Source organism: Dendropsophus ebraccatus, chromosome 11 (genome assembly GCF_027789765.1).
Source record: "Dendropsophus ebraccatus isolate aDenEbr1 chromosome 11, aDenEbr1.pat, whole genome shotgun sequence".
Classification (NCBI taxonomy): Eukaryota; Metazoa; Chordata; class Amphibia; order Anura; family Hylidae; genus Dendropsophus; species Dendropsophus ebraccatus.
In genome coordinates, this window is record NC_091464.1 from 55,902,074 (window position 1) to 55,974,162 (window position 72,089).

General features: G+C 43.1%; 1 protein-coding gene across 1 annotated transcript; it reads left to right on the forward strand.

Annotated features, from left to right (window-relative positions):
* The first annotated feature begins 16,206 nt into the window (after nt 1–16,206).
* Nucleotides 16,207–42,347, forward strand: LOC138767473 (protein ABHD15-like). The gene is made up of 3 exons (XM_069944979.1): nt 16,207–16,830; nt 29,940–30,292; nt 40,542–42,347. Exons 1-3 carry the CDS (start codon nt 16,393–16,395, stop codon nt 41,080–41,082), a joined length of 1,332 nt encoding a protein of 443 aa, XP_069801080.1. The 5' UTR covers nt 16,207–16,392; the 3' UTR covers nt 41,083–42,347.
* Nucleotides 42,348–72,089: the final 29,742 nt, after the last annotated feature.

Below are 72,089 nucleotides of genomic sequence, written 5' to 3' on the forward strand. Positions count from 1 at the left end.
GCAAAAAACTACGCCGATGTTAGTGGACAAATCCTAGTCTACTAGTCATTGCTTTTGATCTATTTCCCAAAGGGACAGACAGCACTTTTGACTTCTTTGTAACTAAAGTGTATATTCTGCAAATAGACAGAAGATAGCCACTAATAAACCATAGTAGTCCAAATGTACCATCCGTTACATCGTTTTAAGATCCCTGCGCCGGTCTAATGATGTAAAAATCTTAAAGCAATGTAACTGATGGCAGGCCTTTTTTTGAACCACAGCCCAGTTCCAGCACACAGCGTCGGTCTAAAGCACTGGGCTACCCTCTGTGACGCGGCTCCATAAAAATCAATGGAAGCGCATTACAGAGGGGAGGGGTTTCGTCACACTGGGGGTGGGCAGGCCAGGAATAGACCGGCGCTGTGTGCGGGAACCAGGCTGCAGTTGAAAAAAAATGTACCGCAGCACAGGCATTGCTGCACCGTTGCCGATCTATTGATGTAAAATCTTAACGCAATGTACCTGAAGGTACATTTGCTTTAATTTTAATAAATAATTTTTTTTTGGATATCATGAACTTTAGGCCTTTGAAAACTTTAAATACCTACCTCTTCCGAAAATCCTTCAAGCCATAATAAATGGACCAAATATAGACCAAATGAATGGGCCTATCAAAAGTATTGCCATATGAACTTTTTTCCACTATCCCAATGTATCTGACTATGGGGTGAAGCCATTGTTTTTCATATTGAGCAATGTGACAGCTGAGAACTGGAAGTCTGTGACCGTTGACTGCTGCTGCAGCCGCTCGCTTCATTGCGTGAACTGACAGGTCTTTCTGCGGCCGCAATTCACTGAATTGCGGCCGCAGAAAACTGACATGTCAGTTCTTTACGGTGCCGCATGAGATCCCGGTATACGAGATACTATGAGTATACGCTCCTGCCGGGATCCCATAGAAGAATAGGCAGTGTTCCACACTGTACAAAGTACGGCCGTTGTTGCCGATGGCAACAACGGACGTACTTTTACGCTGTGTGAACATAGCCTAATAGTGAGAAAGATTTCAACAAATGGCTTGTAGGCCTCACCCTCCTACAGCATATTCATGTAAATGACAGACAGCTGGCATTTCTGCCACCACTTCATGCTGCCCTTAGACAGGGCAGCGTAAATGGGATGACAGGTTTCCTTTAAAGGAGTTATCCAGGATTAGAAAAGCCACAGCTATTTTCTTGCAAAACCAGCACCACCTCTGTCCACATGTTTTGTGTTGTATTACAATTAGGCCCTATTAGGAGGGTGCTATTTCTGTGTTATTGTGGGTTGGGTTCCACTTTTTGCTATACTGTGTATGAAGGGTTAAGCCTGGTTAGTCTCTTCCCCTTGGTTTATATTGCGCAGATTGTGGTTGCCCTGGGTCTGTTCTGCAAATGAAAACAATGTTATTGTGAAATATAACACACACCTTATAGAAGAAATATTTATATCTTCTTTATGCCACCTTACATTTCACATGTACCATTTCTACTGAAGGGGAAGGCTGAGTATACAGAATGGCTGACCTATTTCTATATTTATAACATCGGCTTTTACCCTTCCCCCATATGTGATGCTTGGAGTTTGGCTGAAAGATAGGTTGTGAAATGTCTCATGGGACTACCAGAATAAGAGGCAAAGAACAGTGTGCGAAGCTAAAGACTTCATACCAAGAATATATTGCATAAAGTACTTTATACCCAGTGGTGAATCATACTGGGAGTTAATGGACTGGTGTATAGGGCATGTGTCATTCTCTAAAGTATTGATAATAATTGGGCATTATATTGAAGAAGGAAAAAACAAACATTGCTGTGCCAGCCTTTGACTTTTAACCTCAATACCATGCCTGATCCAGTTACTGTGCCTGATATGTGGCCCAAAATACTGTACTCCATTAATAATAACTATAGTAACCCCCAAGTGTTGGGGGAGTATACTTAGAGTTCTATAAAAAATGCCCCAAACATGACAGTTGTTGTGATTTTTAGTTCCCCCCCCCGGCTTAAAGGGGTAGTCCACCCAAAAAAAAATTCTTTCAAATCAACTGGTGCCATAAAGTGCCAGAGATTTGTAATTCACTTCTATTAAAAAATCTTAAGTCTTCCAGTACTTATCAGCTGCTGTTTGTCCAGCAGGAAGTGGTGTTTTCTTTCCAGTCTGACACAGTGCTCTCTGCTGCCACCTCTGTCCATGTCAGGAACTGTCCAGAGCAGTAGCAAATCCCCATAGAAAACCTCTCCTGCTCTCTAGACTGTAAATAATACAACTTCCTGTTGGGCATACAACAGCTGATAAGTACTGGAAGGCTTGAGATTTTTTAATAGAAGTAAATTACAAATCTCTGGCACTTCATGGCAGCAGTTGATTTGAAAGAAATTTTTTTGGGGTGGACTACCCCTTTAAGGTCCCTATTCGACGATTATCGTTCGCATAATCGTAAACGATAAACGATTTCAAACGACCGCTATTGCGAACGGCCTGAAATCGTTCACCCATTTACATGGAACGGTAATCGTTACTTATGATCGTTCTTGCAGTTGTCTTGTTCTCGCTATTGCATTCGTTGCTACTGCGAAGGACGTCTTATTCAATGCGAACGAGCAATGATAAAAATAGGTCCAGGTCTTATTAAACAATCAAGATTTCTCGTTCTTCGTTTAATCGTTAACTGCTATTCAACCAAACGATAATCGTTTAGATCCGAACGATGTAACGATAATTTAAACGAGAATAGGGCCCTAAGAGTTATACCCTCCAATGGTATTTTTATCTGTATTGTATTAAAAACTCATCACTGTTATTAATTAACAATAAATTGCACTAATACCTCTAATATGGGGTTAAAATACCCCATAATAAATAACAGTGTTGATTATACTGATAGTGATCCATAATAAATAGCAGTATACACAGTCACATATGGCTCCATTAAAGTGCCCCTCAGTAAATACATACAGATAGAACAACCAATAAATGGCATCATATAGATGCATCTTAAATTACCCCATAGTAAATAACCCCATATTACCATTTCCCCCAAAGTGGCCCAAAGCAAACTGTAAGTACCACCATAAGCGTAAATACCCAAGGAAGTGCTATTGATAGCATGTCATATAGGTATGTAGTTTTAAATGGCTGAAAAGAATAGATACAGTTGGTCCCGTGTTGTACCATACAATCATTGCTTATTGGTTTATGTGCCATAAATCTCCCCCTAAACCTCCAAGGCCTAATGGCAAACACAGCCCATTCTATAAGATGGACATAGTGCTCTACTGTTTGAATTAAGCTTTTAAGCATGGCTAAACAGAGCCAAGTATAATACTGACAATAATATTCCATAAATGTAACCTATGCAAATCTGTATACTGTATCTGTTTTGTAAAAAGTAGTAAAATGCAAAACAAGCGCACAGTAGTCACCAACTACTACTAACCAAGCTCTATTCCTCCAGCACTCCCCTCCATCTTTCTCTATTGTGGAGCCAATAGAGACTGCAGCACTAGCCTCCTATGGATACACCCCACCCCCAAATCTCAAGAAACCCCTCCAGTTTACAATATTTCCCAAGATGATTTCACCCTCAATTTCTGGCTTCCAGCTATTTGCATGATGAGCTCAATTTACATCACCACCACCATCTTTCTTTTTTTACCTCTCTTTTCCTCACCCTATCTCCCTTATATTCCATCCTCTTCTCTGTGTTCCTCTGCCAGCTGTCCTGATCAGCCTTAGAGCTCCCCTTCTGCTCCCCCACACTTCTTTCTAGGAAGCCTAAGCAGTGTTATAGGTGGCAGCTAGAAAGGTGTCACACGGTAAAGTTATATTTGCATTCACCCAAGACGTTTTTGGCTCCAGCACCAAGTATCCATATAACGTGAAGTAAAAAGCCTTGATTGGTCAGAGTCTGAGGTTTCAGATCCCGAATGATGCAGAAGGAGTGTATGTTGAGACAAAATCCCAATGTTAGGCTGGGTCCACTCTGCATTCTTGCAGTCCATTTAACGTATACGTTTTATGAAAAAAAAAAAAACGGATGTAATTGTGTGCAATCCATTTGGATCTGTTTTTCCATTGACTTCCATTATAGAAAAAAAAAAGATCAAAATGTATGCATCTTTTTTTCTTGTTTTTAGCGTTTGCAAAAAAGTAGTTGACCATTTTTTTCTATACGGATGTCTGTATGTTAAACAGAGTGCACAAACAGCATGGTGAACCTAAGTCAAGGGGACTGTCATGGTCACCAGGGAGAAGGTGTAGATTCGCCCCTTTTCCCTGGCATACGCCTGCTGTACGTCCCACTGGGTGGGCTGGGGGAGCTTGGAGGGGCTTGACATCATGCCTGGCGTAAATTATGATCCAAATCTACACCTGCTGGAAGCAGGAAGCAGGACTAAGATGCCTAATATGTTGTATATACGGGCAGCATTATATAAAAAAAAATTACCCCTTTAATTTGACATATCTTTTTATTGAATGTAGCTCCCGACCACTACTTAAAGCGAATGTACCTTCAGGTACATTCACTTTAAGTGTAGCATGTCAATAAAATGGAAGCCAGTGCGGCAGTCCTATTTTTGAACCCCGATTCCCACGCACAGCGCCAGTCTATTATCAAGTACTGGTTATCAAGTATCAACCCTCGGCTCTCTGTGACACAGCTCCATTGATTTACAGAGGGGTGGGGGCTTCCTCCCACTGGGGGTGTGCCAAGCTGCCTCCAGTGCTTCAGCCCAGGCCGGTGCCTGGGAAAAGACAAGCGCTGTGTGCGGAAACAGGGCCGCGGTTCAAAAAAAGGACTGTGGCACCAGTTTCCCCGCCCCGGCCCGTTCTATTGATATGCTACACTTAAAGCGAATGTATCTGATGGTACATTCGCTTTAAGGCTATGTTCACACTACGTAAATAAACGTGTGCGCCTGAAACTACGGCCGTAGAACTATGGCCATATGGTCTAGTCGTGAATCTACGGCCGTATAATTTTGCTTCCTAGCTTGTTTCTGAGCGGGATGAAACAAGTAATTTATTTAGAATACTGCGCCCAGCCTAATAAACCACACAGAAAATTTTTTATTTCAAAATCAAGTTTAATTTTGCAGAAATAAATATTCATTGAAATCCACGGCCGTAGTTGGAACATTACCGGCCAGAAATAAATGACATGTTCATTTTTTTTACGGAGCCGTGAAAACAACGGCCATTGTCTGATACGTAGTGTGCATTGTACGACCGTAGTTCGTATATATTGCAGCCAAGGCATAAACCTCAAAACTACGGCTGTAGTTTTGCGGTTCAGACTACGGTCGTAGTTTTACGTAGTGTGAACATAGCCTAAAGCTGAATATGGCACACCAGGTGCACAAGCATGGGGTCTCTGTGCTAGGCTATAACTGGATTACATTATTTAATAGAAAAATGATTGGAAGACAGGAAACGTGAATTTTATTGCATTTTTTTTCCTGTAGAGTTAAACTCTAGAGCCATAAATCATAGTGACAGTAATTGAGATTATTAAACATTTCTTACTTGTACAGTAAAATTCACAACAGCTAACATAATTCAATCCTGCCAGCTCCCCATTAACCATGCTGTCCTGTCTAACTGCGTCATTTACAATGGGAAATAACTTTTCTATTAGCAGCTTCTCCGCCAGGCCCTCACCTGTCATATTTCATTTAGCAAGTACTTAAAAAGAAATTTATCTGCTTCGAGGAACTATAGAACCAATTCATCGGGCTCTTACCTGTCATATCCAAACAGCTATCACAAGTTATGTGCAGTAATAATTAAATGTTCGGACAGTCTTTAAAAAAACCATCACACAGGGGAGGAGGCAGTGCTCTTCTTTGATCACCATATTAGATATAATTTACATAAAATGACCACCAGCTAATATCCAGACTAGATAGATGGGCTGGGAGTGACTCAATAAAGGTCCTAGGAGGTTGTCATAGCTATCTGGATTCATGCTGACTGCAGTGCATCCCACAGCTGCTGGAGGGTGCATAGAGAAGGACCTATAGCATGAACATGATGATGGAAGTGGTCTCACAAATGTTCAAGTAGGGGGGATTAGGGGGCTGGGGCTGCACTTGGAAGTCTTGTTAATGCTGTTCCAATCGGTACACATTTCTAATCGTGTGACATGTTGTTGCATTGTCTTGCTGGAAGAGAGTGAGCACGTTTGGGTGTATGTGATCTGTAAGTAAGGATTTATGAGTCCAGAGAATGCAACAAAAACATTCCCCACACCATAAGGCCATGTTCACACTCTGTTTAATTTGGTGTATGATGTTGTCTGGTGGTTATGGTACAGCCTAGCCAGGGATGGTAGTGTCGTGACGCCAGTGCTAGTTCAGCACACAGGTGTGATGGTATAGCTGCTTTTATTTGTAGCTGACTGTACTGTTCCCCTGAATCGGTACCTGCCAGATTATGAGGGTCCCTTGGGCTCTTGTCACAGTGGGGAGATGACCCACCCGGATTGTCGGTAGCGCCACCCACAGAAAGGGCAAATAAACTAAAGGAGTGTGTAGCCGGTCTGTGTAGGTGCTGATGCAATGATCACCCAGTAGAGTCCAAGTAGAATAAATATAATGGCTTTACTGATAGTACAAGATACGCTGTTACTAGATAACTTCTTTGGTACAGACTTGCGTTCACTGGATCTGTGCTGGCAGATAGAGTAGCGGTGCTCGTGGAGCTTAGTGTTGAGGAGAGCAGAGGAGTTTGTTGGAAGAGCCCCAACCTAGGGTAATAGTGTGCTCTGCCAGAACTTGAGAAAGATACTTGTGAGAAGAATACTTGAGAGAAGAATACTTGTTTTTCTAAACCACCTTCTGCCCTGCAGTGTCTGGGTACCCATCCTACTAGGGTGACACAAACCCCAGACTAAGTTACCTGGGCGAAGCTAAGTGTCCAAGGGTGTCTTGGTTTCACCTGCGAGATAGAGTACGTAGACCTTGGTTACGCTAGCTTTGCTCTATCCGGGTCAGTTCCTCTGTCTTAGGATACTGCCCTGCACTTTTAAGAGAGGTTCAAAGCAGGGGCTTGGGTGATCTCTTTAGGGACTTAACACTGCATAGTGTCCGTAGCTTTAGTCTTTGAAAGAAAAGTCTCTGGGTTCTCCATACACGTGTGTCTGACTACAAACACAGCTAGTCTGTCCCGGACAGGGAACCTGGCAGAGCCAGGCCCTGGCTAAGTACAGCAGGGATGCCTGTTCTGTGCGTGTCCTACTCCTCAGAGAATTAGAGGGAAACTGATGCTACACTTCCTCTCCCCAAGTGACTACTTTCTACAGGATATGTAAGAGTCCCTGTGAGTGGTGGAAAAGAGAGTGTGCAGAGAAAGGAGAATAGAGATAGGTAGAGAAGAGAGAAGTATCTCCACTGGTCCACAGAATCACACAATACAAAAAAAAAACAGTAGCTCTATAGTGACTACAGCTTTGCAATACATATATACAAGTTTGTAAAATGCTGACTTCTAGTGGTGAAACTTACAAACACCTTCATTACCACCTTAAGTTTGAGAAGTAGGCTTTTGTGAGAGGTGTATCCCAAGGAACACCCATAGTGGGACACCGCCTTTAACATTTAGCATTGCACAGCAACAGATGCTGTTAAACTGACGCCGGCCGGGTTGCATTCAGTAGGTTCCTGCAGGCAATACCTCAGTATTTGTGTGTCTGCAAATCAATTAACCATTCACTTTAAAGGGGAACTCCACGTAAGGAAAACTTGTTTTCTATTTAAAATACATTAAAAGTTATATAGATGTGTCTATACAATGCATTACCGCATCTGTACGGTTCTGCAACACTGGTAGCTGTTTGAAATCCAGGAAGTGAAGAAAAATGGCCTCTGTGCCAATTCACATTGTCTGATGATGCAGACAGGGGGCAGGGCGTGATCTCCCAGAAGGCTTGGCTGGATCCACCAATCCCCTGAGTGATTCACCATCTCTGACTGGCCAGAAGCAGCTGCTGCACTGATTTTGCTGATTGTGCAGAAGTCTGCAGTGAAATTAGGACTCTGTTCACACATGATGGAGTATCCCCCTGCAGTATATAGCCCCCCTGTGCTCTATCCTCCCGTAGTATATAGCCCCCCTGTGCGCTTTCCCCCGTAGTATATAACCCCCTGTGTGCTCTCTACCCCTGTAGTATATAGCCCCCCCGTGCGCTCTTCCCCTGTAGTATATAGCCCCCCTGTGTTCTCTCCCCCTGTAATATATAGCCCCTCTGTGCTCTCTCCCCCTGTAGTATATAGCCCCCTGTGCGCTCTCCCCCTGTAGTATACAGCCCCCCTGTGCGCTCTCCCCAGTAGTATACAACCCCCCTGTGCACTCTTCCCCTGTAGTATATAGCCCCCCTATGCGCTCTCCCCCTGTAGTATATAGCCCCCCTGTGTGCTCTCCCCCTGTAGTATATAGCCCCCCGTGCACTCTCCCCCAGTAGTATATAGCCCCCCCTGTGCTATCTTCCCCTGTAGTATATAGCCCCTTGTAGTATATAGCCCCCTTGTGCTCTCTCCCCCTGTAGTATATAGCCCTCCTGTGCTCTCTCCCCCTGTAGTATATAGCCCCCCTGTGGTATATAGCCCCCTTGTGCTCTCTCTTCCCCTGTAGTATATAGCCCCCCCTGTGCTCTCTCCCCCTGTAGTATACAGCCCCCCTGTGTGCTCTCCCCCAGTAGTATATAGCCCCCTGTGCGCTCTCCTCAGTAGTATATAGCCCCCCTGTGCGCTCTCTCCCAGTAGTATATAGCCCCCCTGTGCGCTCTCCCCAGTAGTATATAGCCCCCTGTGCGCTCTTCCCCAGTAGTATATAGCCCCCCTGTGCGTTCCCCGCCTGTAGTATATAGCCCCCCTGTGCACTCTCCCCCTCTAGTATATAGCCCCCCTGTGCTATCTCCCCCTTTAGTATATAGCCTCCCTGTAGTATATAGCCCCCTGTGCTCTCTCCCCCTGTAGTATATAGCCCCCCTGTGCTCTCTCCCCCTGTAGTATATAGCCCCCAATGCGCTCTCCCCCAGTAGTATATAGCCCCCCTGTGCATTCTCCCCCTGTAGTATATAGCCCCCCTGTGCTCTCTCCTGGTAGTATATAGCCCCCCTGTGCTCTCTCCCCCTGTAGTATAAAGCCTTCCTGTGCACTCTTCCCCGTAGTATATAGCCCCCTGTGTGCTCTCTCCCCCTGTAGTATATAGCCCCCCTGTGCTCTCCCCCCCAGTAGTATATAGCCCCCCTGTGCTCTCTCCCCCCGTAGTATATAGCCCCCCTTTGCTCTCTTCCCCTGTAATATATAGCCCCCCTGTGCTCTCTCCCCCTGTATACAGCCCCCCTGTGTACTCTCCCCAGTAGTATACAACCCCCCTGTGCGCTCTCCCCCTGTAGTATATAGCCCCACTGTGCGCTTTCCCCCTGTAGTATATAGCCCCCCTGTGCGCTCTCCCCCTGTAGTATATAGCCCTATAGCCCCCCCTGTGCGCTCTGCCCCTCCCATATAACATTAAAAAAAAACACTTATACTCACCTGGGTCCAGCGTTTCCTCTGCTCTTCCCTTTTGTGCCCACGCTGCTGCAGTCGCAAGAGGCCGCTCCCCCCTTGCCCTGGCGCCGACGCAGTGACATCACTTGAGTGCCGACACCAGGGGCAGAGTGCGGCCTCTTGTGATCGCTGCGGCGGCCAGTGAGGGGTGACTGACAGAGAAGGAGCCGATGGCTCTCTGTCAGTGCTGCTGCCGCACGGTAGATATGAGTGCTCGTTACGCAGCTAGCAGCAGTGGTCCGGACAGCTGGCCTCCGCGGTCCGCTAGTTGGGGTCCCATCCATGCCCTAGGCCTTAAACGCCTCCTTTTTCTTCCCACACCCTTTTCTTTTAGCTCCACCCTCAGTCTGGATTTCTTCTACTCAGCCAAGGGGTGGCTCCTGTAGGGAAACCACCCAAACCACCATATTAAGTGGCCATTTAAGTCAATGTAATGACAAGGAAAAAACCAGGGCCAAGTATCCATCCACTTACAGCTGTTTCGGGGTGTTGCCCCTCATCAGTGTGGAGCAGGATTCTGGCTAGGTGGGAGCAATGCCTAGTAGAGCCATAAGAGAAACAGATCGCTGATCTCAGGGAGACCAGCCAAACGATAACACTGCCGGCTGCTAGTGAAAGCTTCTACCCTTCCCGGAGCGATATCTGGCTAGTCCTGTATTTCGAGACTCTTTAACCCCTTGCTGCAAAATGACGTTTGGGAAATGTCATGTAAAGCAGGTAGTTCCTGCAACATCACGTTTCCCAAACGTCATGGTTTCCCTGCCTCCCACCACTGTCCCTAAGTGAGATCGGGCAGCAGGAGGAGGCTGTGTCACACAGCATCCTCCTGTGCCTCTGCCCCCCCCCCCGGGCAGTTAACCCCATAGATGCCGCGGTCGATGCGACCGCATCGTCTTACTGGGAGATTCAGTGGCCTATAGGGAGATCGGGCGGCAGGAGGAGGTTGTGGCACACTGCCTCCTCCCGCTGTCACTTCTGATTATCCTCCTGACCCATTCCCCCTCCCAGATCTCCCTCCCTGTGTTTGGCACCCCCGCGATCTGCGCCCCCCTCCGGATCTCCCCTCCTGGATCTACCCCTTGCTCCGCCCCCCGATCGGCGCCTCCCCCCAGATTTGCGGCCCCTCAGGATCTTCCTCCCCGTCCCCCCTGTGCTCCGTCAACCCCCCCCATCACCCCTCCAGTCAAGGTCCGCCCCCCCCCCCGGCCCGTTGCGCCCCGGCCCGTTGCGCCCCCCACCCCTCGCCGGATCTCCCTCACTCCCCTCGGAGCCGCGCGAGCAATCGCGCAGCTTCGGGGGGTTACCATAGTAACTCAGACGCTTCCCGGTGCGTCTGGGTTACTATGATAGATAACGATTAGACCCCTGCACTGAAGCAGGGGTCTGATCGTTTGAATGAGCAGTCAGTGTGTGGCACTGACTGCTCATTCATTCACTATACAGTATAGTGCATTACAGCACTCATCATGTGCTGTAATGCATTATACTGTATATATGTACCTGTAAAGTAAAAAACACAAAACACACACACATATATACATCAATAAATAAATAAAACAAATAAATTAAATACTTAAATACATGAATAAATAAATAAATAATTAAAATAAATAAATAAATATACACATTCCCTACCCCCCTTTATAAATGATTCCCTATAAATAAAGTACACATATTTGGTATTGCCGCGTCCGTAATGACCTCGTCTATTAACCTGTTACATTAATTATCCCGCCCGTTTAATGCCAGAAAAAAAAAAAACTAACCAAAATGAAATTTTTTTGTTAATCCCGCCCCCCCAAAAAATACAGATAAAAGCTATCAAAACGTCACATGTACCCTAAAGGTGTACCACTAAAAGCGTCAGCCTATGCCACAAAAATAAGCCCTCACATAACTCCATTGGCGAAAAATTTTAATAGTACAGGTCACAAGGTCAGGTCAGGTCAGGCAAGACACAAACAGTATTTATAGTATAAATGCCATAAGCTATAACAAAAGCTATATAACATGGACATCACTGTAATCGTACCGACCTGACGAATAACTATAACATGTCATATGTGACGTATAGTAAACGGCGTACAAAAAAATTATGAAAAACGGCTGCTAAATTGTGTTTTTTATTCGTACGACCGCATAAAAAAACTTAATAAAAAATTACCAGGGTGTCACATGTCCCCCCGAATGGTACAGATGGAAACGTCAACTTATCTTACACAAATATTTTGGCACCGCAAGGCCTCTGTCACATGGTATAATGGCTAAAAAAAAAATGAAATAAGAAAAGACCCCAGAAATACACAAGGCTTCTGTCATGTCTGAGACCTGTGGTTGAGCCAGGTGACGCACTGCGGCCGCATATGGGGGATTTCTAGAAACACTGGAATAAGGGGAATTAATAGTGAGTGGTATTACTCAGTTAGTATTTGCTGTGTTAGAGGGAAAAAATGGTTTAAAATGGAATATCTGCCAAAAAAATGTAAATTTAAAATTTCCCTTCCAACTTGCTTAAATTTCTGTGAAACACCTAAAGGGTTAATACACTTATGAAATGTTACTTTGAATACTTTGAGGGGTGCAGTTTTTAAAGTGGGTGGATTTATGGGGGTAACTAACATACAGGCCCCACAAATCCACTTCAGAACTGAACTGGTCCCCAATAAAATCAGAATTTGAAATTTCTCAGAAAATTTGAAAAATCGATGCAAAATTTCGAAGCCCTCTAACATTGTAAAAAGTAAAAGGACGTTCACCAAATGACGTCACCATAAAGCAGACATGTTGTAGATGTTGCAGTAATAATTAGTTTATGTGACATAACTATTTTTCCCAGAAAAAGAGTTTTGAATATAAAGGATTGTAAATTTTTTAAATTTTTGAGCATATGTTGTGTTTTTTACAAAAAACTGAGTGTATCAACCAAAGTATACCACAAACATAAAGAGGAAAATGTCATGAAAAAACTGTCTCAGAATAACCGCGATAGTTAAAAGCACCGCAGAGTTATAACTACATAAAGAAAGACAGGTCAGATTTGAAAAATAGGCCCTGAGCATTAAAGTGTAACTGTCATGTTTTTTTTTATTGCAGAAATCAGTAGTATGAGCAATTTTAAGAAACTCTGTAATAGGTTTTATCAGCCAAAAAAGCCTCCTTCTGTACTCAAGAAGCAATCTCCCAGCCCCCCCCCCCCCCCCCCGACTTCTTATCTGTGCATTATCAGGCAAACACGTCTTCATTACAGAGAAGCCAGTGAAGACGGGCTCTGCTCTCTCCATTGTAAGCCTATGGAGGGGGGAGGGGCCGAGGGAGGGGAGTGAGCAGGAAGAGGTGACATGAAGGTCAGCTGTTTGTAGACTCTCTGGGCACCTAAACCGCAGGATTCTTGGGACAGAAAGGTCAGTGCTTATCTATGAACTTACTGAGAGAAGATTGCAGGGTGTTGTGCTTTGCAGAAATCCTCCGTGCTCAGTCACTCCTAACAGCCCCTCCCCTCTCCATAGCAACATAATGGAGACAGATATCCTGCTGCTTCTGCAGTGAGGGGGGAGGCTGGGAGATTTCTTTTTCAGTCCAGAAGGAAACTCTTTTAGTACATAAAACCTATTACAGAGTTTCTTAAAATCGCTTGTACTATAGATATTTATTGTTTTCAGAAAAATGACCCTTGAAATGACAGTTACGCTTTAAGGCCAAAACAGGCTGAAGAGGCAAGGGGTTAATGAGGCTCCACGGGCTCTTCTTTTGCATATTCATGTTTCCCAGGGGCCAATGCACCTAGGATTTCACTGCATTGAGCGTAGGGCCACTTAATATGGTGGTTTTGGTGGTTTCCCTACAAGAGCCACCCCTTGGCTGGCTTCTTCCCGGAGGGATATCTGGCTAGTCCTGTGTTTTGAGACTCTTTAATGAGGCTCCACGGGCTCTTCTTTTGCAAAAGACAAGTTTTCCCACAAATTATTAGGTTACTTACTGCGGCACGTATTTATTTGAGTAGTATAGGAAACCATGATGTTTTGACGGATCCATCGTATGACAGTCAGATATCACCCAGTGGCTTATGAAGAGTCTGTCCCATTCCTTCATATTTTCTGTAATTTTTCCAGCAGCACTGTCATTTCTGTCAGGTCTGATGGTACCTGCGACAGACACTTTGAAGAGAGTCTTTGATGTGGATGTGAACTTAGCCTTGGGCCCTGTTTACATCTGCATCAGAGGTTCAGTTCATCGCATCTGTCATAGTATCCTTCATATTGGACAGTAAACCAGCGCTGCAGTAGCCGACCCCAAGGCAGAAACATGTAAATCATTAAAGTACTGCGGCAGTGAGGGAAGATCTAAGTGGGCCAATGAATATATATCGACAAAGTTTCAACCACAATTGTATAACCTCTTTTTTTCATTCTGCACATGATTGAAAAACTGATGACAATGCAACCATCACTTTGTAGTATAACATCAGCAATCCATCTCACATTCACTTTCATGGTAAAAAGCAACAATAAAAAAGTGAATCCTGTAAAATATTTGATCATAAAGAGTGAAAGAAACTAACAGACTATAGTCTGAAAACGCAGAAAGACTCATTCTGTGTATATTGGCAAAATTAACATCTTTTTCCATTGGAATATTTCTGTGAGCAGCTAAAAGGTATGTAGTGATGTCATGTATGTCGCGTGTAAACAGGCATTGCAGAGACTCTACTATGAATAGTACAGTTACAATGGGGGTGTTTTCCCTTGGGAAAATTGTTCTGTAGCCATATATTTTAGCTGTGCCTAATGAGTATTTTGTATGTTTCATCGTAGAAAATTGGGTGTTTGGACAGTGGGGTGGTAAAAAGTCTGCACTGTCTGGAAATCTCATGGCAGATAATGAATGTGGTCATACAGAGATACTCATAAGCTGCAGGTTTGGATTTGGCCACTGTCAGGTCGCAGCAAAATGTGTGCCACAAGACCACAATTCATTTCAATGGCTTTGATACAATGTGTATTGATTCCAAAGAGGGTATGGGGTCTCACTGCTGCATTTCCCTGCTGTCAATCATCCTTGTCCAGGCAGCCCCATAGAATTATAGTGCAGCTTCATGTGTCTATGACATGCCAAAACTGTAAAATATCTGCTGCATATTATATGTACATATCCTAAAACTGTTGGTCCATAGTGATATGATGCATGAGGATATTGGCACTGTCCATTTTGGGCTATTATTATGTTTTTTATGCAGTCGTGGTTTCACTCTTTACATTTTTTTTTTGAGCAGTGCAATTTTGCACCTGTACAATTGCATGCACCCCCATATTGCAACACTAGCCACTAGTCATTCATGTACATATTAGGGGGCATTCACACGCTCCGTATATATACAGGTGATGTGCTACAGAATGGACTTTGATGCTTCACATCAGCATTATCATCATTATTTATTTATTTATTCATTAGATTGCACATAAACTTTACAAGGTCCAATATTCTGGTAACGCACACACTAGAGAAGTCACAAGGTACATCAGAGTGCTTCCCGCTTATATTCAAATCTATGATATAGACAAGATAAGAAATAACAAACTTTCCTGACAGCTATATATTTATTAATTTTTAATTTATTATTATAGATAAAGTTTTATTGATATAATGCACAAAACTATATTATTGCTCTTTACAAGCTCTGAGTGGTAGGGAGCCATAATACAACACACAAACCTTGTAGTGGCACACAGAAGTGTTTTGTTTTTTGGCTCCCCATGGAATTCTGTGCGAATCTGACGGGGGAAAAAAATCATGGCTATGAAGCAACCATATGGTAGCTGATGAAGTGTCTATGGTTTGGTAGTACAGTGTCACAGTACAGTGTCTGCCTTCCTCCACGCATATGCCTCTTTCACATGCATGAGGCCAAAGTGGGGAACCATGGCTGATTTGGTTTCTTCTTGCAATAATGCATGCAAGTTTACATGCAATTTAGTGAATAAAATAAGAAAATAAATTAACCATGCAATGTCACAAAACTAGCAATCTCATAATATTATATGCAAAAAAAACCTATATTACCCCATCTGTGGAAAATAGTTGTACAAGTGGCTAAATATACTGGCTGAGCTCCCCAACCTGTCACTTTCCTGCAGTTGCAAAACTAATGGTACATTTGCACAGGGAGATTTATCTGACAGATTTTTAAAGCCAAAGCCAGGAATGGATTTGAAAAGAGGAGAAATCTCAGTCTTTCCTTTATGACTTGTTCCCTGTTTATAGTCTGTTCCTGGCGTTGGCTTCAAAAATCTGTCAGATAAATCTCTCTCTGTAAACACACCATAAAACTCCCAGAAGGTTATCAGGGTATGATGGGAATTATAATACAGCTGCTACCTATACAGTGACTTACCCCCAAAGCATTCTAGTAAGCTGGATAACAACCCCTTTAGAAGGCTTATTATACAGGCAATCCACAGACCTTTACTAAACTTAGCTGAGTGCATTTGCTGTTTTGAAATTTCCATCAGGATGACCCTGTACCTGGCAGTTCCTCACTCTGCCCATGGCTATATATGCCACCTAGAGAAGGAGGGCAGAGAGCTGCTTTTGCATGTTCTTTCCACCTTAGCTAGAGTATGTGTGAGCTGTCAGCCTTGCTCTGCCTGCAGTGGGGAGTGACCACAATAATAGGTTGTGTAGAGTCTGCTGCTCCCAGTGCACAGTGGAAGCAATGCCTGCCTGGCTGTGCACTATGAGGAGGTGAGTGTCACCCTGCAGCTGCACACCACTGAGGCACCTTCCACCTCCCACCTCCCTCCAGTCTCCTTCTTATGCTGCAATGCTAGGATGGGCTGCCTCTCTAGGCTCTCTCCTGCTCCTGCTGCTCTGGTCCTGTAAGAAACGCTTCTGTAATAGTTTCTCAGCAGTTACAGAAGAGAAGACTGAAGAAGATTATAAACTGATCTGCAACCCTTCTGCTTTGGCCAACTACCTGGTGAAACAGTGCAGGAGCTTTGGGAGTTACTCTCCTGTCAGGTGGCTGTGGAGGACCTTCCCCACCTTGCAGACTTTGGTTGGGGTGCTGGGACCTGTGGATAATGGGGTGCACTTTGTGAGAGAGTATTTGCAGCTGAATGATGAAGGGCTGGTGGCTCTGGACTGGGCTGTGAAACCTGGACAACATGTGAGGAGGAGGAGAACATCCAGTAACTCCACTGTGCCCATTCTGCTGGTCATCCCAAACTCTTTTGGCAAGATTACAAGGAACACCAGTAAGGTAATGACTGGGGCAATTGCAGGTGCACTTACAGGAAAGGGTTAAAGATTAGTTTCTGTTTTGTTGCTTTTGTTTGTTATTTGTATTGCTTGTTTGGTATTTTAGAAACAGTATACTATGTTCAATGATGACTAATTCGAACGATAATCGTACGTGTAAACGCAGCGAACGATCAAACGACGAGCGATAAATCGTTCATTTTGATCTTTCATCATGTTCTCAAATCATCGTTCAGTGTAAACATTCTTTCAACGATTTCACCTATGTGTGAGATAGGCTTAAACGATCGCAAAGCGATCCCATAGTGAATTTTCCGTATGATGTATCGCTCCGTCTAAATGCTGATCGTTATAAAAAAAACATTGTTCATTCAAAATCGTTAATCGTGCGATCGGGCGAATTATCGCTCCGTGTAAAAGTACCATAAGTAAGCTACAGGTGAAGCAGCTTTATATTGGGGGGAAGGGGCTAATGTGTTACTAGTCAATGGCTTGGACTGAAACCAGCTATTCCCCGGAACAACGGTACTCAAGCAGCTGGACCACCCTGACCCTGCACTTTTATTTCAGTAATTCATGTCCCAAAAGACAAGCAGGAACTGGGCACAACCTCAGCTCCCCCCACTACTATATACTGTCTTATACCCTCATATTACAGAAAGCAATAGAGATTTCCTAATTCTAGAGAGTTACAGGTGCTAGTTTGCAGAATGTTAGTGTATCATGTACCCTATACCTCAATATGGCAGACATCACCACAGAACCATTTCCTTCTTTCTCTTTTTCCAAGGTCGGTTCACTCCAGGTCATCAGAAACTGCTCAGGACTTGGAACTAGTATTGAGCGGATCTGTCAAAATGTTCAGGTTCAGCAATGGTACCCAAACGCTTGGTGTTTGATGCCACCCTAGGGAGTCCTGGAAAACAGGGATACAGCCATAAGCTATGTTCACACACAGTATTTCCATCAGTCTTTTGGTCAGTATTTTTTCAACCAAAATCCGGAGTGGAACTGACAGGACAAAATTATAATAGAAGTGTGTTTTTAACCCACTCCTGGTTTTGGTTGAAAAAAATACTGACCAAAAAACTCATAAATACTGTGTGTGAACATAGCCAAAGGCTGTAACCACATTTTCCTGGGATCCAACTTCTGCAGCTGCGGGGAATCCAATGCCAAGCGTTCGTGTAACATTTTCGAACACTAACATTTTGACAGATCCGCTCAACACTACTGGTAACCATTAGTGCCATCCAGTTTGCCATTGTATAGGAAGTATTGCAATGATACCTCAAGGTGTCAGAGAAAAGAGGCATGTGATTTATGCGGATACATTGGAGTAATATTCTCATTGAAAATCCGCTGTCCGTGCTCAGTATAAGGCCTGGGCTCAATAATGTTTGTACTGTCGATCATGGTTGAGGGATAGGGTTACATTGAAACTTTTTGTAGCGCTACTGATTAAAGGGGTTATCCAGCGAAAATCTTTTTCTTCCAAATCCAGTGGTTTCAGAAACTTATATAGATTTGTAATGTACTTCTATTTAAAAATCTCAAGTCTTCCCATAGTTATCAGCTGCTGTATGTCCTGCAGGAAGTGGTGTAGTCTTTTCATTGTGACACAGTGCTCTCTGCTGCCATCTCTGTCTAAGGCAGGAACTGTCCAGAGCAGCAGCAAATCCCCATAGAAAACCTCTACTGCTCTGGACAGTTCCTGTCTCGGACAGAGATGTCAGCAGAGAGCACTGTATTAGACTGAAAAGAAAACAACATTTCCCGCAGGACATACAGCAGCTGATAAGTATGGGAAGACTCGAGATTTTTAAATAAAGTAAGATTACTAATGAACCAGTTGACTTGAAAGAAAAAGATTTTCGCTGAATAACCCCTTTAATTCTGACTAAAGAGTGATAGCTGCTGTCTATATTTGTTTTGGATTGCAAACTGCAGCCTAATAATTAACATGAATAATACGCTTCAAAAAAAGTCACTTTGTAGTTCAGGTTGTACTGATCAGTAGGAACTACCGAAGAGGAGACAGAATTTGAGTTGTCTCGATGAGACAGCCCCTTCAAAGCATTATTAGGGTAGCTTCACACGTACCGTATCGCTGCGTTTTTATCGCTGCGTTTTTGGTGTGATTTTTACATGCGAGTTTTGATTTTTACATGAAATTATGTGAAAATCAAAACGCGCATGTAAAAAACGCAGCGTTAAAAACGCAGCGATACGGTACGTGTGAAGGCACCCTTAAAGGGGTATTCTCATCTCGACTAACAAAGTTATACCTGTATAAGGCTAGGTTCACACTTGGCATTATTTTCTCCGCCACAGTGCCGCTTAGCTGTTCTGTTTTTAAAGTACAGAATCTGATGTATCCGTCTAGCGCCCCATTTATTTCTATGTATTTTTATTGTGCTCTGTCTGCACGTATTTATTCCGTCAGTGTTCTGTTTTTTGAACGGAAAAAGAAATTAGGACTTAGAGGCAAAACATGTCTGTAATAAATGCCTGAGCTCCATCCAATCAATCAACTTGACAGAAGTTTTATCAGAAGTTGTGATCTGTGGGGGTCTGAGTGCTGAGACCACAACTAATCACTAAAACAGACAGCAGCGCTCATCTAAATGTTGCACCTGTTGGTGTTTGCTTGTCACCACTCGAGCGTCTCTCTGAGCAGTGTGGTGATTAGCTGATGTGACCTACATAGCACTTGTTTTAGGGGTTGGTTGGGGTCTCAGTACCCAGACCTCCACTGATCAAAACTTCCCACATGCCGCTAAAGTGGTTAAAGGGGTTATCCAGCGCTACAAAAACATGGCCACTTTCCCCCCTACTGTTGTCTCCAGTTCAGGTGCGGTTTGCAATTAAGCTCCATTTACTTAAATGGAACTGAGTTCAACACCCCACCCAATCTGGAGACAACAGTAGGGGGAAAGTGGCCATGTTTTTGTAGCGCTGGATAACCCCTTTAACCCTTTGAGGACCAGGCCCAAAATGACCCATGGACCGCGCAAATTTTGATCTTAGTGTTTTAGTTTTTCCCTCCTCCCCTTCTAAGAGCTCTAACACTCTCAGTTTTCTATCTACAAGCCATGTAAGGGCTTATTTGTTACAGGAATAAATGTACTGTGTACTGGCATCATTCATTTTACCATAACATGTATGATGGAATCCCAAATATATTATTTTTGAAGATATAAATAGGTGAAATTATAAAAAAGAATGTAATATGGTAACGTTTGGGGGGTTCCTGTGTCTACGTAATGCACTATATGGTAACAGTGACATGATACTATTACTCTATAGGTCAGTCTGAACACAACCATATGCAGGTTACACAGATTCTCTAATGTTATATATATATTTTTTTATGAAATCCTTTTTTTTTGGCATTTAAATATTAATAAAATGGGCCTATTGTGACACTTATAACAATTTTATTTTTTCACCTACGGGGCTGTATGGGGTGTCATTTTTTCCGCCATGATCCCTAGTTTTTACTAATACCTTATTTGTGAAGATCGGACGTTTTGATCACTTTTTATTGATTTTTTTAAATATATAATGTAACATAAAATCGGTAATCCGCGCACTTTTTCCCCTATTTTCGTGTACGCCGTTCACCGATCACAATGACGCTTGTTATATTTTAATAGATCAGACAATTACGCACGCTACGGTATATTATATGTTTATTTGTTTATTTATTTTTATATGTTTTATTTATATAATGGGATAGGGGGGTGATTTCAACTTTTATTGGGGGAGGGGTTTTGGGGTGGTGTATTGGTGTTTTTAACTTTTTTTTTTTTTTTACACAGCCGGCCCCCACCTCCTATGAAGCGCGCTCCACTCCGGAGCGCGCTTCATAGCGGGAGAAACACTCAGGACGTAGAGTTATGTCCAGGGTCGTCTGGTGACAGACTTCCATGACGTAACTACAAAAACATGGCCACTTTCTTTCAGAGACAACACGACTCTTGTCTCCAGTTCAGGTGAGGTTTGCAATTAAGCCCCATTCACTTCAATGGAACTGACCAGAAAAACCCCGCCCAAGCTGGAGACAAGAGTGGGGCTGTCTCTGGAAGAAAGTGGCCATGTTTTTATAGCGCTGGATACAGGGTCACTTTAACCAGAGGGCACATGGTGCACGTGCACCGGGCCCACTGGTTAAAGGGGCCCACGCTGCGCAGGGCCGACTTTTGCTCTGTGCGACCAGTGGGGTCGCACAGGGCTCCGGCCACCAGCCTGCCAGGGGGGCGCCATCGGGATAGGTAAGTTACCCATCCATGGCGCCCCCTGCAGGGCCCCCCGCCTGCTGCTGGGCTCTGCACTGTAGCTATGAGTGCTCGTAACAGGCAGCAGCGGCACTGACAGGTCGGGAGCCATTGGCTCCCTCCCTGTTGGCCACCCTTGTGGCCGCAGGCAGCGCTTTGCCTGCAATCACAAGAGGCCGCTCTTCCGTAGTGGTATTGGCGCGCCGACACCGCGAGAGGGGAGAGCGGCCTCTTGTGACCGCAGGCAAAGCCCTGCCACTGGCCACAAGGGTGAAGTGATAAGAAGAGGAACGCGCAGACCCAGGTGAGTATAAAGTGTTTTTTTTTATTTGCTATATGGGAGGGGGGAGCACAAAGGGGGGCTATATAACGGGGGGGGGGGGCAGCACACAGCGGGGGTCTATACTACTAGGGTGCCACAGGGGGGGGGGCCTACAACTGGGAGGTGCACAAGGGGTATATATAACTGGGGAGCGCACGAGGGGTATATATAACTGGGGCGCACAGGGAGTATATATAACTGGTATATATAATGGAGAGCGCACATGGGGGCTATATACTACTCGGGGGCGCACAGCGGATATATATATATATATATATAACTGGGGGATGCACAGGGTATATATATATAAATGGGGGGGTGCACAGGGGTTATATATAACTGGGAAAGCGTACTGGGGGGAGCACAGGGGATATATATATATATATATATATATATATATACTACTGGGGGGTGCACAGGGGGACTATATACTACTGGGGGAGCACAGGGGATATATATACTACTGGAGGGTGCACTACAGAGGGGTATATATACTACTGGGGAATGCACAGGGGGACTATATACTACTGGGGGAGCACAGGGGATATACATACTACTGTGGGTGCACAGGAGGAGTATATACTATTGGGGGAGCACAGGGGATATATATACTATTGGGGGCTGCACGGGGGGTATATATACTACTGGGGGATGCACAGGGGGTTTATATAACTGGGGGAGCACAGAGGGGGCTATACTCTACTGGGGGCAGCACCTAGAGGTCTATAGTACTGGGGGCAGCACACAAGGGGTCTATATACTACCGAGGGCAGCACAATGGGGTCTATATACTACTGGGGGGTGCACAGGGGGTATATATACTACTGGGAGCAGCACCTAGTGGTCTATAGTACTGGGGGCAGCACACAGCTGTCTTTACTACTGGGGGCAGCACACAGCTGTGGGGGAGCACAGAGGGGTGTAACTACTATATAGAGGGAAAGAGGGGGGTAACTACTATATAGGGGTACATAGGGGGTAACTACTGTATAGGGGTACAGGGGACCTTACTACTGTATGTGTTGGAGCCTAAAATGTTTCTCTGGCAGATTCTGGAGAGAAGATTCACAGCCGGGGAAGACTTCAAGGTGGTCCATGCTGGATGGAGTGAAAGAAAAGGTGAAAGACTCTGATGAGAGAAGATGCCCCCTGTGAGTAAATGGATGTAACTGTTATAGGGCTGTAGTGATAGTGGTCATGGTGTGGCGGTATTATATAATGGTATCATTGGTGATATCGTTATGAGGTAACTACCATATGTATTGGGGCTCTTAATACAGTGTGGGGACATTTTCAGGGGATTATACTGTGTGTGGAGCTCCGATTCTGATAACACTGAGTTGGGGGGGGCCCCACTCTTGAGGCCTGTGCACTGGGCCCATCAATGTATTAAAACAGCCCTGGCTGGATAACCTCTTAAATATAGCGTCTATGCTTAATGTCAAACTTTTTATTAAACTGTTGACTGCAAAATAAATCTGAAAAATCAAGCTTGTCCATCTGCTGCAGCTGTGTCTTGTGTTGACAGAACTTAAAGGGGTACTCCGTATAAAAAATAATAATTAAATTAACTGATGCACGAAAGTTATACAGATTTGTAAATTACTTCTAATAAAAAAAAAATCTTAAGTCTTTCATTACTTATCAGCTGCTGTATGTCCTCCAGGAAGTGCTATATTCTTTCTAGTCTTACACAGTGCTTTCTGCTGCCACCTCTGTCCTTGTCACAAACTGTCCAGAGCAGTAGCAAATCCCCACTCAATACCACTACTCATTTGGACAGTTCGTGACATGCACAAAGGTGGCAGCCCTGTGTCATACTGGAAAAATACATTACTTCCTACAGTACATACAGCAGCTGATAAGTACTGTATAACTTAATGACACCATTTGACTTTTTAACATTTATTTTCCCTCTGGAATACCCCATTAATAGAATTTTCCAGTTGAAATTGGCAGCTTGGACCGTCGGACAATTGTCTATGTTGCCTCATTCTTATACACTGTTTACATGTACTTTTTGGAACCAAATTAGGATATGGGAGACCAAATCAATAGAAGATAGTAGTAGATAACATGACAGCCCCTGCTGCATGCCCTTACACAGCCATAACTGTCATGAGCCCATCATGGATGACTGCCACTTGACCTCAACATTCAGCTGGGCCAATGTGAATGATCAGATTGGTTATCCTCCAGAGCTGCCCTTTAATATTTTTAGCTTCATTGACATTTTTGTAGGTATTAGGAAAAGTGGCTTGGCTTAAAGGTAACACTTGATTTTACAAAAGTTATTCACATATTAGTCCGATTAACATTCAAGTGATTGTGGTTAAGTTGTAATTCAAGTCACATCCCATGAATAAATAATAATGTCCTTTTTAATAACAGTTAAAGGGTTAAAAGTGTCAGGAGAGTTGTCTGAAAGAGAATTTAACTGTGGGGGTGGGTCACTATATGAAAATGATTCCAAGCTAAACAAAATTATTCAACATGAGGTTTAGATGGTTGTTAGTGATGTTAGGTAAAACTTTCCTTTATTCAGTAGTTAAAGGGGTTGTCCAGTGAAATTTTTTTCTTTCAAATCAATTGGTGTCAGAAAGTTAAATAGATTTGTAATTTACTGTGATTTAAAAAACTTAAGTCTTCCCATACTTATTAGCTTCTGTATGTCCTGCAGGAAATGGTGTTTTATTTTTATTCTGACACAGTGCTCTCTGCTGACATCTGTGGCCGAGACAGGAACTGTCCAGAGAGGGAGAGGTTTTCTATGGGAATCCCTATAGAAAACCTCCCCTGCTCTGGACAGTTCCTTTCTCAGCCAGAGATGGCAGCAGAGAGCACTAATATCTTAGACCCGCAGGATCTGCGTCCATTATGGAAATTATATGTCAGGTTTCCAGCTGAGAAGCTGACTGCTTGCCCTTTAGATAGATTATGAGCAGACTGCTTATTAACTGAAGTTGTTTTCTCTTTAGTTTATGTGCTGTAGGTAGGCAGTATTTTCCTACCTCTCCGCTGCATCCGTCAGCAACAGGAAAAGTACACCTGTCATCACTGAATAAACCACACGCATGATGGTGGAACGGGTGAAAAAACAAGTGGTTAAGGAAAATGGGAGAGATATACAATGGTGTAAACTGCCCACTGCAACCAATCACAGCTCAGCTTTTAGCTCTGGTAAAATGAAAGCTGAGTTGTGATTGGTTGCCGTGGTCAGCTTACACCAATCTGTATTTCACATTGTTTGATAAATCTTGGCCAATGACTTTACAATGAAGTTGTCAGGCTATGTTCACACACATTGAAGTTTCATTGCAGTAACGCAATGAAATGATTCAGTACTACAATAAAATGATTAAAGGGAATCTGTCAGCACTCGGGCCCTTCCTAAGGTGCTGACAGTGTGATGTAGCTGGCAGTCTTCTAGTAAGCATGGGACCTTTTGGTAATTTGCATATGTAGTGGATTATGCACAATCTCCTACTGTAATGAAGAGTCAGTGTTTGTGCCACACTCTGGCTGCCTCACCCCTCCTTCCTCCTCCCTCTTCTTCATGAATAACCAATGCTGCCCAGCCTCCTGCTCACTAAGCTGTCAGTCAGTGTCTGTGATTGCAGATCAGTCCTCTGTTGGCAGTTTGTGTCTAAAAGAAACACTTAGTTATAATTCAATATCCAGACCCAAATGCGTTGGCGCTGTAGTCTAATAATAATAATAACTGCTGCTATTTTAAAACTACAGACGTGGTTTTGAAATAATCGCCGTTATTTGCTATTAAATGACAGGCATCCACTTAATTTCAACAGTGTATGAACATAGCATTTCTATGTTTTCAATCCACTCCTGGTTTTGGTTGCAAAATACTGTCAACATAGCCTTAAAAATGACATAATAATGAGAAAAAAAGACCTAATTTCTAGAACCAGAGAATGAACTGCTGGCAGGTCTCAAGACAAGCGAGTTACCCTTAGACCACAGCTCCGACACATTTGGGGTCAGAGATTCAACTATATCTGGAGTCTTTCTTTTAGACATAAAGGTCCTCTGCACACTAAGGAAATTACGCGGATAACCCCCAAACATCCCCCCCCACCTCCGCGCTCGCGCTTGACTCTCTGCCGGTCCCATAGAGTCCATTCTATGCTCTGGTGGATTCAGCCATCCACCCAAAGAATTGACAGGTCAATTATGTGTGTGGAGATGTGTAACCTCAGTGGGAGACACTGAAATGCACCCCATGCCAAACCAGGAAGGGAGAGAGGATGCAGCAGTGCCAAACTGGATGCCCCTTTAACCTCTTAACGACGCATGACGGGTATACCCGTCATGCGGCCGTTAAGAGTAAACAGAGAGGGCTCCCGGCGTGAGCCCTCTTTGCAGCGCGCGGTCCCCGGTTGCTAAGTGCAGCCAGGGACCGCGTGTATTAGCCGGCGCGGCCGATCGCCGCGGCCGGCTAATTAACCATTCAAATGCCGCTGTCAAAGCTGACAGCTGCATTTGAACAGTGAATGTGGCCCCTCTCCTTGGTGTCCAGTGGGGGATCTCCCCCCACCATGCGATCGCGGCGGGGAGATCCGTTGTACTGAGCCGGCCGGGGCTCAGCGTCGCTCCGACGCTGTTCCCGGCTCGGCAGTCTATTTAGATGGTCTGCAGCAGACCATTATAATAGAGCCATGATCTGATGGATCATTGCTCTATTATATACACAGGATTGATCTCAATGGGAGATAAGTTCTGTGTATATAGAAGTCCCCCAGGGGGCTTCATATTACTGTAAGTGAAAGTAAAAAAAAGTGTTTTTATTAATAAAAAATCCCCTCCACTAATAAAAGTCTGAATCACCCCCCTTTTCCCATTTTACAAATAAAAATAAATAAATAAATAAACAAACATGTTTGGTATCACCGCGTGCGTAATCGCCCGAACTATTAATTAATCACATTACTGATCTCGCACGGTTAATGGCGTAAGCACAAAAAAATCCCAAAGTGCAAAATTGCGCATTTTCGGTCGCATCAAATCCAGAAAAATTGTAATAAAAAGCAATCAAAAAATCGCATATGCGCAATCAAGGTACCGATAGAAAGTAAAAATCATGGCGCAAAAAATGACACCTCACTCAGCCCCATAGGCCAAAGGATAAAAGCGCTATAAGCCTGGGAATAGAGCGATTTTAAGGAACGTACATTTGTTAACAATGGTTTTAATTTTTTACAGGCCATCAGATACAATAAAAGTTATACATGTTATATATTGTTTTAATCGTAATGACTTGAGGAACATATATAACAACTAAGTTTTTCCATAGGACACACGGCGTAAAAATGAAGCCCCCCCCAAAGAAAAATAATTGCGTTTTTTTTTTTCAATTTCACTGCGCATATAATTTTTTTCTGGTTTCGCAGCATATTTTATGGAAAAATTCAGCCTGTCATTGCGAAGTACAATTAGTGACGCAAAAAATAAGGGCTCATGTGGGTCTGTAGGTGTAAAATGCAAGTGCTATGGCCTTTTAAGCACATGGAGGAAAAAACGAAAACGCAAAAACGAAAGTTAGCACGGTCCTTAAAGGGTTACCTTCTGTTAGCTTTATATTGGAATCATTCTGTATGAGATCAATTATGGCTGAATAGATTTCTTTCAGCTCTGTATTAGTCTGAGGTTGCAGCGAGCCATGTTATGGTAGTGTCCTAGTTGTACCTTATTGGTTGTCAACATGAATAGATGAATGGAAAGAAGCATGCTGCCTTTTTCCAGGTGTCATATTCTTCCCGTCGATGTTTATACACTGGCCCTGATACTTGTTTTGTAACCCTTGTTGCAACATATCTAATAAAGTATTGAAAAGCAGAGGCAGATATTGGTTTTCTTTGTCATTGTAAATTATAATCCAGCGATGGCCTTGTGTGGTTTCTGATATGTGGTTTTGTTAATGTTCATTGTAAATGAAGTCACTTCCTTTCTAGTCTTTTAACATGTTTGTTCTATTTTCAGATAATAGAAGACACTTATTGATATTAGATCTCTCATAAAGTTCAATGCTGAATAATCTTTCTCCCAGAATAAAAAACATCTTGAAGATTCAGATGTCATCTTCAGATATCTGATCAAGTGCCATGGCTATGAAATGAAGTAGAAAATATGCTTCATATGAAGGCTGGCAATACACATAAGACTTTGATCAATCATTCCTACAACGATTGTGCCAGCAACATGGCAGGCTCAGCTGGTAGCAGTAGCGGATTATAATAGGTCCGTTTCGGGCCCTGAGCTCCTGGGGGGGGCCCATGGCCACCAAAACAGACCTATACTTTCAGTGGTGTACTGTCCCTGGCTACAATTCTGCCATAATTTGCAAATAGTCGCTGCTTTTTTTACCTCTATTTTGGATAAATCAGGGCATCATGACATTATCTATTCTGTACTATGAACACCAAGCTAGTGTTACCATAGTTACAGTAGGGTGAAGGGGCCCAGGCCTGGTGAACAGCCCGGGGCCTATGGTAAATTTATTCCGCCCCTGGCTGGTAGATCAGTGGTTTCTTTTGTCTGAAAACATTCGGCATGGCCAATAGCTCTTCCAGCAGCCCAAATAATAGTTCAGGCGTGATTTAAAGGAAAACTCAAGCAAAAGGTAAAATCCAGTGAGGGCAAGGGGGTTAGAATATAATAAAGAAGCTATACTTAGGCTGCATTTACACAGAGAGATTTATCTGATGGATTATTAAAGCCAAAGCCAAGAATGATTTTGAAAAGAGGAGAAATCTCAGTCTTTTCTTTATGGCCTGTTCTCTGTTTTATAGTCTTTTCCTGGCTTTGGCTTCAAAAATCTGTCAGATAAATCTCTGTGTGTAAACGCAGCCCAATGGTTTACACAAAGATTTATCTGACAAACTATTGAAGACAAAGCCAGGAACAGACAATAAACCGAGGACAGGTCATAAAGGAAAGACTGGGATTTATCATCTTTTTAAATCCATTCCTTGCTTTGGCTTCAAAAACAAGTCAGATAAATCTGTGTGTTTAAATGCAGCCTTACCCATCCCTGTGCCCCTGCAGTGCAGTGTCACCACTCACAGTCACCCACCGGCCTCCTGTGGCTTCCATCCTACTATGTCATGACCTGGCCCAGAAATGCCTGGTCAGCCAGCCAATTCTTACTGGAAGCCAGGAGAAACAGGACATGCTGCCAACATGGGATCTTTACATTTTGCCGGAGTTCTCCTTAAAGGATACTCCAGCAGGGGGGCAGTTTTTCGCTGGGACCGGGGAGGAGGTGGCTGAGGGAAAAGACGTCCACTCACCTCCTCGGTTTCAGCGGCGCTTCGGTGCCTGGTTCCCGGCCGCTTCCTGGTGTCTGGTGCGGGCCCGAGACGTGTCGTCTCAGGTCCGCTCAGCCAGTCAGTGACAGAGGCGGGATCTGAGTGGAATTGAAACGGATCCCGCCTCCTTCACTGACTGGCTGAGCGGACCTGAGACGTCACGTCTCGGGCCTGCGTCAGACACCAGGAAGCGGCTGGGAACCGGGCACCAGAGCGCCGCAATGCGGTACCTGCCGCTGGAACCGGGGAGGTGAGTGGGCGCCTTTTCCCTCAGCCACCTCGTCCCCGGTCCCAGTGAAAAAGTGCCCCCCCCCCGCTGGAGTACCCCTTTAAAAGATAATGGTTGGCTAAAAAGGGCATAATCTGCCATTTTGGTTGACTGACATTTTTTATAATGTCCAGTTGACCACTAGTACCCAGCAGCAAATCTCTGTGCCTAATGCCTGCCTTCTCGGCACAGCAATATTACAACCTTCTGGTGATCCTAGTGACCTATGAGAAGCCATTTGATAAATATAAATCCTAAAAATCCCCAGCTGCAAATTGCATAAAAACATTGGGGGAGATTTAAGACCTTGTGCAAAGCATCAGTATATATTTATATGAAACATAGGTTGCCCATATCAACTAACCAGATTCAAATTTGAATTTTAAAAATTGCTTCTTTAAAAATGGAAGATGAAATCTGATAGGTTGCCAAAGGCAGCTGCTCCTGTGATCCTCTGCACAAGGTTTGATAAATCCTCCCCATAATATCTTTAAAAAAAAAAAAGTTTACACAATAATGTCCGATAAACTTTTCTAGCTCAATGACTAGACAATAGGAGAAACAATACCATTGTGGGAGAACACAAAAAAGTAATGTTGTATGTTAGGATGAATCCATTTTACTAGGAACTAGTTGTAGTGTAACAGTGTCAGTGTGTTTTCTGATTCTGAATGTATCGACACAGGAAGTATTGTGGTTAAAGGAAGTGGTTGTGCACCAGTTTAGCGTTTTTCTGGCTCTAGCTAAATGGAGGACAAAATGTAGTGTAGAAAAGTTTCCATATTTGTGTAATTACATACTCTTATGGTGGACCATACATGTGTAATCTGGTATTAGCACTTTAGCAAATTTATTGAATATCCCGACAATATTTTAGGACTTTAAAATGTAACTTTTCATCTACTTTATTAACAGATGTGTCACTTGGCCCTCACCCATGGCTACCAGGCTGTGATCTTCAATCGTCGATGCCAAAATGGTTGTCCTCTGAGTACAACAAAGTTACAGCCTTATGGTGATCCCAATGACCTGCGAGAAGCCATTCGATACATCCGCTATTGTCAGCCTTCATCCCGATTGTTTGCAGCAGGTGAAGGCACTGGAGCTGGACTCCTCCTGTCCTACCTCGGGGAGTGTGGCTCCTCTAGCTACATCACCGCAGCCGGCTGCATCTCTCCCCTCTTTCGACTTCAAGACTGGTATGAAGCTGGGTGTCCATGGCTGTGGCAATCAGCTTTACTCTACTACCAGAAAATGTATCTGAGCAGGTACGAGGCAGATAGACTTTATAATTGTAAAGCTTAAAATGTTGTTGAATTATTGTAATTGTTAATTTATATACAACAAAAGGTTTCCAGTTATTTTGTTGGTTTTAAAAAGGTTTTATTGATTTCTTTTTTATGCCAAACACACAGGATATAGTTCCATAATTTAGTGAGAACAATTTTTTAAGCTCTTCAAGTGTATCCTGATATTCTGTTTATGTTGCACACAATAGTAGTAGTAGTAGTAGTAGTAGTAGTAGTAGTAGTAAAAAAAAAAAAACAAAAACAAAAAAAAAGTGCCTGGGCAAACCAGAGATCGACGGGTATGTAGTGCTCCCAAGCATGAGCATGTTTTATATAATTGAATAAAAGATAGACTGAGAACTCTCTCTAATTATAAAAATAGGTTCTGCAGTAGCCGAGGTGAGTAGTGTGTATAAGTAACAATGTACCAACTACTATAAATTTTAAGAAATTTTAGGAGTCACTTAGGAGTTCAGCAACATGTAACATGTATACCTGTATATGGTCAGGTAACACCTTAGTGACTTCTAGTAATCCTGAAATTTACATAGGAGGTATTTTTCAGTTATGGCCGGGGATGGGGTGTTTATGGACGGTGGAGGTCACTTACCTACCCCGTTCCAGTGCTGGGTCACAGATCACGCCGCCCAGTACACCCGTCCCGCGACGGGACTTTGCCATGGTCACAGATTGGCTGAGGTGCCTTGAGACGTCACGTCTCATACGGGGGCTCACACCAGGAAGCGGCTGAAAAATACCCCTGGGCCGGAGTACTCCTTTAATAGCACAGTCAGTCAAATATTAGAGTTTTTTGGTGAAATCCTAAACTCTCCCTGCTGCCTCTCCATGACATAAACAACTAACACACAATTTTTATGCCTTCTTGCTCCATCTCTGCAATTTTCTGGTTCCAGCCATGTTCCTGTTCTGCCAGCTTCCTATGACGCCTGCTCCCCGCTCGGCCAATCTGAGAGCAGGGGGTCAGCAGAAGTTGGCAGAATGGTAACACAGCCGGGACTGAACGATGGCACCATGCGAGCAGTAGGGGGAGCAAGGCGGGGTAAGTGTGGCTAATCGGTTGTTTTAGAGTTTGTGATTTCCCCAGACAACCTTAACTGTTCCATATATTTAACAGTGTCCAGTGAACAGTGAATGTCTGTCTGCAGATGTCACCAACCGCATCCCTGCCTGTTCCACCACAATTGCTATATGTGATGTTTTTTTAAATCACTGGAGGTGACAGCATGCATAAAAGTTTTATGGAAGTGACTGGTGTCGTGCAGTCTAAGCTGTCATCACTGGCCTAGTTTTGAGCTGTTGCACAGACCACAGTCGCTGATCCTGTTTGCAGTTTTACACCACATGTGACCACACACTAGCTGATTCTATGACAAGATACCGATATAACACAGCTGCTGTAAAATATACATAGTTCTGTCTATAATGGAGTGTGTTCTTAGCTTTACATAAACTTGGATTGTATTTAAGTTTCGTCGCCTTCCAAGATTTTTAAATACATTGTGACCTTGCAAACTAGATAATAAATTTGCACAATGTCCTCTTTGTTCCAAATGTTAGTGCCAAAGTTTTGATGCATAGAAAAGTCAAAGTTGAATGTATGTTGTAAGACAATAGCTGTCTTGCCTAGTTTAGTGGTATCCAACTGTTTAGTGACTCTCCAGCTGTTGTGATAGCATGCTGGTAGTTGTAGTTTGACAACAGCCATGGAGAGCTATAAGTTGGAAACCACTGACATAGAATATTATGCGGTCAAAAGTGTCAAGCATTAAAGTGCATAATCCGGTTGACTAAGGATTGGGGAAACACAGTTGATGTTCCATAATATGTATAGTATTACTTTATCATGGAACTACAATGGGTTCCAACATGGACTACAATTCAGTTTACAGTCTTCCAACAAGTGGTGCACCTTGGTCACTTCTGCAGTCAGGAGGCCTGTACCTACTCTCTTTGACTGCTGAAATCACAGCTGAAAAAACCTTAGCCAGTGTCTACTAGATCTAACCGATGTACTGTATGCAACACCTTGAATTCTTTGTAGTGTTCCTTAAACCATTCCAGAACAATTTCTCCAGGGTGGCAGGAGGCATTATTCGATTAAAATAAACTACTTCCATCAGGGTAGGTGCATACTTGGTTTGCTTGACTGTTTAAGTAGGTAGTATGTGTCAAAGTAACATCTATAGATATGTCAGGACCCAAGGTTTCCCAGCAGGACATTGCCCAAAGCATTACAGTGCCTCTGCTGGTTTGCCTTCTTTCCACAGTCAACCTGTTGCCATCTATTCCCTAGGTAGGTAACGCACATACCCCCAGCTATTACCATGATGTAAAACAAATATTATTGATCAGACCAACCACCTTCTTCCATTGCTCTATTGTCAATTTCTAATGCTCTCTAAATGAACTAGTCTTGGTTACTCACGTAAACTAACCGTGGATTAATATAATCTGGCGCTGATTTACTAGCTGTCTCAGTCCTCTATCTATAACAATTTGACCTGTGTCAACATTTCTTATACTCTCCTGCTTCCAACACATCAACACTTGTATCATATACACTTACCTAGTGCTAGTAGACGGTATATACAAATAACACCGCTATACTATACATTCACATATATACACATGCATGTACAAATTTCACAAGCATGCACACATGAGGACACATACTTCTTTCTCTTTGTGGCCATAAATGTAGAAGGAAAAGTAAAGGATTTAGGCAGCCATGTAAATTAGTAACAGATCAGAGATTTTCATATTGTGACTATCCTTTCCTCTCTAGTCAGAACATGCAAACTATACTATACATAGTGTAAAGCCACACTGTTTGTAGAATGAAATGAATGGCCTGCACAATACAAACAAGAGCTCAGAAGATGAATGCGTTTTGCAGGCTGCGTTAAAACATTTAGGGGGTTTTGTAATTTAGTGACAAGGAAATATTCACTTCCTCTTCTATTGTTCATTATGTTTAGATATGCATTGATATAGTGGAACTTTTGAGAACCCTTAAAATTCATTGCACTGAACAACATCCTGTACTTTGTCATGCTTTTTCCTTTTTCAAGGGGCATTATGACCATTGTAAGTAGCAGCCTATGCTATGCAGTCAGTAACTTGCATGAGCTATCAAATCGCCTTATGAGGAGGTAACATTGATGTGGTGGGGTGCCATGCTTTGATTAATTTCTACTAATGATATTTTTACATTATGTAGACTTCGGGGGGAATTCATCAACCTATTGTATTGCAAGCTGCTTATAAAAGTTTTTTTTTACACAAGTGTTTGTCACTGTTAGGTAGGGTTTTGGGAAAACAAGGAAAAAGTGTAGCCCTGTAACTGGCACCCGCCCCAGCTGACCCTACCTACTTGCCTCACTAGTCCTAGGTAATTGTGGACAACTTGTCGACGTTCCCTATACTGAAACAAGTGCAACACAGAACAAGACAGGACAGACACAAACACCATACTAGAATGGTCAGAGGTCTGGGTCGGCAACAAACGGGCAGCAAAGGTACAGAATCAGAATCCAAAGGCAAGGTCTAAGTCACAAAATGGTCAAGTATCAATAACACATGGTCAGGAAGTTGCTAGGTCAAGGCACAAGGCGCTATCACAGGCAAGGGGCAAATGCAGGGGCTGAAACCTATAGTGAGCAGGAAGTAAGGTGCTGACAGCTAACTGGCCAGGTCAGCTGTCAGTCACCAGCCTCCTTATAGCAAACACTTAATGCTGATTGGCTGGGGGTGGTGAAGCCTAAATTTAGCATAGATGATGCTTCTAATAATAAATTAGATGTACAACAGTGCATGCGCTATGAGGCCCAGGAAGCTGGGACACAACTTTCAGATCCTTGGGCAGGTTCCCCTTAAAAGAGAAGTCCGACCAACATGAAAATTTGGTTTCAAGCAGAGGGGAACATAATAAAGAAGTTCTACTTACCTGTCCCCATGCCTCCGCTGCCCTCCTGGATGTCCTGCTCTAGCAACATCACAATTCAACTGATGGGTCACCTGCTCAGCCTGTCAGTGACTGCAGGAATTCCAACTGCAGTCAGGGAGTCTGTGACACCACACTGTGGGGGCACTGGGACAGGTAAGTATAGCTTCCTTATTATGTTATGTCCCTGTTTTTCACTTAGCCTGAGATCCCCTTTAGCCTGCGCGTCTAGACGCTACAAAGCAGGGTGGCGGCAGTCCTAAACATCTCCTGGGGGAATGGCCAGCAAGTGCATAGATTACAAACCTAACTAGAGAGTCAGAGGTGGCCGTTATTGGCTCAGCATTCCAGACTTCTGACTGCCTTGTTCACCTCACTATGTGCTGGGCAACACCATCCCCTGTCCTTAACTACGCCAATCTGGAAAGATGTCCCCCATTACAAGAAAATGATGGTGTGTGGTGATACTATGTATAAAAGGAGAGAGGCACTGGTGTGGGGCAGGTGGCTTTTATTATTTTATGTAACATATATCCATGTTTTCCTTGCAGCAGTATTTCTCTCCTGTCAGAAGTCTGATTGAGCTATAAGAAAGGAAAGGGAAGAAGTTATAAAATGCAGTCGTACTATAAAACTTCACAGTTTAACACCACATGGTAAAACCTGACACACAGCTATTTATTGTACTTCCCTATAACATTGTTGGAATCCATGGACAATGGAGTTCCAGGGGCTACAGTATATAAAATACTATGCTGCTGTTTCATGGCTTACAGCAAAATGTCACCATAATAAGCTACAACTATTCAATAGGTGCAGTTAAACTATTTCTAAATCAAAAATATAATTTCAATTATTTGGTGAGCATGTAAAAAATAAAAGACACTGCTTTGCTAGACTGAATGAGTGCCGCATCATCTCTTCGCTTCACCTTATGGTATTAGAGACTACTTTCTGAGGTGCTGAGCAACATCCAGGAGTATCCAAGGCGGGGCATGAATTATCCTCCATAATATGACGTCTCCAGAGATCCCAATGTGGCTAAGCAGATTACGGGCAGGTGCCGAGGTACGCCTACTATTACAAATCTCTCTTTATCTCCCCATACATAGATGTTCAGTATAGTTCATGCGTTCTCACTGGAGAGAGGAAAGGGAACTAGCTGACACTTCTCTGGCAGTGGACTTTAAAGGAGAAGTCCGGCGAAAATGTTTATTAAAGTATTGTATTGCCCCCCAAAAGTAATACAAATCCCCAATATACACTTATTACGGGAAATGCTTATAAAGTGCTTTTTTCCCTTCACCCAGAGCTGTGCGGGCTGTGGCTGCTGGAGAGGATGATGGCAGGGGGACACTGAGGGACACAGGGCACTGGAGGGACACTGAGCATCCCCCTGCCACCATCCTCTCCAGCAGCCACAGCCCACACAGCTCTGAAAGACGGGTGGTGACATCACCATGTTATCCAGGAAGTGACATCACCATGTTATCCAGGAAGGGAAGCCTTGATGCAGTAGTAAGTGCAGGGGAAAAAGCACTTTACAAGCATTTCCCATAATAAGTGTATATTGGTGATTTGTATACATACAATACTTTAATAACAATTTTAACCAGACTTCTCCTTTAAAGGACCGTATTACATCTCCCGACCGCTATAGTAGACGAGCCCCAATCTGCTAAATCGGTGCTCGTTTACTGAGTCTATTAAAGGGCTTCATTATTGTGCAGCAAGGGCTGCATGGACGTAATTAGTGATGTTAGTGCAGCCGTTACTTTAGTGAAGTTCATACACTACCGTTCAAAAGTTTGGGGTCATCCAAACAATTTTGTGTTTTCCATGAAAAGTCACTTTTATTCACCACCATACGTTGTGAAATGAATAGAAAATAGAGTCAAGACATTGACAAGGTTAGAAATAATTTATATTTGAAATAACATTGTTTTTACATCAAACTTTGCTTTTGTCAAAGAATCCACCTTTTGCAGTAATTCCAGCATTGCACACCTTTGGCATTCTAGCTATTAATCTGTTGAGGTAAGCTGGAGAAATTCTACGCTTCTAGAAGCAGCTCCCACAAGTTGGATTGGTTGGATGGGCACTTCTGGCGTACCATACGGTCAAGCTGCTCCCACAACAGCTCAATGGGGTTCAGATCTGGTGACTGCGCTGGCCACTCCATTACCTATGATAGAATACCAGCTGCCTGTTTCTGCTGTAAATAGTTCTTGCACAATTTGGAGGTGTGTTTAGGGTCATTGTCCTGTTGTAGGATGAAATTGGCTCCAATCAAGCGCTGTCCACTGGGTATGGCAAGGCGTTGCAAAATTGAGTGATAGCCTTCCTTATTCAGAATCCCTTTAACCCTGTACAAATCTCCCACCTTACCAGCACCAAAGCAACCCCAGACCATCACATTACCTCCACCATGCTTAACAGATGGCGTCAGGCATTCTTCCAGCATCTTTTCATTTGTTCTGCGTCTCACAAACCTTCTTCTTTGTGATCCAAACACCTCAAACTTGGATTCATCCGTCCACAACACTTTTTTCCAGTCTTCCTCTGTCCAATGTCTATGTTATTTTGCCCATCTTAATCTTTTTCTTTTATTGGCCAGTCTCCGATATGGCTTTTTCTTTGCCACTCTGCCCTGAAGCCCAAAATCCAGACACTGGTGTTTTGCGGGTACTATTTAATGAAGATGCCAGTTGGGGACCTGTGAGGCGTCTGTTTCTCAAACTAGAGACTCTAATGTGCTGATCTTCTTGCTTAGTTGTGCAACGCAGCCTCCCACTTCTTTTTCTACTCTGGTTAGCCTGTTTGTGCTGTCCTCTGAAGGGAGTAGTACACACCGTTGTAGGAAATCTTAAATTTCTTAGCAATTTCTCGCATGGAATAGCCTTCATTTCTAAGAATGAGAATAGACTGTCGAGTTTCAGATGAAAGTTCTCTTTTTCTGGCCATTTTGAGCGTTTAATTGACCCCACAAATGTGATGCTCCAGAAACACAATCTGCTCAAAGGAAGGTCAGTTTTTTAGCTTCAGAAACACAATCTGCTCAAAGGAAGGTCAGTTTTGTAGCTTCTGTAACGAGCTAGACTGTTTTCAGATGTGTGAACATGATTGCACAAGGATTTTCTAATCATCAATTAGCCTTCTGAGCCAATGAGCAAACACATTGTACCATTAGAACACTGGAGTGATAGTTGCTGAAAAAAGGCCTCTATACACCTATGTAGATATTGCACCAAAAACATTTGCAGCTAGAATAGTCATTTACCACATTAGCAATGTATAGAGTGTATTTGTTTAAAGTTAGGACTAGTTTAAAGTTATCTTCATTTAAAAGTACAGTGATTTTCCTTCAAAAATAAGGACATTTCAATGTGACCCCAAACTTTTGAACGGTAGTGTACATTACCTCTCCACCCTCCCCCTATGTTCTCTTCACTCCTGCCCATTATCCGCAGCCTCCGGTGCAAGTTTAGAGCTGATTTCTGTGACAAGCCGCCCAACCAGTCACAGCGGTCCTGTCCCCGCCAGTGATTGGCTGGGCAGCCTGACACTTCAGAGATTGGCCATAGACAGTGGGCAAGAACAGAGAAAACATCGGGGAGCATGAAGAGGTAATGTATGAACTCTTACATGGGCCACATAGTAATGTGCACCCAAGACCAATGATTTTAGGTCAGGACCTAAAGACACAAACAGCTGACTGTTGTCGTTATTACACTGAGCGGTGATATGCCAGATTATTGCTCCATGTAATAGGGCCCTTAGCTTTGGGTAAAAGATAACGATTGTGCTTGATAACAAAGATACTAATTGTGAACCCAGACTAAAGGCCTTATTCCACGGAACTTTTTCGAACGATTATCGTTCATAAAATCGTTCAAACGACCGCTCGTTAACGATATTCATTCTGTGGAATAGCTGTAAACGAGCAAACGACAACAGCGAAATCGTCGTTGAGTCGTTCACTATTTTTTTTCAACATGTCGGAAAAAAATCGTTGCTCTTTCAACAATAATTCGCTAATCTTTTTGTTGAATAAAAAAATCTTTCAGTCATTCTTGAAATGTCTACCTACATTTCCCCACGTTTTAAACGACCATGTAACGATGTAACGACCACAAAAAAATTGTTACACTACAGATATCGTTCACGTTAGCACACGTATTATGTGTTATCGTTAACGAGCGGTCGTTGGAGCGAGTCTATGAACGATAATCGTTCCGTGAAATAGGGCTATAAGGGTCCTATTTCATGGGCAGATGGGGGCCCAATCAACAACGACTTTTATTCATCTATATATAAGGATTCATCTACTATGTGTACTGTATATGAATACTATACATTCTCTTACAGTTTTTTCTATGTATCCTTGTTTCACTTAGAAATACTAGATCCTATTCTTGCTTTCTTTCTGTAAGTAATATATGTCATTGCTTTTATCTGCTTTATTTTTAGGCACATTGTACCAGTGCCCCCCTCACCCCCTGTGTCATATGTAGTGCACGAAAAAGTATAGTAAAATGCTATCTTCTAAATCTCTTCAGATGATTGCATCTTATGTACATGTAAACAGGAATGTGTGGGTGGATCATGAAGTTAATAAGCCGCACAATTGAATGAGCCTTGTAAAGCGTGCTTGCAGCACTACATTGCCCTGTGTAAAAGGGCCCTTGGACTAGATAGTCTATATGGTAGATCTAACTGACTCAGCAAACAGCCTAAACCATTGTAATAAATCTAGTACATTTGTAGGCTGTCTAGTCTAAGGGTCCTATTCCACAGGCCGATGGGGGCCCGATCAACGATGTAAACGAGCGCTGATCTGCTAGATCTGCGCTAGTTTACTGGGCCTATTCCACGGCCCGATGATCGTTGAGCGAGGGCTACAGGGACATTGTTACCGATGTCCTTGCAGCCCTTGCAGCATACATTACCTGGCAGGACTTCTCCTCGGCTCCGTCTTCCTCACGGGGTCCCGCGGCACAGCATCAGCAGCTCCGGAACGGCCTGACTGAGCTCTCAGACCGCTCAGCCAATCACTGGCCGTTGTAGTCCTGGCCTGTAATTGGCTTAGCGGTCTGACTGCTCAGTCAGGCCGCTCCGGAGCTGCTGATGCTGTGCCGCGGGACCCTTGGGAGGAAGACGGAGACGAGGAGAAGCCCTGCTAGCTAATGTATGCTGCTTCTCAAATCGTCGGTTGCCCGTCGCGCACCGCTATTCCACTGTAGCGATGCACGGTGGGGGACAGATGATTTTAGGACTGGCCCTAAATAAACGATAAGCCGATGACACAATCATCGGTTGATCCTTTTCTCTATTCCACCGAGTGATAATCGGCCGATTTGGCCGATTATCTCTCCCGAGGAATAGGCCTCTAAGGGCCTTATTACACGGGATGATTGTCGTGCGAAAAATCGTTAAATAGTTCGAATTTAAACGATAATCGTTCTGTGTAATTGCAGGCAATGTTCGAAAAATCGTTCGTATGTCATTGATATAGATCTGAACCTAAAATTATTGTTAATCTTTTGCTGTAATTCCACATTCGTTCCCTCAAGTTCCGCATTTTTTCACTAATCGTTCAGTGTAATAGCACATTGTTCATTGTTTTTATGGGATCAGAAGGAATAAAAGATCATAGAAACGATCGCAATAACGATCATAGAAACTATCGTAACTAACGATTATCGTTCTGTGTAATATGGTGAACGATTTCAGGGTAACGATAAACAATCTCGTTTGCGATCTTTTATCGTTAGTCGTCAATCGTTATAGAGGAAAAAGAAAACAACCCTTCAAATGCCACAAACCAAAATGTTTGGTATGCAGTGCAATTTTTAGATTTCACATTAGACATCTGGCCACAAAGAAAGTTAATATTGCCATTGGAAATTAAGCAGACTACCCTACAAATCATAGCGTGTGAATCCTGCATAAAACTTCCAAACATAGACAGTTGCTTTCCCCATCGTTTTTCCAGAATTTTATAATGTACAACATATGAAACCAGCTGAGTCACAGTTCTGTTATAAATCTCACATACATAAAATTGTAGAGCTCTGGAATGTATAAAGCAGCAATAAGCTGTTCAGTGTGTAGATAAGAAGCAATGTTGCACAATTGACTGTAAGATATAAGATGTTTGTACTGATTAAAAATCTGCCTATAAAATAGAGGGATGTCAGGTGTTGGATGTTAGTATTTCTTTCATCTCCATGTTGTCTCATCCCTATTTTTCTTCTCTTATAGATATGCCACAGCTCTGGGACAGCTTATAAATACTGAAAAACTTTTGGGGAGTCGGAGTTTAAAGGAACTTGAAGAAACTTTATTTTGCCAGACCAAGGTTTCCAATGACTTGACATGGGATACTTACTGGGAAAAGAATGACCCTCTAAGAGACATTGATGAGGTGGCCATTCCAGTCCTGTGCATTTGTAGCCAGGATGATCCCATCCGTGGGGAGGCCCATAGCACTATACCCTTTGAGCTTTTTGAGACAAACCCCCACTTCTTCTTGTTGATGAGCCGTTATGGAGGCCACTGCGGTTTCATCAAAGACGATGTGTCTGGTACAATGTGGAGTCACAGTGCACTGCTGGACTTTTTTAAGTCTACCGTAGACTTCTTTGCGATGGAAGAAAGACTGAAAGGCCTTTCAAGAAGGAAAGGAACCATCTCAAACTCCTTAAATAGGACACTTCAGAACAGAGTCTCCTGCAGAAAAGAACAAAACTGCCCCCACAATATCCATGACATTTATAACTGGCAGCGCTCATACACAAGATGACACTAGCTGTAAAATTAGAACTTTAAAATTTGTGTGGGGTGGGGGGGGGGTTGTTTGGTTTTTTTGTTGACCAACTTTTGGAAATTGTAAATTTTATAGACTGTTTGGCCTTTTTGCCTCGATCTTGGTCTGTAGATTTTAGGAGAATTAGCCGTCCTTTTACCCTCTCAAAATATCGGAAAATAAAGGCCTTGCCACAATTAATAAAGTCATTGTACCCTGCATTTCTTACCTATGAATAACTCTATTAAGCCCGTGGTTAATTCTGTTGGGATTCCCAGTTATGTGTCACATTAAGCACAACTACTATGGCTATTGTCCTTTGTTTTTAAGAACAGTCACAGTGAATAATACAGGATGTTCAGATTTCAGATGCTGACACACATTGGACTGATGGTTTTGTTATTTTACGTTTCCTGATATATTACTATCAACAACCTCGCCTTGCAACAAAAAATCCTGGGAATATCAATCAGTTAAAACCTATAAGTGACTGATAGATGTTTCCAGAAGTTGTTTTTGGCCTTGTTATAGTTGCAAGGTAACAACCACTAATAACGGCTGCTGCTACTTTCCACAGATTCCAAACAGGCAAAACCTGTTATATTCCAGGTCCTGCCTCATCTATCCTTGTGTACTACTAGACAGTCCTTTTAAACCATGGGTTTCCAAACTGTGGCCCTCCAGCTGTTGCAAAATTACAATTCTCATCTAATAACTATACACTCCACACAAGGAGTTCATTTACTTTGGATCGTAATCTACAAACGAACTGACTTTTGAATTTTAACAACAAAGTGGGATCAGTCCAGTGAGCCAGGACTACTACCCCCATCTGCCTGCTTTCACTGTGTGATTCTACTGCAAGTCAGTGAGAGGATGATGGGAATCCCCCTCTTGGTCTGAACCAAAAGACCAGTTCTACCACTTTTTGTGCTGATTATATATTTGAAGCATTGCAGTACAACGACTATATGGCTATTTATATGAGTATCTAGTTGTTTTATACACTTTTAGACCTTTATGTTTTGTTTTGTTTTCTTTTTTCTTCCATTTGTTTTCACATGCTTTTGTACCCCATTCCCTAACCCTCTGTGTTGATCTATTGTACTATAAGGGCCCCGGGGCTTATGTATTTGTGTGGTTTATGCTTTTAATGTGTTTATGAGTATTTTATCCTGGACTAGACAGAAAGACACTTCAGGTTTAAGACTTTTTTTTTTTTCTTTTTATTATATATTTATATATATTTTTATTACAATAAATTGACACATATCAGATTTTGCTTTGAGGACTGGTATGTTTAAGAATTTTTTAGTTACTGTGTACATTGGATGGTGTATTCCAGTTAACCTCAGCCAAATCAGATACAGGTGAGCTGCACCTTAGATCGTTACTGTGCAATTCTCATCATACCTGGACAGCTAAAGCTTTGGATTTGCCTGTCCAGGCATGATGGGAAATGTAGTATTGCAACAGCTGGAGGGCCGCAGTTTAAAGATCCTTGCTTTAACAGGTATAGGAGCTTGTCATGATACCCTCCACCGGAAGGCCTTCCTCAACTCTCCAATGAAGAACTCACAGACACAGGTACGAATCAGAACTTTACTATAAACAACAATTCTTTTTAGAGGGAGACACAAACATTCAACAGTTCACACTAGGCAGGTACCTAAGCTGTATATATAATTCTGCTACTGTAAGTAAGACACACTCCAGGAACACCTTTCTCTCTCTATGCCCCCTCATGACTAAAGACAATGCTGAATTTGGGCTTAAAACCGACTGAAAACCAATGGTGGATAAAATGGCCGTTTACCGACGGTTCGCAAGCAGCAACTGGTAGATAGTTGTGTGCTTTTCCTAACCTCACCTCCATTATAACCTCAAGTTCCGCTTGGGTTAGTTGTTCTCCACTACAGGTTCCCAAAAATCCACCACTATTAAATCATTGTAGCCACTTAGAGAGTCCAGAAGTAATAAGTTCCTTCGCTGCCTCTCCAAAAACCCAAACCCACGAACTGCAGCTGACTCTGACCCCTCACTGCCATTGCTCCTGTGACAGTAACCACAATCTATTCCCAAGAAAACCATCCCCCTCCCCACACCAAAAAAAGGAGGATCAGCGCTAGGGAGGGCAGGTGGGAGACTTACCTTTTATGACTTGGCAGGCTAGTTAAGGCCCCCCAGAGCATACCCTACTCCCACCACTCCTATTATACCCTCCACCCCACCAATTTTCCCCTGAACTAAAACACTAGTCCAGCCATTAACCCCTTCCTCAGCAACGTTTCTGTAACCCCCCCCCCCCCATCAGCTAAGACCCCAAATAAGGCCTAACTTGCTTAGCAGGCTTTACTAATCACAACACAGGGCTGCACTCCACCACACCTTACCACCTAAGAACCTTTTTCACATGATGTACACACAACCTCATCTCAAGATTTACCTTTTAGGAACAGCGTGGATCATGTGTAGCAGGCAGACTGGATCAGCTTGCAGGTAAAGTCTAGGTTTTCTCAGACTCTTACCCCTTGCAAAGAGCACATGCAAAGCCTCACCCCCACTTTCCGTTTTCTATCATGATCTGTTACTAGAGACAGAATTCCCCTAATGTACAGTGGAAAGTGAATTACAGAAAAAAGGAGACTTTGAAAAATTGTAAAACATAAAAAAAACATTTCTCAGGGCCTTTTCTCTAACTCATTTCCAACAATTTTTATATGGGACTTTCTTTCCAAGCACAAGACTTTGAGCCAGTACCGATAAGATCTTTCCATTGTGCACTGCTTGAAACCAGAAAACGGAACCACTTTTTTTCTCATTTACTTGCACAGTGAATGGCCAATCTATACTTCTGTACAGAGGCTTTCATAGCAGTATGGGAGCTAGGAATAGCAGTATCTGAGGATACAGTAACCTTCTGGAATAGTCCATGTTAGGCTTGTGTATCAGTCCATACCATGTGTGATATAAAGTTGTACATTTTTATTTCTTAATAGAAAAAAAGTGAAGTTATACATTATCCTGTGAGGTTCTGCATGAGAGAAACAGATCGCTGATCTCAGGGAGACCAGCCAAAGATATCACCGCCGGCTGCTGGATAAAGCGCTCAATGCAGTGAAATCCTAGGTGCATTGCTCCTTGGGAAACATGAATATGCAAAAGAAGAGCCTGTGGAGTCTCGAAGCACAGGACTAACCAGATATCCCTCCGAGAAGGACAAAGCCAAGGGAGTGACTCCTGTTGGGAAACCACCAAAACCACCATATTAAGTGGCCCTGTAAGTCAATGTAATGACAAGAGAAAATCCAAGGCCAGGTATCCATCCACAGACAGCTGTTTTGTGATGTTTCCACTCATTAGTGTGGAGCAGGATTCTGGCTAGGTGGGAGCAATGCCTAGTAGAGCTATAAGAGAAACAGATTGCTGATCTCAGGGAGACCAGCCAAACGATAACACTGCCGGCTGATGGTTAAATTGCTCAATGCAGTGAAATCCTAGGTGCATTGCCCCCTGGGTTCTGCATGAGGCCCATGTGTATACTTAGAGGCATTTCAACTACAAATGTATATTCTCCTCCCAGTCCACTAAGCAGTGGCAAAGACTGGAGATGGTTCTGTATCGGAGGAATGGAAAACCTGGTAAACAGGGTAGCCATTTACCCTCACTAGCCTAACATTTTTCTCTTTGTAGTTATACAATGTCCTTTCTTTCTTCACCGTAACCACATATTTCTTTAATAGGAAGATGTGAATACGTGGTGGAGAGTAGGCTCTGTCTCAGAAAGCTATTGCACAGTCTTTTGCTTTAATCTAATTTTAAAGAAAAGCAGATTATAATAGTGCACAGGACAATATTGCTTTAAAAAAGAAATAATTGGGAATATGGAACTTCAACATGCCCCATCTTCTTTTCCACTGGGATATAAGCTGCTGTCAGGCACCTCAACATTTATCTTCTTCACCTATTCTAATAGACACCATTTTGAAAATAGGCTCCTGAAAATCTTATTATTCAATGACAATTCCTTTGGTCATACACAATTATAAATGAATGAAAACAATCAATTGCTATAGTATAGTTATTTGCTCATAAAACCCCTTGAAATTCCCCCAAAATATAAATATTACTGGCCATCTGTCAGCAGATCTGACCCATTAAGACTATTGACAGCGATAGGTGAAAGGTAAACATATCTTAGTGGATGGTCATGCAACTTGTATGAAGAAGAAAAACAAGTTTAGTCCCCCTTGCGCTGTAATTGAAGAAGCCCCCTGGCAATGGTAAGTGTATGCTAGGAGCTGCTCTCTTACCAGCTAACAGAGCTACTCATCATCTTGCTGTAGGTCATACAAGTGAATTCCGTACAGATCCAACACAGTCAGAGGCAGAATAAACATTTACATCCATGAAGATTTCTTTCAGCTACATTTTGCCTCTGCAGGGTTTACTACGTAAACATTTTGGGATACTCACTTTTGCAGTAAATTCTTTTAAGCTGGTAAGCTGTCGGGTTTTTTTGTGTCAAATTTATTAATGTGGTACAAGCCCTTACTAAATCCGAAAGGCTGTTCGCAAAAGAACAGACAAAGCTTTAGTTTTGGCATGATGGGAGTTGTAGTTTTGCAACACCTGGAGAGCCAAGGTTCCCTACCCCTGATCTAGAGCAAGGATATGATCCCAATACACTCCCAGCACTGACCATCCACCATTTCCAACCCGCATTTCTATGTTGCATGTGACCTTATCTGAACTTATACTGAGAAGCAAAGTAACAAAATATAACCGCATGGGAAGCTTTGAGTAAAACTCATTTATCAGCTTCTGTTTGGGATTTCATACAGTAAGGCTGTCATTTTACAGTCATATGATGAACAGCCTTTGCTACTTTACTGCAGATCCCTGAGGTGTAAATGTTATTTTCAAGCCTCTCTGCTCCAAAAATTGCTTTTATTTTAGTACACATTTTCAAAAGCCATATTTATAAACCAACCCAATTACTTCAGATATTGATTTGCTTTGCTGGATTCTTTTTCTTTGGCTGACTTATGTAGACAACGTTATCATCTCAATAAATCACAATTAACATTATCTCCTTACCCCTACGGGAGACAGCATATAGCACACAGTCTCTTCAGCTATATTGCCCTAATACCACGAGAGATCAGAAATACCCTGAAACACCCTGTGATAGGTTAAACCCGTCTGACATTCCGAGATGGGGAGGAGCGTGTGACTTAAGGAGCTTATAATAGCTGGGACACAGTTGTCAGCAAAAACGCCAGGCCTGCATGATTTTTTTTTAATGGTCTGTCTGGCATTTTGACCAGAAAGTGATGAACATGGACGGCATCAGAACAGCAGGTGGGTATGCAGTTTTAACTTTATTACCCTGAACTGCACCCAGCCCAGTGTACCTGTTAACTTGGGTAGAGATGATCGAACAGGGCCAAAATTCTGATTCATATGAACCTGAACCATCAGCATTTGACTCCCGCCGCCTTCCCGTTCCGTGGGGAAGGTGGAGACAGCCCAAGCACCACCTGGAAAACAGGGATACAGCCAAGTAATAGGCTGTATCCCTGTTTTCCAGGCGGTACTCGGGCTGTCTCCACCTTCCCCACAAGACGGGAAGTCGGCGGGAGTCAAATGCTGATGGTTCGGGTTCGTACGAACCTGAACCTCGGCATGTTCGATCATCTCTATACTTGGGCAATCTGCCCTGGGTGGCAGCCAATGGGTGACAGTTGCTACTATCACTAGATGGAAACCAATCAGGGGAAAGTCCCCAGCCTGGTCAATATCTGTCAGACACTGTTGAAACCCAAGGGTTATATTAGACAAAGCGATTTTTAACGATTAGCGATTAACAATAAACAATCGCAAACGAGACTGTTTATCATTAAACTGAAATTGTTCACTATATTGCACAGAACGATAATCGTTAGTTACTATCACTCTTACGATTGTTACTATGATCGTTTATTCCATCTGAGCTCCTCGTTCCCTCACTCGCTGCTGGCGCTATTACACAAGCAGGTGAGAGGCAGGGGGCGCTGTGAGCTGTGGGGGGCAGCCCATAGAAGACAGCGGCAGACTGCGACCACCGCTCCCATTGCACGGTGCGACGGCAGAAGATTGTTATCAGGCTGATCGTTGCCGTTTCAGCCTGTTGAAATACAACGATCGGCTGACATTGTGCATGTCGACTGATCATTGTCTTCTATTACACTAAACGATTATAAGTCGTTACGGTCAGTATCGGCCGAATACGGCCAATAATTACTTTGTGTAATAGGGCCTATATCAGAAAACATGCCAGGGGTCAAAAAGCCAAGACAGCAAAGATAGAGATGAATCAGTGACAAATGCAACACCAAAGATATGCCTCGGAGGTCAATACTGGAGAACACACACTGAGGTTGCAGCCATTTCAAGAGTTATCAGAGATGTCAGAAGAACACTGGCCATGGGCACACGACACACCATCATGGATGCCCGTTCACATCCCTTTCACTGGGAGACAGTGGACGAGTTGAGACAACGGCATATACATGACTTCCAGCCAGTGAGTCAGTATTGAGATCTGCACAATGGCGCAAACACATAATAGCAGTATATGGCTTTTTGAACTTATGACTTGGAAGATCTAGAAATAGGATAGAAATGTAGAGGGATAAAACAATCAGTTGCAATGACTCCAGTTTGGATGAATAGAATGTTGTATCCCCTGAGTGACCTCAAATCTGGGAAAGTTATGGTATAAAAATGATGGAAGATTCATTCACACTTGTAGATCCTAAATCATTTCAGACATTACAGAGTGAATTTAATGTGCCAAAAAATCTGTTCTTAAGATATGTGCAGCTGAGATCGGCATATATTGACGTTAGAGAAAAAGAGAGATTTAGGCTGTGCAGCCATGGTTAACAGATATACATATGCATGAGAATAACATTAGGATATATATACGTCTGTGATGAAGGAAAAGAAAATAACGCCAAGACTTTGGTGATCGATCAGTGCGGGTTTGGAGGGAATAATTGAGGACTATTTGGAGAATCTCCTAGTATAAGTGACTTGGAAACACAATTGTTTATTGCTTATCATTTATATTTTACAACTAAACTGCTGTCCAAGATTTATCACAGGAGAAAAGAGGATTGCCAGAAGTGTATGTTAGAGAATACAGACTGGGTTAAACTGTGGTCAAAATTGTAAGACTGAAGCATGATCATATCAATGTAAAATGAAGGTAAAAAGATTTCAAGAAAAATAGGAATCCAGATACAGGTCAGGAATGATAGTGATCAGAAAGTCGGAAAATAACCTGGGTCAATCCAAAGACAGTAAATGGAAGGACACCTATAGGGTTTGTCTAACAACACTTGAACTAAGACACGGTCAGCAATTGCTTTTTATAAGTTGGCACTGCCCATATGCCAATACATGACTTGCACATGTGAGTGAGGGTCTGTAGGGTGTTGTAAATTAAGTTGCCACTATGTACATGATAAATAAAATAACTAAATACAATGTACAGTGCAAAACCTCAAAGGAGGCAAGGGTATACCATGATGCAAGAGAAAGAGCGTGGGTATTATGTCATGCACCGAGCATTGTGTGATACTACTTCAGACCATGTGCATCCCTTTATGCAATAATATAGGACATCTGGACAATGCCTTATTGTGTAATACCAAGGTCATATGTCTACTCCAGTGAGAGACATTCACAGCTGTCTACAGTGTGCAACAATCCATCTCCTATAGGAATACCATACATTAAAACTAACATTTCATTTACAGCTTACTGTACCTTATTGTCTTCAATACAATAAATAGCATGCCTTCCTATGTGTTCAGTGGGGGACTCGAAGACATGACAGGCGGACCCAGGCAGGAATGGAGTAGCGTGGTTAGGCAAGAATAGGATGTTTATTACTTTCGGGCTTCCAACAAGGATATCTCCGTCCCGGGACCGGCTCCACGAGCGGGACTTGGCAAGATGGAGTAAGTATCCGGGGCTCTAGCGGGGGAGCGGGCGGCCTTCACCCCAGCACGGGGGGGGGGGGGGGGGGGGGGGTGTGACAGGTTCCCTTTAATATGTAGATGAGATGTTCTTTGCGTTCCTGTAGCCCCTATCACACTGATCCGCCCGCTTGCTCCTACAGAATACCTCCTTATAATTATTCACAAGGATATGAATGGGCACTGTGTAATTCTTCATTTCCTTTGTAAGGCCATGTTCACATATGACACCAGCCGTTTTGTGACCCAGCCGGGTCACAGATTGGCTAATGTCAGAGAAGATCATCCCGGCCGGTACTTCATTTCTGTTAAATTGGGATGCGGGTGCATCTGTGTGCGCCCGCATCCCAATTCACCGCTGCACACAATAGAGCGTGCAGCTGGAACTGCACGCTCCATTGTGTGAACTGACATGTCTGTGCAGCTGCTATTCAATGAATAGCGGCTGCACAAAACTGACATGTCAGTTTTTTGTGCGACCGGTTGTATGTGTATACACTCCTTCCGGGATTCCATTAATGCACAAACAACATATCTTCTGCATAAATCACGGCTGTTGTTGCAAATTGAAACAACGGCCATGATTTATGCAAAAGATACGTTGTGTGAACATGGCCTTATGGTGTTACAGGAAAACTGAACACTGGAAGTCACTTTCTCTATGTATTTCTATGAGGCACTCAAGGAGTTCTTCGAAAAGATGCATGGAGAATGTTCCTTCTGGACCACACAGTAGACACCAGTTACATGGGTTAGGACCAGAACAGGGATTGTACTTGGAAAGAAATGCAGTGGTAAGTTCATTATATACCTAATGAAGATTGCTAGTGGTGTTGCTTTACCTACTGTGATATGTATCATAGATTTTCAAACTCTACCTTACTCCAGAGGACTATGACAGATCTATTATTCAGGCAACCACATAAAACTGTAGGCCGTAATTAATGGCGGCAGCTTTTCTCTGATCCTCTCAAGATGGATGGACCTAACAATCCTAGCTCCAAGCTACTTGTAAAATGCCTACATACCGCATGGCTCCCCGTCAGCTTATTTTTGTATGAAGTAAGCAGTTCTATTTCTACCTAATGGCCTCCTGTAAGCTTCTCCTAGTGTCAAATGTGCTGACTCTTCACATTCATGTTATTCCAGTTAACTTTAGTGAGTGGCACACGCCTGGCATGAGAATCTATTGAATTAATTACTGATAGGCGTAGAGTGACGCTCATATTAAATAGGTAGGTCCATTAGAGGAAGCATATTTTGCTGAATATACAATCGTATCAATGGTTTAAGCTATTAGTTTTAAATTGTAGGAATAGTCATATTTACATTAGGTGATGAATGGCGCGCTACAATCATTGTGCATGCATAGGACTAACCTGTATGGCGTGCCCTGGTTACCAAAATAATTGTAAAATCTCACTATAGGTCAGACTTATTACACCTTCCAAGTCACTTACACTTACTGGAAAACTCAGTTTGGGAGATATTAACCTCCACCCCCTCTTTTTTAAATCTGAAACTTATCCCGGGCAAGACAACATGACAGTCAAGGAATTATTTTATTGATCTGTGAGTTTGCTTATAATTCCCCATCATCATAGAGAGGATTCTTTACAGTAAGAGCAAGCATATAGACTAAGGAACTCTCCGCAAAATGTGGTGATGGTTATCCATTAACCAGTACGAGAGGGGCCTGGATGTCCTTCAAAGTTATTATATGTAATCTTATGAAAACGAGATTCCCAGAGAAGGGATTTTGGTCAAAGGATTTATTGAGACCACCATATTTGTTGTAGGGGAAGAATTTTTTTTTCTTAATAAGAAGCAAATATCATCCACCTTTTTGCCTATCACTAATCACTATATACACGTTAGAAGATATATTCAATGGTCAGATGCAAATACAGGAACAAGCACTTATAGCAATAGTAAGTGACTGTTATGATGTGGGTCTTGGTTGCAAAACAAACACATGGGAGGTGTGTGCTGCTGAGCACTTTTAGCAACTCTCCATAATGATGCTATCCCTTGGAAAAAGAACCCCTGCTCTCTGCCAGGCCCCAACATATATACGCCTGCCCGGACACCCCCCGCCCTGTAGGATGGCCCCAAGTTCCTCCTCTATGGACTGAAAGCAAAACCCATACACTCCTAAGAAGGGACATAACTTTGCAACACAGGGTCAAAGGGAGATAGTGGTTCTGATACCATTGGATCTGGCTGGGCCCCCAGAATGTTTGAAAAACCAAAAATGGCTCTTCGACCCAGTTTCCACTACTACCGTAGTTCCGCATATTACTCCTGGGTCCTAGAAAGAGGTGGGAGATTTAATACCTGAAGGGCTACAGAGAGCTGACCGCCTGCACAGCATGCATCCTGGGTAGAGGGCCTCATCTGGTACAGCTAAGAGATATACATGTATAGCGGATTATAATAGGTCTGTTTACTTTAAGAAATTATTAAGAATTTAAGAATTTTCCATACTCCTCACAGGGACGCTCTTTTCAAGCACTATGTATTTTCTCCTGGAAATCTATTTCATTCTTATTTTACAACTATTTCCCTTTGAGATGTTTCATAATATTCTGTAATATAAATGTTATCATGAAACTATGCAGAGCATTTAGGCATTACATACACCGTACATTGATGGCCAGTATATTTCTCATGTGCACCCAGGAATTTAAGGTAATTTGTTACCCACAGTGCATGGTAGTCTGTGGGACCATTCCCTGGATTGGCTCGGCCATTCACTTCCATTATTGTAAGTAGTACATCCACTGTATGCATGGGAAGATACACTGCCAACACTGCAAAATGTCATCAGCCAACAAAGTAGTGCATGCCCGTTCGTTGGCTGCTCGCTAGGTGTTTTACATGAGGTAGTAATCAGGAATAAACCTATCTATGGATATTTGTCTGCCCAGATTCTACCAAGGTTCAATACAGAATTAGTACATGGGGTTCAATACAACAGCATTCACTAGCACTCTGGAATTAAGGGCGCTTTATAAATAAATAATAATAAATAATGTGGTTAAAAATATCAGTGCAGATTTAGCTTCTCGATCTTGAGAATTCTCCACGGATTTCAGGTGCTGATTTTAAATGCAGAGGCTATGTACACACAGTGTTTGTTTTGGGCCATATTTTTCGATGGCCATTATAAGAAGACCAAACCCAGGAAGTCCCAGCCCTTTGCACCCTCATAGACAGGGCTTGGTATTGATCGACAGCCATTCCTGAGCATGCACGGAGCAGGACAAGTCTTCCTTTCTCATAATTACAGCTGCTGCACCTCCCTATTAAGTAGCAGAGAATCCTGGGGGTATTAAAGGGTTACTGTTTATGTACCACCTGGACTGAACTGACCAATAAGAGATACTCTCTCTTCTCTTACCTTTCACTTCTGATGGTATTCCCAGATACACCATGCAGTGTTAGACCCCAAAAGGAGGACAAGTCAGAAATCACCCCAGCCCACACACCGTGAACCTCTCGAAACAGTGCATTGCGGTATCCTAAGACAGAAGAACTGACCCGGATAGAGCAAAGCAACTGTAACCAAGGTCTACGTACTCTATATTGCAGCACAGGTGACACCGGATAATTTCGGACACTTAGCTACTCTCAGTTAACCAAGCCTGGGGCCTGTGTCACCCTGATAGGACAGTCACCCTGACACTGCCAAGCAGAAGGTGGTTAGTGAAACACGGGCACAAGTATTCTTCTCACAAGTATTTCTCTCTTCTCTCAAGTATCTCTCTCAAGTTCTGGAAGAGCACACTACTACCCTGGGTTGGGGCTCTCATGACAAACTCCTCTCCTCTTCACTGAACAACACCAAGCTACTTTAGCACCGCTATTCTACCTCAGCACTTAAAGTATCTCCCAGCACAGATCCAGTAAACACAAGTCTGTACCAAAGAGGTTTTCTATTATCCTGTATCACAAGAGACTATTAGTAAAACCATTTTATTTATTTTACTGGGACTCCGTCATCATTGCGCCAGCACCTCCTCTGTGTGCACGTAGCCTTAAGTCTGAAAACAGAAAATGGAAATAAATTTTCCTTTCCCCTAAATGATTTACCTGTGGTGCTGTGGTGTGTAGTTCTCTTCTGTCCACATGCCCTTCTGTTTCCCAGGCATCCGACCGTTTAGCAATCACTTATGTCCTGACCTGCTATGATGACCTTATTATGTTTATTATGAAGTAATGTCAGTCTGCCCTGTTCTGTTCTATTTCCTTTACAAGATATAATGGGTAGCACTTTTATATACAGAGGATAGAGCGGATCCAGGGCCGGCTTTGGGGTGTGTGACCTGTGCGCTTGCACAGGGCTCCTCACTCCTGGCCAGCTGGGGGGCCACACCTGAGTGGGGAGCTGGGGGTGGTAGTTGTGTGGGGAGTTGGGGGTGGTAGTTGTTTTGGGGGCTGGGGTGGTAATTGTGCGGGGAGCTGTAGTTGTGTGGGGAGCTAGGGTGGCAGTTGTTTGGGGGGGGGGGGGCTGGGGTTGATAGTTGTTTGGGGAGGGGGCTGTGGTTGGTAGTTATTTGGGGGTCTGGGGATGGTAGTTTTGTGGGAAGCTAGGGTGGTAGTTGTGGGGGGGCTGTGGGTGGTAGTTGTGGGGGGGGGGGGGCTGTGGGTGGTAGTTGTGTTGGGGACTGGGGGTGGTAGTTGTTTTGGGGGCTGGGAGTGGTAGTTGTTTTGGGGACTGGGGGTAGTAGTTGTGTGGGGGGCTGGGTGTGGTAGTTGGGTGAGGGCTGTAGTTGTTGGGGGGGCTGGGGGTGATAGTTGTGTGAAAGGCCTGGGGGGGTAGTTGTGTCTATGGCGGGGGAGTCGGCTGATGGGTGTTGTCTGTAGGGGTGGGAGGCTGATGGAGCTTTATGTTACCTTAATGAGGGGCGGGGCACAAAAAAGGTTTCGCACAGGGCGCCATTTACCCCAAGGCCAGCCCTGAGCGGATCATAAACAGGTTGCCAATGAGGGTGCCAGGAAGGTGAAGAAAAAAATGCATCTTTATAGTATCTGCACCATTGAGGAATCCTTGGTACGTTTAGGGGCTGAAAACTAAAGTTTGTGGTTAAAAACGGAAGCTGTACTGAGTTACACTTCAGTACAACTGCTGCAATATTCTATTGTATGATGAATTGTTCTAATAAGATTTATTCACCAAGTTACTGGTTAGGAAAGGGCATCAAAATCTGTTTATCACCAAAACATATGGTTATAGTGCCATCTAGTGGCCAACTTTTATAATACTTTTGTATATCAAAAAATGTTGATCTATGTGTACAGCAGTTTATATAGTGTGTTTGTTGTTTCTAACAGTTAAAGCCCTTAATCAATAGCAATTTTCTTCTTAATTATATCATACTTACTTTCATTCATGTTCATTCTTTTTTTTTTTTTTATTATATAATATCTAAAAATATGTTTTACAATGGTGTGTAATTCTTTACTGTACAGCATTTAGCATACACTGACGGAAGGACAAATACATTTGGAAATCAATAAAATACAGATGGATGGATGGAAAATAGATAGATAGATAGATAGATAGATAGATAGATAGATAGATAGATAGATAGATAGATAGATGTTATATAAGAGACCATTGGCAAACTTGTGGGGAGATTGGCTGCTGCATGTAGCCGGCAGCTTGGGTGTTGTCCCCCTAAGTACATAGATATTAGATATATAGATACATGTTTGTTAGTTAAATAATTGCTTATATATTCATGTTATATATAAAGATTTTATTGAGCCCTGGAAAATTGAAAGCTGAGCTATGATTGGTTGTTATGTTTAACAAAAAAAAAAACTGTAAAACCTCGCAGTATAACCATTATAACAAATGGTTTCTCCAGATTTACTTTAAAGGGGTTATCAAAAACATGGCCACTTTTCCCTCTCTCTTGTCTCCAGTTCAGGTGTGGTTTGCGATTAAGCTGCATTTACTTCAATAGAAAACAGAGTTTGAAACCCCACCCAATCTGGAGACAAGAGAGGGGGGGAAAGTGGTCATGTTTTTGTAGCGCTGGATGGGGATGGAAGGCGCTTTAGAGGGGTTATCCAGTGCTACAAAAACATGGCCACTTTTCCCCCTACTGTTGTCTCCAGTTTGGGTGGGGTTTTGAAACTCAGTTCCATTGAAGTAAATGGAGCTTAATTGCAAACCGCACCTGAACTGGAGACAAGAGAGAGGGAAAAGTGGCCATGTTTTTGTAGCGCTGGATAACCCCTTTAAGGCAGGGTTCCTACCATGATTTGGGGCTCTGAGGCATATATATGTCAGGAAACTGTAAAAATCATATACTGACATATCTATTCTCGGAGAGTTATAGGCCCCATTTATTTCAAATTGTTGAGCATCATAAGTTAAAGGTAATCTGTCAGCAGCAATTCACGTTCCAAACTTCTGACACTGTTCGATAACTATTAGGTCAAGGGTACACATGGTACCTTTCATATATCTGTCTGTGCTCCCAGAATGTAGAAAAATGCTTTTATTCTATAAAATGAAGAGTCAAAAAGGCTTTCCTGAGCTCCTAAAGTGCAGCAACCTGTAACATCTCCTTACTCACCCCTCCCCTAGCTGACCCTGCTTCAGAATCAGCTTTCAGGTGTCAGTCAAGCAGGGAGGAGGGGAGAAAGGAGACATCCCAGCTTGCAGCAGATCAGGAGCTTAGGAAAGCCTCTTTGACTCCAGAGAATGAAAGCAAGTCTCTACATCCTGGAAGCACAGCCAGATATAGGAAAGGTACCATGTGTCTCCTTGTCCTAACAGCTATCTAACAATGTCAGCAGTTTGGAAAGTAAATAACAGCTGACAGATTCCCTTCAATGACTATTTGGACATTTGGGTAATTTTCAGTACATAAACAAGTTTTTTCTTGGACTGAGAAGTGCTGTAAACCAAATCCAAAACCCTGATTTGCTGAAAAAATTGAATTTAGTAAGCATCTTACCATGCAAACGGGAACCTCCAAGCTGCTGCCCCCAAAATATTACTGCAGGTCAGGGTTTTTGACCACTTGCCTCTGGAACCTGGTGATAGGGTCCTCCTTCTACCATGTCCAGATAGTCCTCCTTCTGCCGTGTCCAGATAGTCCTCCTTCTGCCGTGTCCAGATAGTCCTCCTTCTGCCGTGTCCAGATAGTCCTCCTTCTGCCGTGTCCAGATAGTCCTCCTTCTGCCTTGTCCAGATAGTCCTCCTTCTGCCGTGTCCAGATAGTCCTCCTTTTGTTGTGTCCAGATAGTCCTCCTTCTGCCGTGTCCAGATAGTCCTCCTTCTGCCGTGTCCAGATAGTCCTCATTTTGTTGTGTCCAGATAGTCCTCCTTCTGCCGTGTCCAGATAGTCCTCCTTTTGTTGTGTCCAGATAGTCCTCCTTCTGCCGTGTCCAGATAGTCCTCCTTCTGCAATGTCCAGATAGTCCTCCTTCTGCCATGTCCAGATAGTCCTCCTTCTGCCATGTCCAGATAGTCCTCCTTCTGCCATGTCCAGATAGTCCTCCTTTTGTTGTGTCCAGATAGTCCTCCTTCTGCCATGTCCAGATAGTCCTCCTTCTGCCATGTCCAGATAGTCCTCCTTTTGTTGTGTCCAGATAGTCCTCCTTCTGCCATGTCCAGATAGTCCTCCTTTTGTTGTGTCCAGATAGTCCTCCTTCTGCCATGTCCAGATAGTCCTCCTTTTGTTGTGTCCAGATAGTCCTCCTTCTGCCATGTCCAGAAAGTCCTCCTTCTGCCATGTCCAGATAGTCCTCCTTCTGCCATGTCCAGATAGTCCTCCTTTTGTTGTGTCCAGATAGTCCTCCTTCTGCCTTGTCCAGATAGTCCTCCTTCTGCCATGTCCAGATAGTCCTCCTTCTGCCATGTCCAGATAGTGCCAATGTCCCTTTAACTTAGAATTTGTAAATTGTTTCCAATCTATCCTTTTATATCCTTTTCTTTGTTGGTACAAGGCAATGATCTTTTCTCTTAACTTTTTAGATCATTCTCTTAACTTATTTCCAAAACTTCATCAAACATTACAGTCCAAAATGCCCTAGCCAGTCCAGGTATGTGATGTGTTTAATGTCAAGCACGAAGATGTGAGCTTTTGTGGAGGATTCAACTCAGGAGGTTGAATAATTCTGAGACTGCAGAAGTCAATCTGTCAGACAATCTGTCAGCAGGTTTAGGCTGTCCTATGTCAGTGTAGCATAAACTAGTTATAGAGACGCTGAACAGAATGATGTATCACTAACATTGTTCTGTGCAGCTGATTCCGAGATATCCTAAATAACATGGGCAATAAGTAGTCCTCTCCATTATGTGCACGAGTTTAGTAGTCCACCAGCAAACTCCGCCCACCAGCTGCTGATTGGCAGTTATCTATCCATGCTGTGTATGGGCAGTTAACTGTCAATGAGCAGCTGGAGGCAGAGGGCAGTGTTGAGGCACAAATCCTGTTCTCCTGCATATTAGGAGAACAGCTGAACATAATTATGTAAGTAATACATTTATCTGTTCAGCACTTCTGTCACAATTTTTGCTGCCCTCATTTCAGGCAACCTAAACCTGGTGACATATTCTCTTTAACAGCGCTTAAAAGTCCATGTGTAGCCCAGGGCTAGTGATTGCGGCAAAATAACGCCAATTAAACACTATGGGGGACATTTATTAAGTCCGGCGTTTATAAATGTCCCCGCATCTCCGGCGCTATGGGCATTTATGTAGAGGCGGACTGCCTCTACATAAATCCTGTGCGCTCTGGTGCGCACCGCAGAAAACCTACTTCGGCTGAGGACTTTCGGCGTATCTTTCGGTGGAACGGATGGTGAATCGCGCGGACTCTGAGTCCACGCCCTCCGTCCCGTCCCCTACACACACCCTCCCCGCCCCCCCAGCGTACTCGGCGGAAAGTGCCAATTTGCAAATATTTTATTCGCAAATCGTCCATTTGCGAATAAAAAATACGCAAATCGGCACTTTCCGCCGAAAATCATCCGTACGCCGGATGATACATGTCACCCTATGTGTGAACATAGCCTCAGGTCCAGGTCTTGCCTTCAATTATCATCACACAGGCATTGGCTGTGGCTGGTAATGTGGCATGTGCACCATTAGGGCTCATTTCCACATTCCGTGCACGGTCCATAAATGTGGATGATGTGCTATGGAAGAGTTCCAAAACCTTTAAATGCTTACTGTAGTGTAATGAGATTTACGCAGTTTCAGAGAATTCTGAACTCCGTTCTTTAGCACATCATCTGTATTTACGGAGCGCACACAGAACGTGGGAGTGAGGCCTTAGTTTGGAGAAACTACTTGCAACTGTAGATAGGAGATAGATGGAGGAATGGATGGATGGATGGATGGATAAATAGAGAGAGATTAGTGTAGGATATACTAGATTGGAATATATACAGGAATACAGTAGATAGGGAAACTGGATATGATGTGAGAATAAATTGGGGTATAAGGGTATTTTTTACACATTTTGGAGCTTTATTGTGTTAATGGGGCAATAAAATAATTAATTACAGCAATTACATGATGCAGTAACGCAATGTAAATGCATGTGTGAACACATGCCTAATAAAAAAAATAATAATAAAATAAATAAATAAATAGAAAGATGGATGGATGATAGATAGATAGATAGATAGATAGATATGATATAGATAGTTAGATGATAGATAGATAATAGATAATTTGATAGATACATACATAGATGATAGATAATTTGATTGATAGACAGACAGATAATAAGCGAGATAGAATAGATAGATAATAGATAGACAGATAATTAGAGATAGATAGATAGATAGATAGATAGATAGATAGATAGATGATAGATAGGAGATAGATAGGAGATAGATAGAAAGATGGATAGATAGAAACATAGATAGATAGAATATAGATAGTTAGATGATAGATAGATAGATAGATAGATAGATAGATAGATAGATAGATAGATAGATAGATAGATAGATATGATATAGATAGTTAGATGATAGATAGATAATAGATAATTTGATAGATACATACATAGATGATAGATAATTTGATTGATAGATAGACAGACAGATAATAAGCGAGATAGAATAGATAGATAATAGATAGACAGATAATTAGAGATAGATAGATAGATAGATAGATAGATAGATAGATAGATGATAGATAGGAGATAGATAGAAAGATGGATAGATAGAAACATAGATAGATAGAATATAGATAGTTAGATGATAGATAGATAGATAGATAGATAGATAGAGTAAAAAACTCTGCAGCACACTGGTAGTGTAAAAAAACGTGCAATACGTGGATTTATTCCATAAAGATATGAACAGCAACAGCACAAGTGATACACGACGTTTCGGCGTCTCGTCGAAACGTCGTGTATCACTTGTGCTGTTGCTGTTCATATCTTTATGGAATAAATCCACGTATTGCACGTTTTTTTACACTACCAGTGTGCTGCAGAGTTTTTTACTCTATGTGAACTGCTCCTTGGTCTGGGACCCGTCTGCTGGCACCTAACAAGTACTGTCGGGAGTGCTGCTCATCTCTACTACATAGATAGATAGATAGATAGATAGATAGACAGATAAGATAGATAGATAGATAGATAGATAGAGATAGATAGATAGATAGATAGATAGATAGATAAGAGTAAGGGTACTATTACACCAACAGAACTTACAACAGATTATCTGCCAAAGATTTGAAGCCAAACCCAGGAGTGGATTTGAAAAGAGGAGAAATCCAGTCTTTCCTTTATGACCTGATCTCTGATTATAGTCTGCTCCTGGGTTTGGCTTCACATCTTTGGCAGATAATCTGTCGTCAGATCTGTTGGTGTAATAGTACCCTTATAGTTCATTTAAAGTGACTCTGTACAAACAATCTGTCCCCCCCAAACCACTTGTACCTTCGGATAGCTGCTTTTAATCCAAGATCTGTCCTGTGGTCTGCTCGGCAGGTAATGCAGTTATTGTCATAAAAAAAATATTTTAAAGCGTAACTGTCATGTTTTTTTTTATTGCAGAAATCAGTAGTATAAGCGATTTTAAGAAACTCTGTAATAGGTTTCATCAGCCAAAAAAGCCTCCTTCTGTACTCAAGAAGCAATCTCCCAGCCTCCCCCATTGACTTCTTATCTGTGCATTATCAGGCAAACACGTCTTCATTACAGAGAAGCCAGTGAATACGGGCTCTGCTCTCTCCATTGTAAGCCTATGAAGGGGGGAGGGGCTGAGGGAGATGAGGGAGCAGGAAGAGGTGACATGAAGGTCAGCTGTTTGTAGACTCTATGGGCACCTAAAATGCTAAATTCAGGTGTCAGAAAGGTCAGTGCTTATCTATGAACTTACTGAGAGAAGATTGCAGGGTGTTGTGCTGTGCAGGACTGCTCCATGCTCAGTCACTCCTCTCAGCCCCTCCCCTCTCCATAGCCACATAATGGAGACAGAAATCCTGCTTCATTTGATGTGAGGGGGGAGGCTGGGAGATTGCTTTTTCAGTCCAGAAGGAAACTCTTTTAGTACATAAAACCTTTTACAGAGTTTCTTACAATCGCTTGTACTGTTGATAGTTAATGTTTTCAGAAAAATGGCCCTGAAATGACAGTTACGCTTTAAAGTTGCAGCCCCGTGCCCTACGGGTGTATCTGTGCCCTAACTTTGCACAACCTCTCTGTCCCTCCTCCCCACCCTTTTCATCATTAGGAATGCCACTGGAACATTTACTTCTGTTTGAACATTGCACAGATCCTTAACGATTCAGCCCATGTGCCGTGGTAACACAGGTGGTTAATAGGAGGCAATCTGCCTGGAGCATTCCTAATGATAAAGAGGGTGGGGAGGAAGGACAGAGGGGTGGTGCAAAGTTAGGGCACAGATACTCCCGTTTAGCACGGGGCTGCAATTTTAAAAGTAATTTTTATGACAATAACTGCATCACCTGCCGAATGGACCGCAGGACAGATCTTGGATTAAAAGCAGCTATCTGAAGGTACAAGTGGTTTAAGGGGGTCAGATTGTGGGTACAGAGTCACTTTAAGATGACAAAAAGTATTTTACTCTGTGGAAAGTGATTAATAACTTAGCGATCCTCTCTCCTCCTACAGATAATATCATACACAAGTATTGTAAGCAGGTGGCAACACCTATACTTTTTTCTCATCTGTGATTGCTGCCTCCATGTTAGGAATTGTAACAAGATTCTTCCCTAGGAATTCCAGGCTAAGGTCTTAAGAATGTCCTGTGTATTTTTTCTCTTCTAGATACTGAGAGTTCATAGCAACTACTCTGGTGATTAATAATCATTGCTCTGATGTTTCATAATGAAATATTTTTTCTAAATGGATTTAGAAGAAAAAAATCTTTAACCTTTCTTTCTTTCTTTAGGGAAAAAAACATAAACAACTGAATGGACTGATGTGTCTATTTAAGGTGCACTGAAAATGTGCCCATCCCCCTTATTTTAGCACCTTCTTGGGGATTTGTCACAGGAATTTCTGGCAGGTCACTGGCTGAATTGGTGATTGTCAAGCAGGCACTTTAAAAGGGCAGCCCCTCCTAGGACTAGAGTGAAATAAGGACAGTGGCGTGTTAAACAGATCAGTCTGAACTGATTGACACTCTTCTACAAAAACTCTGCATATTTTATACCTATTCACTTGTAACCAAAGACTTGAAAAATGAACCACAAAATATTTTTCTTTCCATTTTACTGTGTTTTATCCTTCATTTTTTTATAGTCTGCCCCCAGGTCTGGTAGGAAATGTCTCATCACAGTTTCCTCAGTCATTAGAGTGTATATAAATAGCTGATGGTCAAGCCTCCTGGCTATATATATATATATATATATATATATATATATATATATATATATATATATATATATATATTGTAGGGATCTTCCCGGGGGATGGTGTGTTTGGACACAGTTCAGACAGCAGACTTGGACTTATAAAAACAGCTGGGTGTTTATTTGTAGCATAAACAGTCCTCAACAGAAATGTAGCAATACCATGCTTTTCAGAACAAACAAAACAAAAAGGTCCGGCCCGTCCGGGCACTTACTAACACAACCGGTCACCTATCTGGCACTTTGGTAAGCAGAGTCGCTGGGTATGAATAAGCCCCCCAGCAGCGGCAGTATCCTTTGCTCGCAGCAAACCCAGCCTGCAGGCTGTTCACTCTTGGCTGAGAGAGTTCCCCTGCATCTCTGTGGAGCATTTACCCTGTTGCAGGCTCAACAGGGCACACCTGCCTGCAACACCCGAAGTGGATCGGGGGGAGGGGAATGGTAGGTCCCACTACCAACCTACCCACCATTCCAGTAAATCCAGGCCCGGAAAATGGAAAGAACCACTCAGCAGCATAATACTGCTGAGTCACAGATCTCACCTGGATTCACCACCTCACCATATGCAATAGCCTGGGTGAGATGTACCTCCCTTCGAATACTTCTCCAGTGACATGTCTACAATATATATATATATATATATATATTTATTTATTTTTCAATTATGGGGAGGTCACGTCTTTGAGTGGAGAGTGGCAGCAGCGGAGGAACGTGCGTTCTTCCATAAACAAACTATGGGACATTGAGACAGGCGGGATTCCGCCACGGAATTCCGCCTGATTTACTCAGTGTAAACATACCCTTATAGTCAAATTCTTCAGTTGTCTTGCTGCCTGCAGTAATGTTAAAGGTTAAAAAGACCAAACAGCCTTACTCTTAAGCATATAAACTTTGTCTGCCTTGTCTACCTTGGAGGGAGATGGTCTGCATAGCTTGGTCTACAGCACTGTACTCTGACCCAGGAAGTCTCCCTCACCTTCCAAATATGGAAGATTTACTTCAGGCTAGGGCTTACATCAGGGGACAGGACTGTGTATGTAATCTCTTCATAGCTGTAACCCCTCTGTCCCCGACAGAGAGTGCTGCATTTATGTGCCTACTCAGTCTCTGTCTGCCCTTGTGTTTCCCAACCTCTCCATTCCTGCTATAATCTGCCTGCACTTACACTCAGCTATACACACTGCTGCTATATAGTGCCTGCACTCACATTCTGCTGCACACAGTCTACATTTTACTCCACTCCATGCTGACTGCTATATTGTAAAGTAACTGATAATATCATATATTCAGCTGTTTCTCATTGTTTGTTTCATCTGTTCTACATGATATTCAGAATAAAAAAATCATTATTTTGGGGGGGGTGGGGGTGGAACCAATTGTCTTCATATCAGTGATTTCTTATGCGAAAATTTGTTTTGGTTTAAGAGTGGATGTGGATTACAAGTACGTTCCTGAAACAAATTATGCTCGTAATCCAAGGCACCACTGTACTATGCATGTATGCCCTGGGCTGAAGGATTGTACTTTGTACTCCCAACACTAGATGTCAACTGGATAAGGGTTAACTGTGAACCTGCCTAAAGTAATTTTTTCCACTAGAGATGAGCAAATCATTCATCTAAACATAGCCATTCGCTTTGTTTGATCAGCACTCCGCTCATCAAGCCGACGGCCTTTCAGCGCTGTTCCGCTCCCTGCCACTCCTCCCAGAATTCCAGGAAAAGCTGGATCCAATCCTGGGAAACCTCCCCTAGTGCTGAACGTCCAGCGGCATGATAAGGGGAGCGCTGATCAAATGTAGCGATTCGCTTCGTTTAGATAAGCGATTTTCTCATCTCTTATTTCCACTGTCTGAAAACCAATCAAACAGCTCCCTGAGGTGTATTTATTCAGTGGAAGTACAGGTTTGGGCCAGATTACTAGATTATTCCAGACAGAAGGAGCCATGAGAGTTTTTTGTTCCTGCTTAAGTACTTTCCAAATCCTGGCCTGAAGGCCAGGACACATGTTTGAAGACTATTACCTACTTCAAGTATCAGTTGCATCCTCAGTCCTAGCTATGACAGGCTAGTGCCTCCTGTGGTGAGGCTACTGTAGATGGGAAAATGGGAATCCTATCCAAGCTAGGGAACTTTCTTCTCTTCTCAACCTGTTAAAGCAACAGGATTCAAGTCAGCAGTTAGGTAAAAGGAAGTAAAGCCAAGAACTCTGCTGCAACACGCTAGGTTTTCTTTGGTGTAGCTATACCCACTAGGTGGGGCCTGTGGTTCCTGGTTCTGTGTCACTCAGTGCTCATGGACAGCATTTGGTGGATGTTCATACCTATGGATGCAGGTACCTCATTTTTAAGCCCCCACAGCTGGGTACCTGAGGGTCTGGATAGGCCCTCTCTCGCCCTACACTGTGCACTGTCACCACGGCCAGTCTAAGTCAAGTCCAGTTTAATTCATGTCACTATAAGCATTCTCCAATCAAAAGTCTATACAGTACACCTGCCAGTCAAGCAATGATTGATCTCATGTCTTCTATGCAGTGTACCTGTATGTGGCAGTGATTTTCAAGTATAAAAGTATTTCAAGTACCCTGCCCACTACAAGGGATCTCAGTGAGTGTCTTTAAACAACTATCTTTTGCACCTTATGGGAGAAGCTGCCGTGCTGCTCACCTCCGTCCCAGCTGCAGCTTCTCTCTGGGATTCTGGTTAACGCCCATGCATTTTCTGGGTTGAATTCTACCAGCACCTAAATAGTTAACACCTTGCCTTCCTGGTGATTACCAGCCTTAGGGTGGTATTACACGGGCCGATGGGGGCCCGATAATACCTGTAAACGAGCAGCGATCTGCTAGTTCGTCACTCATTTACTGGGCCTATTACACGGCCCGATAATCGTTTAACAAGGGCTGCAAGGACATCGTTACCAATGTCCTTGCAGCCCTTGTTTAAACTACATACATTACCTATCCACGCTCCAGGGCTGCTTCAGCGTTTCGCTTCTCCACAGGTGCCGCGCGCTCTAACTTCAGAGTGGCCTGCCAGCTGACAGGCCGCTCAGCCAATCACAGGCCAGGACCGCAGCGGCCTGTGATTGGCCGGACGGCCTGTTAGCTGACAGGCCGCTCTGAAGCCAGAGCGAGCGGGACTCGGGGAGAAGACCGCAGGAGCAGCCCTGGAACGTGGATAGGTAATGTATATCGTCAGTGCGCCCAACGAAAATAGGTCAGAACCTATATCAACGATCAGCCGATGATCGTTGTCATCAGCTGATCGTTGTATTTATTACATGGAGCGATTATTGTTCCGTGTAATAGTACCCTAACCCTCCTGTCTAGGTTATTGTCTGTCTACCGCATTTACCTCTTAGACCGGGATTTTGTTTCCTTTAAAACTCAGTCATTCACTATGGCTGATGCCTGCTATAGGGTATACTTTGTGTGCCTACACTTGCTTCCTACTCTGATTTACTATCCTGATCAACTGGTTACCTGCCTTTGGCTCGTGTCTCTGAAAATGTGTTTGTCTCCTGCCTTGGTCTGTATTTTTGTCCTATGCTTTTTTGACTCTGGTTTTCTTCATTGACTCTGTTTATTGACTAGTGGCTTTGTACTGGTATCTGCCTCTCCTGGTTTGACCCTAGCTTGCTCACCACTCACCATTGTGTATTTTTTGCCCTTGTCTTGTATTTGTCACATTTGTCTCGTATTGGTCTTGTGTCCTGTCCCACCTATATTAGCGCAGGAAACAGCTCCAAGTTGTCCTGTGTTGCCTAGGACACGCTGAGACAAGTAGGCAGGGACAGTGGGCGTTAAACAGCATCAGGATTGCATTTGTCTCTGTGTGTATCCTGACATTATAACAGGTCTATACTCTACCCAGTCACCCAGGCTATTTGCTATGAATACCAATCCGCCACTTACAGACTGGATGACCTGGCAAACAGTTTTGAAGGCATGGCTGGCCTCATAGATCAAATATCTCAGCATCTAGATACTGTAACCACTCAGCCTACTGACACAGCTACTGCTCCAGCCGCCTTCACCACACCTGTTTTACCCATCCACTCAGTCCAGTAAAGACCACGCATGTTTTTGCCTGATTGGTTTGAAGGGGGGTTTCCAACCATTTTTGCACCTTCAAGAATCCTGTCACCTGTTTTTTAAATGTGACCATTTCCCAACTAAGGCAGAGAAAGTCGAAGTAATAGTGTCCCTACTTAAGGGTTTCCTACAGGACTAGGCACTATCACTCCAACCAGTATCTCCTGAGTTGTTTTCAGTGAACAGATTTTTTTTTTGTCCTTAGGCCATGTCTATGATGATCCGAACCGTGTATCACTGGCAGAAGCAAATATCCTCTCTTTACAGCAGGGTCTTCGCTCCGCTGAGGAATACTGCTCAGAGTTACATAGTTACATAGTTAATACGGTTGAAGAAAGACACATGTCCATCAAGTTCAACCAAGGAGGGGATGAATGCAGTGAAGGGGGGTATACCTGGAGGGAATGGATACAGGGAAGGGGTCGCATGATGATAGGTTCTATACATATGCATTTATATTATTTTGGTCTAAGAACTTGTCTAGCCCTGTTTTGAAGCCCTCTACTGTTTTTGCTGTGACCAGATCCTGGGGTAGACTGTTCCACAGAGTCACAGTTCTCATGGTAAAGAAGGCTTGTCGCCTCTGGAGATTGAACCTTTTTTTCTCCAGACGGAGGCAGTGCCCCCTTGTCCTTTGAGGGGTTTTTACCCGGAACATCTTTTCCCCATATTTCTTGTAGGGGCCATTTATATATTTAAATCAAAAGATGGAAATCAGAAGATGGAAGTGGAAGATAGCATTCAATACCCATGAAGGGCTCTTTAAGTACCTGGTTATGCCCTTCGGCCTCAGTAATGCGACTGCCGTCATCCAACTGTTTGACATATTATGTAATCTTCTGGGTAGGTTTGTGGTCGTTTACCTAAATGACATACTTATCTATTCCCCAGATTGGAAATCTCATCAGGAACATGTAAGGGAAGTCCTTTCTAGGTTACGACACAACCATTTATGTGCTAAGTTGACTTGGTCTTCAAAAATGGGGTTTTCTTGGTTACATCTTAACCCCTGATTCTATTGCTATGGATCTCCAAAAAGTCTCTGCCATATGGCAATGGATCCATCTAGTGGCATAACTACCACTGTAGCAGCCATAGCGGCTTCTATGGGGCCCGCCCCATCAGGGGGTCCTGTGCCCTGCCCCTGCAACACACTGGGCTGTCATCATTTCCAGCACCAGGTGGCTGAACTGGCCTCTGCAAATGTCCTTTTAACTGAAAGCGCCCCTGACGAGCGCTTGCTGTTATGCAGTTATGACTACACTTGACAGCTTAGTGGTCAGTCGGAAGTGGGGGGGGATCAAAAGTTTGCTATGGGGCCCAGACATTTCTAGTTACGCCCCTGGGTCCACCCTAGTACGTTCAAGGAAATTCAATGTTTTCTAGGTTTTGCCAGAAGTTTATTAAAAATTATCTTTTGCGGACTGTAAAATTACCCTGCATAAGGGATGTGCGGCAGACGATTAATAAACTAAATGTCCACACAAATAATGTATGGATTGCTCACACATCCCTTCCCACATGATAACCTAAGCCATGTTACAGGTTCTTTAATCAAGTGCGGATCTGCCACATGGGTTGGGCAGTCATGGACCATCTAATACCACCTGTTGTGTTCTGTGAAGTCAAGTGAAGTGGCGATAATCTTTTGCTTTCTAATATTGAATAAACCTCTTTACCTTACTCCCTTCTGCCACTGTAAAATCTTCATGTGCTTGTATTGCTTGTATACATGCTCTGCAAAAGTACAAGCCCATACATAACATGTAGCAAATTTTTCACATTCCCTTAAAAGAAAATAAGCCATAATTTTTCCAGAAGAGTGCAGTAGTAGTTGTCTTAGTGTTAGTGTGCCAGTCATCCACAGATGCCCCCATACTGTACAAACCACATAGCTCCCTAAAGTGGAAGGAACATTTTCTCTATAATCTTAGAAGCGCCATACCAACTAGCTGGATAAGTGCCATGATATTCCCAGATCACATCCAAAAATCTGCTTTGTAGAGTTCCTAATACCTGTCTTCATGGAGTCACACCTTCACTATGTCTGATACAGTATATGCAACCAGTAGAGAAATTTTTAACCACACTCCTTCTTAACCCCTTGCCGCAAAATGACGTTTGGGAAACGTCATGTAAAGCAGGTAGTTCCCGCAACATGACGTTTCCCAAACGTCATGTCTTCCCTGCCTCCCCCCGCTGTCCCGAGGTGAGATCGGGCAGCGGGAGGAGGCTATGTCACATAGCCTCCTCCCGCTGCCTCTGCTCGGAGGGGAGCCGCGCTCCCCCCGGGCAGTTAACCCCATAGACGCCGCGGTCAATGCGACCGCAGCGTCTATGGGGATATTTTTGCGATCGGGCGGCGGGAGGGGGCAGTGGCATGTTGCCTCCTCCCGCCGCCACTACAGTTCCTCCCCCGGCAGTTCCCTGTCCCCCCCCGGTACTGGTGGATCGCCGCTATTACCGTTATAGCGGCGATCCGCCAGTATCGGCGCCGCCGCTGCATTTCATCTCCCCCCACAGTGAATCCACGGTGGGGGGAGATGAAATAAGTATTAATCAGACCTCAGATCAGCCCCCTTGTGGCCGATCTCTACCCCCCCCTCCCCGGGCGGCCATCAAATCCAAGATGGCCGCCCCCATCGCTGCGAATAAACGATGTTTGTTCGCAGAGATGGAAATAAAAAATTAATGAAAACCCCATGCTCTCCGCCACCGGAGGTAGCGGAGAGCATGGGGCAGTGATCGGGGACCCCCCTGTGGGGTCCCGGAACAGGCGATCGGCGGTATATACTATATACCGCCGATCGCCTGTTCCCAGTGCTGCCCGGCACTTTTTATCCCCTGTCACCATAAATCATTGGTGACAGGGGATAAGTGTCACCGTGCCCCCCCCCAAGTCGCCCCCCACCCCCCCAGTCACCCCAGTCACCCCCCCCCTTCCCCATATACTCACCTGATCCTGGAGCTCCGTCCTCCTCGACGTCCTGACTGCTTCTGATGTGCGCATGCGCGTCAGAAGCAGTTAGCTCTGAAAATTTAAAGTGACAGAGACCAATTTGGTCTCTGTCACTAAACTATGATTACTGTGATAGAAAATATCACAGTAATCATAGTAATACAGTGAAAATGAAAGTAAAAAAAGTACAAGTGAAAAAGTGTAAATGTGAAAAAGTGAAAAACATACACCGTTGTATTCAGGAGAACCTTCTTTACAAATTTTGGGGTACTTTTTTTCTCTTGTTCCTCGTGAAATTGAGAAATTTCAAACTAAACAAACATATTATAGGAAAAATTCAAGTTTTTCATTTTTACTGTCTAATTTTAAATACTTTCCTCTAATACCTGTGGGGTCAAAATGGTCACCACACCCCAAGATGAATTCTTTGAGGGGTGTACTTTCCAAAATGGGGTGACTTTTGGGGGGTTTCTCTTCTGCGGACACTACAGGGGCGCTGCAAACGCACCTGGCGCTCAGAAACTTCTTCAGCAAAATCTGCATTGAAAAAGCTAATTGGCGCTCCTTTTCTTCTGAGCCCTGCTGTGTGCCCATACAGTGGTTTACGCCCACATATGGGGTACCGTTGTATTCAGGAGAACCTTCTTTACATATTTTGGGGTACTTTTTTTCTCTTGTTCCTCGTGAAATTGAGAAATTTCAAACTAAACAAACATATTATTGGAAAAATTCGTGTTTTTCATTTTTACTGTCTAATTTTGAATACTTTCCTCTAATGCATGTGGGGTCAAAATGCTCATCCTACCCAAAGATGATTTCTTTGAGGGGTGTACTTTCGAATATGGGGTGACTTTTGGGGGGATTCTATTCTGCGGACACTACAGGGGCTCTGCAAATGCACCTGGCGCTCAGAAACTTCTTCAGCAAAATCTGCATTAAAAAAGCTAATTGGCGCTCCTTTACTTCTGAGCCTGGCTGTGTGCCCATACAGTGGTTTACGCCCACATCTGGGGTACCGTTGTATTCAGGAGAACCTGCGTTACAAATTTTGGCATGCTTTTTTTCTCATGTTCCTTTTGAAAATGAGAAACTTTAATCTAAACGTATATATTTTTTGAAAATTGAAATTTTCGATTTTTTTACGGCCTAATTGTGAATACTTTCCTCCAGCCCCTGTAGGGTTAAAATGCTCATTATACCCCTAGATTAATTCTTTAAGGTGTCTAGTTTCCAAAATGGGGTCACTTATGGGGGTTTCCAGTATACAAGCCTTCTAAATCCATTTAAAAAAAGAACTGGTCCCTAAAAAAAATCAGTTTTGGAAATTTTCACAAAATGTGATAATTTGCTCATAAATTTCTAAGCCCCGTAACACCCTAAAAAAGTAAAATATGTTTCCCAAATTATGCAAGAATAAAGAGGACATATTGGTAATGTGATTTAGCAACTAATTTATGTGCTATGACTTCCTTTTTTAGATGCAGAGAATTTCAGAAGTTCATAAAATGCAAAATTTTCAAATTTTTCTTGATATTTTGATGTTTTTCACAAAAAATACACAAAGTAGTGACCAAATTTTGCTACTAATATAAAGTGTCATATGTGACGAAAAAACATTCTCAGAATCGCTAGCATACGTTAAAGCATCACTGAGCTATAAGAGCATAAAGTGAGACAGGTCAGATTTTGAAAAATGAGCCTGGTCATTAAGGCCAAAACAGGCTTTAGAGGCAAGGGGTTAAAGGAAAGTTTGGTGCTCTGCGGAAATGGGTCCCTTAACCCTAGTCCTTCAAATACAAATAAAATCTTGGCAGTTAAACTATGATTCAAGTAGTCAAAAATGGTGCTGTTATCTTCCTTTTATTCCAACCAGATAGCAAAAAAAAAAAAAAAAAAATAGAATAGAATAGGAGTTAGGCAATGTTTTGGTCCTCCCAGACCCTTTTCAAGCCCAACATCTTGTGAATGCAGGAAGATAAAATGATCTCCACCAGATCTACTACTCACTACTTTGAGTGCCGTGGTTTTCTTGCTACTTGATATATGCAAACACACAGGGTGCTATTGTTATATAGCTGATGACTAGAACTGCTGCCATGCTAACATGCCATATGCTAGCTGAATAGCTGCTGTCGCATAACTTTGTAATCCACATAAACAACTGCATGCTAAGACATGCTAAAAAAGAAGAGCTAATGTAGACCCTGATTTACTCCGACTGTCTGGTTTTTAAGAACGCTACAACCGTTATGGGAGATAATCGTTTCGTGTTATAGAAGACAACGATCAGCCAACATGCACAATGTCAATTGATCATTGTCTTTCAACAGGCTGGAACGATCAGCCTGGTAATGACCTGCTGCCATCGATCCATGTAGGAGTATAGGAGTGGCAGCAGTGATTTGACAATTGCCCGGGCTGCAGCGAACTACATCCCCCCGCCCCCCCCCACCCCCCACGCCCCGCATTTCTCCCGGCTCTTACCCACTCCTCTGTGCGCACATAATAGCGCCGCCAGTGGGCAGGGGAGCGAGGAGCAAGTGAGTGCTGACCTGACAGATGTTCACTTGCTCTCCACATAGCCCTGTGTAATAGGGGCTTTAGTTTCTGAAATCGAAGGATTTTCCAATGTTCCACACAAAACAAGAAAAGTCCAACAGCACCTATTGGATATATATCCAAAGTTCGGCTAGGTAGTCAATAGGGATGCACGCTGGAAAGCCCGCTATCCTCAAAGTGGGCACAGTAAACTAGAAATAGAAGAGCTCCTACAGCATCCAAGTAGAGTCAGATTCTACTTGGATGCTGTAGCAACTCTTCTATTTCTAGATTTTCTAATGTGTCTGATTGCCCGCCACACTAAAGATGGTTGATATTTAGAATACAAAACCCACCAAAACTTTTGCTTGAGAAAGGTCTCGAGATGAGAATGAAACGTTGCACTTGCTTTTTGATGTACCAATAAATACCACAACTTTTTTCACTATACGGATATGCCGCAAAATTCTTGGATTTAGATAGATAGATAGCACTTCGTGTCTTATTTTGGAGTGCT

What these genes read in the sequence shown, in the direction of transcription:
- LOC138767473 (XM_069944979.1), top strand. Translation starts at nt 16,393, where the DNA reads ATGCTAGGATGGGCTGCCTCTCTAGGCTCTCTCCTGCTCCTGCTGCTC. An exon ending in TTACAAGGAACACCAGTAAG is followed by an intron (nt 16,831 to 29,939) that starts GTAATGACTGGG and finishes CTTTATTAACAG; the next exon opens with ATGTGTCACTTGGCCCTCAC. An exon ending in CAGAAAATGTATCTGAGCAG is followed by an intron (nt 30,293 to 40,541) that starts GTACGAGGCAGA and finishes CTTCTCTTATAG; the next exon opens with ATATGCCACAGCTCTGGGAC.